Source organism: Triticum urartu, chromosome 3A (genome assembly GCF_056163025.1).
Source record: "Triticum urartu cultivar PI428250 chromosome 3A, HENAU_Tu73, whole genome shotgun sequence".
NCBI lineage: Eukaryota > Viridiplantae > Streptophyta > Magnoliopsida > Poales > Poaceae > Triticum > Triticum urartu.
In genome coordinates this window covers 665,489,602-665,561,690 of record NC_141875.1, presented here as the reverse complement: position 1 = coordinate 665,561,690, position 72,089 = coordinate 665,489,602, and the positions used below count along the sequence as shown (strand labels likewise).

The 72,089-nt window shown below is 42.8% G+C and overlaps 3 protein-coding genes, 1 long non-coding RNA gene and 2 pseudogenes across 5 annotated transcripts; all 6 read right to left on the bottom strand.

The window, feature by feature from the left end:
* Positions 1-11,116: 11,116 nt before the first annotated feature.
* LOC147981236 (uncharacterized) lies at positions 11,117-13,877 on the bottom strand. The gene is made up of 12 exons (XM_087515904.1): positions 13,721-13,877; positions 13,458-13,606; positions 13,183-13,368; positions 12,936-13,061; positions 12,726-12,859; positions 12,573-12,648; positions 12,228-12,496; positions 11,972-12,158; positions 11,777-11,896; positions 11,458-11,711; positions 11,307-11,382; positions 11,117-11,230 (listed from the first exon to the last, which is right to left on the bottom strand). Exons 1-12 carry the CDS (start codon positions 13,875-13,877, stop codon positions 11,117-11,119), a joined length of 1,848 nt encoding a protein of 615 aa, XP_087372030.1.
* A 13,245-nt stretch (positions 13,878-27,122) lies between these two features.
* Positions 27,123-30,345, bottom strand: LOC147981235 (uncharacterized). The gene is made up of 2 exons (XM_087515903.1): positions 28,002-30,345; positions 27,123-27,895 (listed from the first exon to the last, which is right to left on the bottom strand). Exons 1-2 carry the CDS (start codon positions 30,343-30,345, stop codon positions 27,123-27,125), a joined length of 3,117 nt encoding a protein of 1,038 aa, XP_087372029.1.
* A 179-nt stretch (positions 30,346-30,524) lies between these two features.
* LOC147981234 (uncharacterized) lies at positions 30,525-31,999 on the bottom strand (annotated as a pseudogene).
* Positions 32,000-32,168: 169 nt separating this feature from the next.
* LOC147981233 (uncharacterized) lies at positions 32,169-34,750 on the bottom strand. The gene is made up of 12 exons (XM_087515902.1): positions 34,681-34,750; positions 34,536-34,625; positions 34,363-34,452; positions 33,931-34,167; positions 33,619-33,813; positions 33,430-33,534; positions 33,185-33,334; positions 33,021-33,098; positions 32,817-32,951; positions 32,627-32,731; positions 32,388-32,537; positions 32,169-32,185 (listed from the first exon to the last, which is right to left on the bottom strand). The coding sequence occupies exons 1-12, from the start codon at positions 34,748-34,750 to the stop codon at positions 32,169-32,171; spliced, it is 1,422 nt and encodes a 473-aa protein (XP_087372028.1).
* An 8,806-nt stretch (positions 34,751-43,556) lies between these two features.
* Positions 43,557-67,197, bottom strand: LOC125547143 (uncharacterized; annotated as a pseudogene).
* A 2,124-nt stretch (positions 67,198-69,321) lies between these two features.
* Positions 69,322-71,300, bottom strand: LOC125549059 (uncharacterized). 2 transcript variants are annotated; one of them, XR_015599883.1, is made up of 4 exons: positions 71,034-71,300; positions 70,850-70,942; positions 70,250-70,321; positions 69,322-69,798 (listed from the first exon to the last, which is right to left on the bottom strand). It is a non-coding gene; the product is annotated as an uncharacterized LOC125549059 (long non-coding RNA). The 2 variants fall into 2 exon arrangements; XR_007301231.2 differs by lacking the exon at positions 69,322-69,798 and having other exon boundaries at positions 69,863-70,321.
* Positions 71,301-72,089: the final 789 nt, after the last annotated feature.

The following is a 72,089-nucleotide window of genomic DNA, read 5'->3' as shown; positions in this document are numbered from 1 at the left end:
GTAGCTTGGTCAGTTCTTCTTCTCGAACAAACCACGGCCCCGGTGCTCCAGCAGTTGTCTCGCAAGATGGTTCATGTTGTTGTCGAGCAGCACCCATAGCCGTCGTCACCATCAACTACACCGCCACCATCAACATCTTCTCATCTTCCACCCAAGCACATTGTAAATAAATTAATCCCAATCTCAAATCATCTTACTAATTATGTTCCCTAAAAATAAAAAATGATCTAGTCAGATAAATTATCTAGTGGTCTACTTGGGGACCAATTTTAAAATAAAATAAAAATGTTGAAGTTGCAACAAAGTAAAATTACGAAACAAGTGCTCAATTGTATTCCTACCTTATTTGTTAGGCTAATTTAACTGCTACTTAGAGATCATTGTAAAATTGCATCAGAGGAAAAAATGGGAATAAACGAAATAAATTTAAATTATATAAAATTAATAAAAAAAACTATATATCGCTTGTTGTATGCATAAAAGTGGCACGTACATACAAACAGATTTAATTTTGGGATCCCAAAACCCTTTCACCGTGATATACTCTACAATTTACTTCAACAAAATGGTACTTCAGTAGTGGCGTTAAGACATCCCCAATGGAAATATACTTGCATTGACTCTAATACGGTAAAATGAAGCGCTTCCCTAAGAAACCTAGATTCTAGCACAAATTATCAGTACATGTCACAACCAATGCACATAGAATTTGTGAGAGTATAAATTGTGAATTTGTATTCTGGAAATTTTGAAAATAAAAGAACTATATCCCCCCCATCCCCCAAATGGAAGGCTAAAAAAATCACATCAATTATCTTTTTGTGGGACAGAATACACAAAATTAGTGTTTGGAAATCCCTAACATAAGTTGGAATTTTTGCGCCCAATGCTAAGATTAAAACTATTATCACACTTGGATAAAAATTGAACATAAATATTTACCACTGAACCCGAATATCTTATGGCGTCCTTTTTCTACATATCCTCCTATGATCTAAGCGATTCCACTGGAGTATAGACCTGCCAAACAAAACAAATGTTGCATGTGGTACAAGATCAGAATCAACAATCACAACAACCGAATTGAATTGAATTCAAAAAAAAAATCAAACCAGCTTAAGTTCTGTTCCTGCGAGCCAAGAATGTACAGGAAACAATAATATTTATCAAAATATAACACTGATTAAGTATTGCATGTGTCCATACTACCATGCTTTACTAACAAATAGAGTTTAATAGATCATGTAGTAACATTTTATTACAACCATGTAGTAACTTTACATAAAAAGAACACTTGTTCGACCGGATAAATAAATAAAATCAATATAGATTGCCATCTTCAGATGTTTTCCTTCTGGTGCATCATTGCAAGTGAAACACTACATGTCATGCAGAGAGTTGAATCATCCTTCCTAGCACCAAATTCCTCATCAGGGCAAAGTGAAGTACGCCGACCATTTACCAAGGCTTCCTTCCAGAGTTCCAGTACACAATACACTTGAAGTCTAATATGAAGATGTAGCATCCGTTGAAAGCCTCTACAATTTATTCGAGCCTAGAAATCACAAGATCCTCCTCGTCACCTGGACCGCCTTCCCAGTATGTTGTCGGTCCTTCTAAGCGCACCTGATCATATATATGTATCAATATATAAACTAATATACTTAGCATGCAATTTTTTAAATTTCTGAATATGATTTACCCACAAATTTATCTTGAAAACAAGGCCAACTTTTCATGATTGCAGATGAAAACTTCAAAAAACAATTTAGGAAAAGCTAATGATAGCCTGCATCAGCCAAACTGGATTTGTTCACATCCAGTGTGGTACATCATCAGTGAAACCGTCTCATCAGCAAAGGAGCCTCCTGGTTCAATGGGTTCGAGAGTTTGGGGTACAAGAAACTGAGTCCAAAAGACCTCAAAGATCTTCACAAGGTTTTCAACGCCCTGTGCGTTGCAACAGGCCGCATATGCATAACTTAGTCGTTCAACACTAATCTTGTCTACCATGTGACCAAGATCCTCATGAGTATGTTCTCCCCCTCCCAATCCCTCTCCTCTTCCCTCTCCCTTTCTCTCTATCCCATGCATTTCCACCTCTAAAGTAAAGAGTAAAAAATTAGGGAGTAAAAACTGAGGCAAAAACATCCAACTGGACATGACAGTCACTCAAGATGTGCAATTTGTCAGTTGTTCATACATGCTTATAACTTGGCAAAAATAGAAGGATCTAAAATAATCTCCATGTCAGTTGTTCAGTAAAACAATAGTATCCTTCAATATTATGTGGCTAATATCACGAGTTTTCTGACCGTGTTTCAATAACTCCATGTGTCCCAGCTACCTCTGTAGAAGGAACTCTAGAAAGAAGTACTTCAATTCAAATAGATCCCAGCAAAAAAATCATGGACATCAAGAAAATGTGTATATAAAAGAACATGACAACAAAAGCGAATATGTTTTGACAGAAAAAATGTACAACACCTGTGCTCCACCACAGAGGAAACACGGTACAGGGTGCTAGCGGCAGAAAGCTTTGGCGAACACCCCGTCGCCCATGATCTTGTTGTGAGCGTGGTGACAATCTGATTGGATAGGCCTAGCCTGGAAATCGCGAAATCCTCCTCGTCCCCTGGAATGCCTCTGCGGTGTACCATGGGTCCTTATGAGAGCACCTGGTCATATATGTCTCCATGTGTTAACTGATGAACTTGACAATGCAATATTATTAATTTCTGAAATCCAACTACCTAAATATTTATCTTGTAGACCAGACCTGTTTTTTATGATTGTGGATATAAATTTTACAAAATAATTTAGGAAAAGCAAAAGACAGGCTGCATCAGCTACCATTCTTTTAAAGTAAGATAGCATATAGCAGGAAAAGAATAAAATTTTCAATTTCTGAAATCTGAAACCTAAGTACCCATATATCTACTGGGTTGGTCTGAGCTCCAAACTATATTAGCAATATCTTGGATATAGGAAAATAAAAGCATATTTCAAGTTATTACTATTGACAATATTACTCAAATATCCAAATAAAAGAATCAATTTCTGCCCGGAACAATACTTTTTGTGGGGAAACAATATCGGATATTTGAAACAATCATAAGAAAAAATTAAATCAACATTTTCTATCATGTAGGTCATATCGCAATAAGCTACCGTATTACTGGTAATTCAGGGTTTTGAGTAGAAACAGGATCCTACTGCTCAACCAGAGGTTTGCCACTACTTTTTGTTAGTAAACATTAAGCAAACAATATAATTCAGAACCTCAAGCAAATGTATGTCTCCCTATCGGTCCTAACTGTCTACATAGACTTCCGATGAACAAGATATAATAAACTTGGTCAGGCAAGTTGGATGTACTTCCTTAAATTGATGTAGTAGCTTCTACAAAGCAGATTGTATGGAAAACACCGGATAAACTGCAAGAACGCAATTCATGTAAGGTGCAAGTAAGATAGAAAGGTGATTCGGTTCAATTACAACTTCAAGTACAGTTTAGTTTTTGCATGTACCGTGGACTGTCACCTACAGGTCGATGTCCAAGCACCTCCGGTACTCTGTCCTGGTGTGTGTGTGTGTGTGTGTGTGTGTGTGTGTGTGCTCATGCAGGACCTCCACGTCACCACGTCGATAGTGATCCACCTCCCTTCCGGCGACACAAACATCGACTTCATGCTCTCCAGGTACCCTGCTTGGCCCTACATGTTCATAGTTCCACGTCTCTCGGCGGTCCATGGTAGCGAGGGCTGCCGATCTCGTCAAGGCAGCCGAAGCGCCGTAGGCGTTGAGCATGACTTTGAGTGTGAAGGTCTCCTGGGCGAGGCCAAATTTATGCAGCGGCGCCATCACCTCCTTCCACCACGCCACATAGCCGGACCTAGTATGTGTCGCAGCATGTGTGACTTCACGGTCGGCAACATTCCCAGCTGCTTCAGTGGCTCAAACGCGGCCTCGGCCTCTGCATCCATCCACAGTTCCATGGTGATCAGACTCAGCATCTCATCAGAGCACCTGGAATTCGAATAATTCATACATAATGTACCTCCGTGGGGACAGGCTCTCTGATAAGCATCCACCAAGATGCTGCATGAAGCTCGGTGCAACCCATGTGCTGCATTAGGGCAAAGGTCTCGATAGCGGCTTGTGGAAACCCTGTGTGGCTGCGAACATATGTTTGCAATCACTTCTGACGGAATTCAAACCGAAAGCAACATGGACAAATTCCATTTGAATTATACATAGATCGTTCATGGTTGATGGGTGGATCACCTACCTGTAAGCCTCCATGAGGGCATTGTAGGCGTAAACGTTTGGCTCCGGCCGTCCTGCTGCCTCTCCTCGATGATTGTGCAAAACTCGATGATTAGTCAAATAATTTTTGCTATCAAAATTCATGCTTTGCTATATAATTAGTCAAATAATGTGTACTCCCTTCATCCCATATCAATTGTCGCTCAAATAGATGTGCTAGACATATTTGAGTGCTAAATACATCAATTAATATGAGAGAGAGTAGTTCATATTACATAAAATAGACATAGTTAGATTTGTGTTCAAGCAAGCTTCCATATGATTATGATTTGTAACCATCGATGAATTTTTTCAAGAGATGTCTTTAGACAATCAAATTACACCTTATATTATGGATCTGGGTGGGTTGGGGATCTGGGTGGGTTGGGGGGGGGGGGGGGGGGGGCTACAGTATAGCCGAACAAATCAAACTAAGTGCCCCGTTCATGGTACATGGGTTGCACATTTCATAACCACCAAAAAAACTCAGCTGTATGGCACACAGTCATCATATTTTAGCAAATATTGATATACTGGCCAAAGCACGATCCATAGATATTAACTTAATACTAAATGAGTGAATTATACTGAAAAGTTTAAGTCAAAAATCTGATTAACAGTTAAAGCATATCCAAATAAATGCCAGCTCTATAAAAAATTCACATAAAATAACAAATCAATAGAAAATTCAACATTGTTATCTTATTAACAGTTTAGCTTTATTTGTTACCTTGTTAATCAAAATACAGAGTGGCACTGATAAAATAATTTTTGTAAGGGAAATTTGGATCGATCGAGTGATCTAGGGAATATAGCCATCTCCAAGAAATTCTTCGACCTTGATGCTCCTTTGAGTTTCTAAATCGCGTAGCTGTAGATCAATTTGTTAACTCCATAGGACTGAACAAAAGGCATACTTCATCTGGAAAATAAAAAATCAACTGTAATGAAGAACAACAATTGTAGTGGAAAAGCAATGGTAAAGAAAAAGGAAAGCTTGTAGCTCCCAGTTGATTGCAGCGTCTGTACCGAACAAATTAGAATACAATAACACAACACGTTAATTTGAAGAACTTGTAGGAGTTCATAGTATCTGCACATCACCCAACAGGTCTGGTATCCACAATTTTCTATATATATACTCCCTCTGTTCCTAACCAGTGAGAACAAAAATAGCCAAATTCTGGGATCCCATAAAGAAGCAAATAAAGAACACTTTTTCTCGTCTCTATATGATTGGATACACATGACTGAAATGGTACATTATATCATACCATGCTAAACAATATTTCTCCTTTATCCTTTTCATAGTTCAATCTTCAAAGAAATAGCCAATCAAAAGGTATTGAAAATGTCAAAAACGTTGGTTCAGCAAAATTTGTGAGAATATATGATAGTAACAATCAAAATAAAAAGATACCTTTAGAAATAGCAAAATTATCTGGTTGATCCCCCTTGAAATACAATTTATGTATGTTGTAAACTACAAAGCTTATAGGGAAATCCGGCATCCCTAATTGACTCGCATAGCATGTCTCTCACAATTGTGTACACATCATACTGTAGAAGATACCTTTAGAAGTATAGATACATGTCTCCCATTATATAGAAAAATGATGTCCAACCAATATATCTTGGTATGTGAAGTAGTGCACTAACCCAATCGATGAACAAAGAATAACATGAATATGAATAGAAATAGGAGGCTGTCTGACGTGAACATACCATCAATTCGCTCCTGGCTGCACAAGCCATCCCTCCACATGGCCTCCACGAGCATGCCTTGACAGTTGTTTACTTGCTTCTTGTGCCTTTTGTATATCTGAATTCAGATAGACAGATTAGGTTTGGGTCGTAGTGATATTAGCATACTGTCGATTTTGTCCTGGACGCACAAGGCATGGCTCCACGCACCACATGGCATGCTCGTTTCCTTGACGGCTGTTTGCTTGCTTTGTGTGCCTTACATATATTTCAGTTCAGATTAGACATGCCTTGACAGTTCATTGTAGGTATTATACATGCCTTCGGTCATAGTCCTCATCACCTCCTATCAATGTTTTGCTCGTGCTCTTTGCAGTATCCCCTGATCAGGCGAAAGTTACATATTAGTGCAAACAAAGATGACAGAAAAAGTGACCAATACAACATTTGTTGCTCCCTAGCCTCTCCATCATGCTACCCGCAGATAGAGCCGCTGCCAGTTTTCCATCTGCTTCCCCTCTCTACCATGCCACCACACTGCATGCAGAGAACTACCACATATACAAGAATGAGAGAACTATATTCATAGAAAAAACATGTGTTGCATCATCACGCAACAAGAACGCGCACACACAGAGCATGCACGCACGCAGCTCCCTGGCTTGCCCAACTGATGCACGCCCTGGCGTCTGCTACCCTAGGCTCCGCCCCCAAATATATTGTCTTAGGGAGAAGGGTGCAGGCAGATAGAGATAGAGAGAGAGTGGGGGGAGGAAAGGGCCTACCTTGGTCGTCGTCGTCACTACCATCAAACAGAAATGAAATGGGGGAGGCGGGCGGTTCATGGGGCACCGCGGCTCTGGCGAGTTCGGATGCGGACAGTGGAGCGCAGACCGCCAGCGGCGGTCAAATCGCAGAGACGAGACGGTGCATCTTGTGCGAACGGCAGTGGCGCTCCTCGCTTACCGCAGCACCGCCACATCCTTGAGGCGCTGTCGACCCACGAATCGGGGGCCACGCCCTTGAGGCGTTCCTCGCCGGTCGCTATGCCCTGCCCTGGGGTTACGCGATCTCCTCAGCGCCGTCATCCGAATTTTGGGGGCCTCAACCAGGGCATGCCCGCTAAGGTCGGCGGAGGCGGCAGATGGTGCGGAGGGGCCGTAGCGGAGGAGGTAGCGCGTTCGCGTTGCTCGTCGCTGCCGCCGCGACATACTCCGCCTCGTCCCCACCATGGTGGTAGCACGTCCCCGGTGCTCCAAGGTCTGGAGAGCAGGCGACTACTCCAAGCATGAGGATGGTCCGGGCCGGAGCGGAGGAGCGGTGGTAGGGGAGGAGGTGGGGAGGGCACGAAGGACGAAGGAAAGGGGTGGGATGCGGGCGGGCGGCGGCAGAGAAGGGGAGACGAGCTAGGGATCGAGTTGTGCGTGAGAGAGGTTCTCGCTCGAGGGCACCGTGCGTGCCTGCGGGTCGTGGCCGATTTTTTTTCGCTGCTTTTTTTCGTTGATTAATTTTCGTAGATTTTATTTACTTTGCTTGTCTTGGGTGCGATAGGAGGTTAGGTCCTAGAGTGCGTGGGGCGGGTGGGGGTCTTGGTACGAGGTTTTTTTGGTTCGTGGCGGTTCAGTGTGAGGTGGGAGGAGGTACCAAAAAAATCATAGGAGGTGGGACGAAAAAAAACCTGGAAGCGAGACTACCAACTGCTTTATTAGGAGTAGAGATAAATCGTTCGAGATCGATCCTCCTCCCTCAATCGATCGATCAACACCCGCAAAACCGATCGGTCCAAAGGAGTCGAGGAGCAATGGCCGACGTGGAGGGTTCCGGCGAGGAGGTTGGTGCTCCTCAGAAGCACGCAGTAGCGGTGGAGGCATCGTTGGACGGCGAGAAACCGCCGGCAGTGCCGATCGACACGACGATCCAGACAGACGTCCAGTGCGCCGCCGAGTCCGACCTGCCTGCCGGCACAACGGGCAAGAAGAATCGCATGCCCGCCGAGATCGTCAGTTACATCCTGTCCATGCAGATAGACAAGCCCGACATAGTCATGCCCTCCTGCCTCCAGCATGCAGGGCGACAAGAACATGGCGGAGATCCTGGGAGTGACGGAGGAGTGGCTCGAGGATATGAGGCAGACGTACAGGGACGTCGCCCTCCGTACCCAGAGGGTCCATGACGACTTCGTGAAGTACCAGGTACAGATCCGCGACGAGTTGTTCGAGAAGGGCTACGTGGAGGTGGACGACGACTACTTCACCAACCATGCCGAGTTCGGGGAAGAGATGGCGGCAATGTGGGAAGAGTGGGAGAAGAAGCGAAGCCCCACTCTCACATTCGCGGACTACAGCGACTACAATATTCCGTATGACTACGAGGAGCAGGCCAGGCGCTTGGTCGATCTGTGAAGGAAACTGCGTGCTTGAATCCAACTGTGATCAGATTGATTCGTCTTTGTCTGTCTTGGTCCAGATCTCTATCTGTTAGTTAGCTATATACTACCTCCGTCCGAAAATACTTGTAATCAAAATGGATAAAAAGGCTAGATACATCCCTTTTTATCCATTTTGATGATAAGTATTTTCGGATAGAGGGAGTATCTATTAAGTTATCCATGCTATTGAACAATCCATCATCCATGTATCTATCAAGGTCTCTATGTCGCTTTAATCATCATCTATCTATGTTACTGAACCATTATCTATGTTATTAGTACTCCAAAACCAAGTCGTGTTTGGTGCTCAATTGATTCTCTGTTGTCATGTCAAGTCTGCAATGGGTGTTTGGTCTCTCCTAATTTAGTCCCTTGGTCTTTTAAACAACAAAATTTTGGTCTTGTGGTGTTTGAAACATTATAGTTACCACAAAGTCCTTGTCAAGGATGACATTTTTGTGTGCGTGCATTTGCGTTGGCTGTGTGCGTTCTATCTAAGCAGAGGCCAGGTGTGTGCTCATTGTGTTTATATGTTTTGGATGTTCGATTTTGAGCCAACAAAATCCACCTTTTGTCAAAAAGAAACGTTGTTGCTGCTGACTTCTTGATTTCCTTCGACAAGGGAAGGAGAGACACATATCTTTCTTTGTTTCATCAGGTACCGAGATTGATACTTCTTTTTAACCTTTGGGGATAATATAACCAGCCAAAATTATTTCTCCCCATAAGGTTATTTGTCATGGGTTGGTACTTTGGCAGAGGCAAATTAGTTGCATCTGATGTAAGGGCAGTACTAATGTGACATGGCACATGTGATGTGATTAACGCAAGTCATATGTTTCTCCTTCTAGGAGTGATACAAGTTTAACTTGTCAACTTTATGTAGTTTAGTCTGCTTCAGGCCATCTTTCTCTACTTTCTGAGTTATAATTATTTGCAAAATATTTTGTCAGAGTTCCTGATTCTTTTCTAAATGTAAGAAGTTTTGGCAGTTCAAATTAAACTACAAAAATGTAGTGGGTGTATCTATTAAGGTATCGGAAAGTAGTGGCTGCACCCACCTTCGGTGCACCTATAAAGTGAATAGTAAATTCAAAAAATAGAAAAGAAAAAAAAATCTGAAACTTTGTGGATGTGATTATGAGCAAATGTTTTAGATAACCAAAAAATATAAAGTGATCTCAATGCAAAATGAAATAGAAATGATGCTCTGCACCCACATTACTGTTCACATATTTTCAACACAAACTTTGTTTTTTTTTTTTGGTACAGAGCTCATCTGATGTCATTTCGTCATCAAATTTTGCAAGTTCCTAAAACATTTAATCAAAATCATATCCACAAAATTTCAGACTTTTTTTATATGTTTTGCTAAGGTTTTGATCGTGGGTGCACCGGGGGTGCAATGTCGGTGGGTGCACAAAAACCACACTCTTATGGTATCTATGTCACTTAACCATCGTCCATGAATCTATCTATGCTATCTATGTTACTGAACCTCTTGAGTAAATAGGCAATTTCTCGATTAAATTAATCCACGAGTAAATCACTAGCACGGCATTGACACAAATAAACACATACTGATATTCAGTCAAGCTAGCACATACTACGCTAATTGCAGAAAGATCTACGTATAACGCTAGCATGGCTAAAACAGAAAACAGTAGGAGCTAGCGGGATAAACGAGTTGTACCCTCCAGTAGGCCATGCAGAGGCCGCGGCTTTGGTGGCGGCAGCGGCGTCCTTGGCGGCCTTCTTGTCGGCTTCAGCTTTCTCGGCGGCGGCATGTTCGGCGTCGGTGGACATGGTGATGATGAAGGCGACGCGGACGTAGAGAAAGTAGATGATCAGAAGCGAGCAGTCACATAATCGCTGCCAAAAACCTATTCGCCCCTCACCCCATACAGGAACCAGAAGGGCGTGGTTTCGGAGACCTGCTCTCCCGTCGACCGTGTACGCGGCAGCAACAGCAAGGGAACGACGGTGGGCGTGCGCGTGGAGCAGATGTGATCTGTTCATGACGGCTAGGGTTAGGAGACACCGCACACTTATATAGACGCAACCATCGTCCGTGACAGCCCACGATCCGACGTCTCAGATCGTGGCCCAGCTGTCAGAGAACTCTCCGTTAGTGACTGGCAAAAATAAGCGCGTAGGTGTGAGCTCGCGCTCGGCTCAATCCCACAACCCGCGCCGCGGCGTGGCGGCGGAGGAGGAGTGCGCAAGGGCCTCTTCTCTTCTCAAGCTCCAATAGCATGTAGAAGAGAAACCCTTATAAACCACTCCAACTCTCCTTCCACTAGCGGGGTGGGACTAAACTTCCCACTACACCTAGTGCCATATAACCCACATGGGCCTTTAGAGATTTTTCAGAAATTGCTATATGGGCCTAGAGCCCATCTCAAATTTCAGCAGAACCATCATATCCATGTACGTATAAGTCTCTATTGACTACTAGTAGAGTGCCCGTGCGTTGCCACGGGCTCTTGATATAGTTTAAAAGAGTTACAATAGGTCTTTCACACGTACAAAGAATATAACTCAAACACAATTATTTAATACCTGTAGTCCATTTTTTGCAAATTAAATTGATAACATAAAGAAAAATTAATGTCATGTCCATGTAACAAACTGAGCGATGTTCCAACTAAACATCTATTACAAAACTATTAATATCTAGATGATGCGCCTAAGAAATTCTTTCACAATGTCAGGAAAGTTTCTTTTAGCTTCATTCCCACGATGTTTTAGCAAATATAAAAAAAACTGCTTCCTCAATTCATACCCATCCTGCACAAACAATACATGTAGTTAGCATGAAAATTTCACGCCGAAGGTCTTAAAACATGTAACGGACAATACCCACTGCGCAAATCGGCTTAACCAATTCTTTACCGTTCCACCAGAGCATAAAATGAAAAACAAAATAGCCAGACACATTCCTGTAAAACTTTAAATTATTAATATAAAAAATATAGTTATAACAAAAGTAAATGTTTTTGTTATGAATTCATTACCCGTCTATACTCGTTGGAACACCGAACGGAAATAAACGTTGCCATTTAGATATATCATAATTCCAACCAGGCAGCTTTATTTCGGTCGCTTCTTTGAAATCCCTTGCAAAACTTTTTAGTTTCAGTGCATGCCTCATATTTTTTTCCTCTAACGATTGTGATGTTTGAATAGGATCCATAATATATAGACGACGTGCCTCTTTGTCGATGACGTACAAGATGTATCGACCGATAGATGCATAGGGAAGATAAATCTACAAGTGGGGCTATTAGAAAAAACAATAAACCATGATAACAATGGACAAACTATTTTGCTTACCTTGTTGCACAATGAGATGTCGTTGTCCATCCCAGGCCAGCTATCAAATAATGTTGCTAACGTCTGGATAGTTTGCTTCTCGCAAAACTTCTGACCTCGTGTTGACTCTAGCATCATGGACTAAGCAAAAAACGAAATATTGTTTCAACATGTTGATACTAATGACACATAGAATGAAGAGTTATGATAACTTACACAAAATCGTAGATCCATGTAGTGTACAGGAGGGTCTGTGAACAGTACTCCCTCGTCACATGCCAGCATACGCACTGCGGTGTTGAAGCAATCATTGTCCATGGACTGGTCCATGTTAAGTACACACTGAAGTTTCTTAAGACTTAAGCCCATTGCATCGGGTGTCGAGCTCCGGACCCATACCTCCCTAAAAATTGGACGGTAAGAAGAACAATAATATACATCCGCACATTAAATATTGATACATGATACTTACTCCAAACACCCGACATCATCGATCGACATGACGTAGTTGCAGAGGCCGGCAAGTAATTCACGTTGGTCCGTGGGTATGATAGTGATTGGGGCAGGACGTTTGTCTTTGACTACGTCTGATGGATTCTCCAGGATCTCGAGATCAGAATCAGCTAAAGTTTCTTCATCGGTAGGTTTAGGTTGATGGTATATGGGACCTCCTTTTAGCTTATTCAACTCTGAATCGAGCAAAATGACAACTAATTTTTTTCGAAAATGTTTCATATCCACCTACAAAATATATATAAAAACCATTTATATAATTTTTTGAGATAAAATAACGAGATAATGTATAAAGATGTAATACCTGGGTGAACTCGTCTAACAGTCCATGTGATGTCCAGTATTCCATATAATTTAGCATAAATAGTCCACATGATACGCTAAAAAGTTATAAAATAATGCTTTAGAATATCACGCAAATGAATCAAATGAACAAACCATTGTAACAAGTGCTTACCCATCGTTTTGTATTGCCTCATGAAACTGCTCTACAACCGTCCATTTTGTAACATTGAGATCAGGCCACTTATGATCTCTGATAAAATCCGGACTATGCTCTACAAGTTTCAGACGCTTCTCAAGTCCTAGTAACTATTTTATATATAAGAAATATTAGGGATCAACGCAAACAAAAACATATGTTAAGATGAGTAAAAAAAATAGTTACCGTAGTAGCAAGGTCATTGCGGTTGACCCGAGAACCAAGTGAGTCCAGTACTTGAATCTCACGTTTTTTGGCATTGGCGACTGCTAGATACCAATGGTAGCCCGGCATGTTAATCAGAATGAATAACTGGTGTAAATATCATACAAGTCACGGTCGCAATTAGATATAAATATTAATAAATCATTATACATATGAATTAAAAAAACAATCCATAATTATATGCATGGATAACGAGACAAAAACTAACCATGTCTTGCTGTACATAAGTATTAACATGATGCACAATGCGGTGATATTTTGATGGGTCTATGTCTCTTTCCCCGTCTTCTTTTATCTGGCCAGATACAAATGTGCTAACAATGTGTACCTTTTCACCCGCTCTGTTTTGTAGATGGTCGTGAGCAAGCATGCAATATATGTAAGCATTTATCACCTGTAAATAACATTTAGATTATATTTACATTTTATGATATTAAATATTGTTCATATTATTAATTTTAAAGTTTGTGCAATTGGTCTTACACCGTCATGTAAGAACATATCATCTTTCATAAGGCATTCCAAATCATCGATTGATAATAAGGCATCTCCAATGTCCACAAACTGGGTATTCTTGGGGGCAGCCTTGATTGATTCAATGACTGTAATATCCCTAGGCGTACAAACATAGTCTGTCGAATATGTAAATAAATGAGCCAATTTAGCAATCAAACTGAGCAAAAATAGTTGAATACAGAAGGCAATATCATCACAAAATTAAGATTAATAGTAATATTAAAAAATACCTTGTGGGATAACATGTAAATTAGCATCCTTTTTTGGTTTGTTATGAGATATAACCTCTTCAACATTTTTATGTTGTGAATTTTCGTCCCCTTTCAGCAACATCGCATATGAACCCTCAATGGATACTTTCCGTGCATCTCCAAAGTCCATATCCATGTCTCCTATATTCTGAAAAAAATAAAAATATAAAAATAATCCTTTCGTGTTTTCATGTATAATATACATACAGAACCCATCACTTTGTATCTACGATGAAATATATATGATGAAATATAAAGGATGTTTTCTACTGCATAATATAATCATATATAGTATCTGAAAAAATATTAGTGAAAATAACACACTATTTTCTCTATAGAAAACATAATTGACATTACATAATTTAAATAATTGTACTAACACAAAATTAGGGGAAAAAAGAAACTGTGATGTTCATATATAATGAGTAGTCATATGAAAATTATTTAAATTATTTATATAGGCCATGGAAATTTGTCTACCTCAAGAAAAAAAAACATGCACCCAAGGTAGATTACATAATTATAATTATTTATAATTAGTAGATTTATTTATACATCAACCAAGTTTTGTTGTGGTACCCTTAATATGTGAAAGGTAAATATAAAAAATATTTATTTTTATGAACAATATTTAACAAATATATATACTTTTATTGTTTCTGCGAGGTATGTATACTTTTAAAAACCTACACATGCGAGTATAGCATTTATTTCCTCGAGCAAAATTTGCACACAAGACCCAAATTAGCTACGCAGCATGGCCGAACCTGCACCCAAACTTAGCCCCATAATAAAATAACTATAAAATTAATTACCTTATCCACATTATATTTTTTCTGAGGGATTACATTATAACACGACAAGTGGGCCGGCACTTACCGGCCAGGAAGGCGTGGTGGCCTCCACGGCCTAGGTTGCCTAATGGGCCGGCTCAACGGCCCACCTGGCACGCTGGCGTCTGGGCCCAAACCCTAACCGACTCACTCACCACACTGGGCCCAAACCATAACCCCACTCACTGGCAACCCTAGGCTTATCCCCTCCCCCCGCCGCATCCAAAACTCCCCACTCACTCACCACACTCCCCTCCACTCGCTGATTTCCTCTCGCCGTCTCCCCTTCCCCGCCGTGTGCGTCGACGAGCATGGCGCTCGCGCGGCTCCACCCGCCGACCGCCGGATCCCATGCGGCGGCAAATCTCCGGGCGGCCTCACCGGCCCTCTCCACCCCCACCAGCAGCTCGGCCCTCTCCCCTCCCCCGCCGTATGGCCGCGCGCCTCCTCGCCGCCCGCCCGCCGCGCCCTCGCTCCCTCCCCGTACCCGCGCGCGCGGCGATCCCGCGATCGGGGGAGCCGGCTCCGTCCCGCCCGCCGGCGACCAGGTCAGTCGCCGCCCTCTCCTGCCCCGCCTGTCCACCCGCCGGACCGGGCCTCTCCGCCCCGGCGCCGCTCCCAGTTGCCGGCTTCGATCGGTTGGCGGGTCGCGTATGGTCTCGCCCGCCCGCTCGCGCTTGCGTGCACTGCTTTGCTTGCTCGTCTCCTCGATTGCCGATTGCTTCTTCTCCGCGCGCTCTCCCCACCCTCATGCTAAGAGCGGGGCGGGAGGGTTCGGGCGCCATTGCTCTGCTCCCGTGACCGCCACACACGGTAGATGGACTGCACTACTGCTAATTCCCATCGACAACTCTGGTGCGCGCGTCAGTTGCTCACTCCACCGACCACTTAAATTACCTGCTTACTGCGTGGTCGCGCCTGTAATACGTACTGAATTTTGTTTCTTTGTTCGCAGGCAGCGGAAGGGCTTTGAGATCGCCAAGTTGGAGGAGAGGAATTGTCCTCTGATGCTGCAGCCAAGGGAAATGACACCAGGTGATTTGTTCTTTGTCATGGATTTTGTATTTTTACTGGGAGTCGATCACTTGTGTGTTTGAAGAATTGAGTACACGCGGATTGGTAGGATTGGAAGAGATTGCACTGAGCAAATATAAATGATGTTTTCTACTGCATAATATAATCATATATAGTATATGAAAAAATAGTAGTGAAAATAACACACTATTTTCTCTATAGAAAACATAATTGACATTACATAATTTAAATAATTGTACTAACACAAAATTAGGGGAAAACAAGAAACTGTGATGTTCATATATAATGAGTAGCCCATTTTAGTACCATGATCCATTCTGTGTTCTCTGTTTGCAATGTACTATCAAATGTCATGTGTATTTTCCCTGCTTGCTACTGGCTTTGGAGGAAAACTTAGTTCCGTCGTTTTTAAATGTAAATTATCTGCCATGATTAAGCAAGCCAAGCTGAAGTTTTGCCTTTGTTGGGACTTCTGAAACAGAGAACAAACAATACTACAAATTTGAAATGGTGTTCTTTTCTTGCAAATGCACAGCAAACTTTCAGGGACCTGCCGATGGTTTGTTGAACAGCAAATTTTTAGGAGTTCTGCCTGATTTTCTTACCATGGTTAAGAAAATAACATGCTGGCAATGATTTGTGAGTAAAGCATGTTCCAATTCCTCTTGGATTGGCGCGTCATTTTAGTATTTTTTATAAACATCGTTTATCCATATCAAGTATGCTTAATCTTGGTATATTCCCATTTTTTCATTTTCACAAATCACTCTTTCTATATTGTTCACAGGATTCTGAAGATGCTAGGAGAATTGTTGACGAAGAACGAACTAATGCACGCATGGAGATTGAAAATGCTAGAGCTGCTGTACAAAGAGTTCAAAAAGTACTTAAAGAGGAAGAGAACAGTTCACAAAGAATTGGAAAACAGGCAAATTGTATATAATTTTATGAGCAGCATATTATCTTTTTTTCTGTACTTTAGTACCATGCTTACCTGGAACTTATGCCTGAATCTGTATTCCTTATATATTCTTTTATTTATGTCATATACAATTACTCCCCTTGACTTCTGTACAGTTTTTTTGTTCAAAACCAGTGGTAGTTTATTTTAATTTGACTATACAACCTTCTACGTACTGCATCAATAAGCAACAGATCTTCCTGCCAAACTTTGCTCGTATTGCTTGCTTGTCCAGATGATGTGCTTTGACACTGTCCTCAATTTGTTATATTCATTGTATTACTTGCTCTATCTTGATATAGTAGGGATATAGTTGGTATTAGAGTATTACATATCCATTGTGAATAATTTTAGACTATTCCATCGAAGCATTTTGTCCTCAAGCAATTTCTATTACATGTAATGACTTAATATTATGACTCTGATGATATATATCTTCAAGCAGTCCTATTATATTTGTTTGTTTTCTGGCATGTTGAAACACCTAATAAGTTATTTGTTTGTTTTTCTGGCTGAAATATATATATGAGATTTCATTAAAAAGTTAGGCAGTCAACTATGGTCATGACTTCAAAAGTTAGGTGTATGACACACGTGCGATGTCCAGAATAGACTGTTAGCCTATAATATCTGAAAGAACTGTTTGTATTCAGTTGCAGCCCACCTAACAGGACTGCTTGATTAGATCTACAGTCAATTGTATTGGCTATGATCTTTTTATAAGATGGCACTATCTCCACTAGTGTTTTTTTCGGAATTTGATGGTATGACTGACCAAACATGATCCTAATATAATAACTGTTACCCTTTTACAGAAGAGAAAGATCCAGAAATTTGCATACCTAGAGGAACTCGTCTTCTTGATGCCCCTTGCTTACAGAAGGTACTCCTCGGGAATTTGTCCTCCAAGTCTGGGTATTTTGATCCTTTGATATCTGTGATGGGGGAAGGGAGAGTAAGGAGGGGGATGAGGGATGGCACATGAGGTTAACATATATAGGTAGGCCATGCAGGGGAAGGCTGGGTAGCAGATATCTTTCCTTTTTTCAGATATATTCTTATGTATGGTGCAGATATCTTTCCTTTTTCAGATATGTACTTATGTATGGTGCAGATAGCTTTCCTTTTTTCATGAAACGCACACCTCTTAATAAATTTGAAAATATGTCAGAAATCAGAACTTACTAAAGAATTAAATTGTTGTATTGATTAAATAAACAACTTATCATTGATTGCATGCCACTAAGTTACTTATTAGTTCTTATAAAAAATTTCGATATAAAAACGAAATATCTTATTAGTCTATTTAAATTTTTTTCTTTTTTAATATTGTTCAATTTGAAGAGGTAAACATGAACTTTCTATATAATTTATGTGTATCTAATCAGTTCAACATGTACTGTAAATCAAGTAAAATTAACAAACAAACAATCTTAAATGTTTTGTTTCTGAAAGATGGCAATTAACAGCCTTCGGATTTTGTTGTTTGCACAATAGTTGGTGACAAGGGGGCGTGGAACTGCTGCAACCCATCTGTGACAGAGCAGACTCCTGCGAATTTGCCCAGCTAGGTACATCCTCCACTTGGTAGCAACTTGAAGAAAATTCTTCCTTTTTGCTTCCATGACCTGATATCCTCCTCACTGATGTATCGAGGAGCCGTGACCCGGCCTCACAGGAAGGGCCAGGGCAAAGACGTATCCCCGACGGCCAAGACATGGCCACGGTGGTGATTTTTGATGGTGAGACAGAGCAGACTCGAGCGACTTTGCCCAGCCAGGTACATCCTCTACACAACTACATGGTAGCAAATTGAACAAAATGTGACTTGATTAGTATAGTAGCTTAGTAGTAGTAGGTTCCTGTACTCGCAATTTTATGTCAAACAATCACTGCATCGTATATGCAAGCCTGGGATTATATATGTGTGGGGGTCTGTGATATTGTGAGTACAACAGCAACCAGCCCACCAGGTTCCTTTTGAAACCACTTAGCCCGGCCTGAGTCAAATACAAGGCCACTGTCATCTTTGAAACCACTTAACCTCAGATAAGACCACAAGGTTGATGGTTTTAGAATGTTGATGGACAAGTCTGAGGGGGCCAAACCTAAACAAAACATTTTTTATCTAATTTTCATATCCACTACTTTCTATTGATCCTGCAGAAGTGTACGGGCAAAATGTGTTGAGATCAAATGGTTACTTAATTTGTTTTCTGTACAAAATACCGTAGTTTTCAAATGCCAGCTTGCTTATGGTGTACAGTTGACACAGGTATCAGATAAAATGCACACACTCATAATCTTGTTGCACAACACTGGGATCAGATTTTTGACAACATTATACAGTAGACTGAGTAAGATATAAGTAGGGAACATTCTGTAATGTGCTTATGGATATTGATAGCATAACATATAACAAAATTGACTTGAAGCACAAGCCCAAACCAGTGAAGCTTCTGTTGGCTGATGCAGTCTAACTTCTCGCCCATCTCGCGGCTCATGTGGTTCACCCAGTCCCCTACTCCTGATTTCCTATAAACCAGGAATTACCAAAGTAAACTTTGTTCCGTGGCTAACGGCCCCAACCTGGTTAACTTATAGGCTGGTAAGTGTATCAAAACTGGAGAGTCTCACCACCTCTTTAGCAACACCAGAGCTCTATCCTCCTCTTCAGTCAGTGGTTAGCTCAGGAATTTAGCTAACTTGCTCACAACTTGCAACGGGTTTGAGGACGTATTATACACGGAGGCATTAAATTATGAGCCTACCCACATGTTTGTTTACTTCGTCTACCCACAAGTTTCATGTACTGGACAACTATATTACACAAATCTTGTGTTATGAAAGATAATAGTTGGTGATTGATATGGCAAGTGTCTACGAGCTGCCTAATATAGCATGCATTTAACAGTTCTTTCGCATTCATAACTCTGCCTTTTCATAATTCCATGGATTTTTACTATATTGCGTATCCCAGTGACTTTGCCAACTTGCCGACATGGGGCCCCGTTCAGAGCACAAGCTTCACCTGAATAACCTTCTTTCAGTTCGTAAAACTATCTTGCTTGGTTTGCACTGCTTTCTGTGTCTTAGATTCAACCTCTCCAAAAATGGGTGAAGTGTCAACCGTATTCTGTTGATAATTTTATGAGAACACGTTTGTCTAAAATGATTTCTATTACCCATAAGAACGCACGGGCAGCTCTTAAAGTTGAAAAACTACAGCTTTCATGTAGCATCTTATGTGTCTCACTTCTCTCGAATATGCTGAATAGGTTGGTGCATCTCACCACCCACAAGCACACACAAAGGACGCATCTGCACTGAAGTGAATAAAGAATATCAACTTATTTCATTGCTTTTGTCCGCAAAAAATGCTATTTATTCTACTACTAATATACATGTGGTCTTCTAGATGTGTTTGCTTTCTACAACGTGGTGTATGTAACTCATTATATTATGAAGTTATCATTGATTTGTATGCAACTCATTAAAATTCACAGCCTGCACACTAACATATCTACTGTTACCGTGGTTTTACTTTTTTACTGTACGTACTGATCAATAAGAAAAACTATTCCTCTCTCATTTTTGTTACTCTATTCAGGAGCACATAAAAGATAATCAGCGTTTATTCGCTAGCTGGAATTAAAGGCAACGGCGAGAGAGCAAGATCAAGGACAACTTCAAAATTTAAGAATATATGCAAGGTACGTGCCGTATGAACGTCATATGTTTATTGACTATTCTCTAGCTGGAATGTGATTATTTCGGACGAAGAAAACCTCGTATAGTATAACAGTGCATGTATGGATGGAGTTATACTATACGAGGTAGTGTATGGTGCCTGCATGACCGTCATATGTTTGTTGACTATTCTCTAGCTGGTTATTTTCGATGAAGAAAACCTCATATAGGATGGAGTTATACTATACGAGGTAGTATATGATGCGAGGCACGGAATGTCTGAAAACATCACCTGCCGGACTTTGAGTACGTTGTGAACCTGCCATGGTCCAACACAAAAGTACTTAGGTTCACCTGTAGCAAACCTGGTCCAAACTATCTGGTCTACAACCATAAAATTTAGATAGAAAGAAAGATAGATATACAACCAACATAGCTAGTGGATGCCACCATTAATCACTATTTAAACTTTAAAAATATTTCAGAAAATGTCATTTGATCATCTGATCAGCATGGGCATTCAAAAAGATTATTACCTTCAAAATGCCTCCGGTTCACCGGGAGCAACAAACCTGCTCCTGACCGCACGGGTATGATAGTACAAAATATACATAGAAGAAAAATTATATAGATAGAACCAAAACAAGCAGACAACGTTGAAGCGAATACGAAGCTAGAGGGTGCCATCGAAGCATTTATTCCCTACATATATATAATCCGGTACATTATTCATATTGCCAAAAGGATAAATCTGATCATTAATCCCTAACAAAGCTCTATTGGCTTATTATATATGCGACATTTCAATATGAATTAGTCCATAATCATTCGTCCAAAAACCTCAAGGCCGCTGTAATTTCAGCTGGGATGTTTCCAGCTGCTTCATTGCCTTTGATCGTCAGCATCTGGACCAGCAAGTTCTTTCTGAGCTGTATTGAATCCTAGAAAATATAAAAAATGAATTGTTATATATATATGTAGGGAATAAATTGTTCAAGAATGAATTGCACAACAAACCTATGTGAGTGGAAGAACATAAATTTATATTCAACAATGATATGGAAGAGAAAAACCTGTTATATATACACCTACCGAAGTCCTGGAAATGTTATGCCCGAGAGTATCATCTTGGTGAGCCATCTCCTGTAGGAGTTTGAATCCAGAGTCCAGGCTGTGACAAAAAAAAACTCCATATGTTAGAACCTATACAAGTGAGACTATATTGTGCATGACCAATTAAAACTATTACCGCAGGACTGTAATATAGGTATTATCTTGTGGCCAATCCACGAGTTGGGGATTCAAACCAGGCCTCTCCTGTTGCAATACACTGCCAAATTCTTTCAGAACTATCAGGGCTTCCTTCTTAAGTTCCTTGTCATGAAAGTCCTCTGGGCCTAGGAATGACTCATTAGCATGATCAATCAGGAGAGTCCTCCTATTTTCAATATTAACTGCAAGGAGGCCGTAGGAGGAATCCACCAAATACAACGGCAATAGGTACTGCAATAAGTATACAAAGTTAGTGGTGGACAGATAGTATAAACACCAACATTTAAGAAGGAAAATCCTTACCATGGACAGGGTCATGAGCACATTGTATTTCGGCAAAGGCCGTACAATGACATTGTTAATCAAAAAGTTGGTGCGTTCAGCTTGGCATAAGTCAGTCTGACTCAGCACCCGTGCTAGGCCATGGAATTGCAAATCAAACATATGCGTGGAGCCAACAAAGTCTGTTCCTGCGTTCCTCTGTATAGTGTCGCTACTAAGCTTACGCACTGCAAGGTCGAAGCAGCTCGGATTGAGCCGTGTATCAGCTCGCATGGTGTCTTGGATAGTCCGTAGACTTAACTCCATCACGAACGGACGATGGCTCCATATCCATATTGTGCTGCAAACAAACCGGGATGATAAAATCAGGGTATCATAAAAATATTGTACTTAAATGTGTGGGCAAACAATAGTATATTTTTTCAAAACTTTAGAACGGTCTGAAATGTATGTACCTAAAAATTGAAGTTGTAGTATCATTTGAGGATATAAGTACTATTTCGTAAGATAACCAAATCTACTATGATATGTTCGGTTGCAACTTGTTCCTATTACAGTGATGATAAAATCTATAGATGGTACATGTATTATGTACCAGGACCCGTTGCAATATACTACAGTTCATAGAAAATTTGTAGTTTAAAATAACATGTTGTGGATGGTACTAACATGGCGTAATGTAAAAGGATAATATTAGCGCATGACCAGAATTTTTCAACCACTACCCCGTTTGATAGCAAGGTACTAAAAAAACTACAGTATCAAAAACTACAGTAATTTAGTCAGTTGGTATGAAATACCGTGGTATTGACATAGCAGAGTATTTTAAAGTATTAACAATACAGAGAAGCTGTTTGACACAGCGTTGTAAAATTAGTTGTACTGCTTTAAACACACCCGTTTTTCTAGAGGAGCTAGCCATTGCATGTAGCGATCGGCCAAAGAATGGCCATGCACACAGCCATAGAGGCATTTTTCTATCTAGTTACCCAGCTGGTCACTCCTTACCATCCGCATGCATAACAACCCAAGCTTGCACAAACTGAACTCCACTACACAGCCATGCTCAAGGCTTGCAGGTTATAAAAAATGACGCTTGGGCAGGGCCGCGGCAGGGAGCAAAGGCGAGTTGTTGAGAATAGCGGGGGAGAGGATAACGGAGTGCCATGTCGTTCTTTGCCGCTGCTCTGTTTTTTAAAAAGAGGTGTGGGGCTCTTTTTTCAATACAGAGAAAAAACCATGGTTTAGTAAATATTGTAGTATTGAAAACACAGTTTTAAAGGACAGCCAAACACCTTATTGTAAATAAAACTATGATAATATAAAAAACTATAGTATTGTTAGAATACTTAGAAAATACTTTGCTATCAAACAGGGCCTACGTTATATCTTAAGAACCTTATGGACTTAGAAACGATCGCATGATCCTAACCAGTGCATGCATGCAACAACTTATGAACGTGACCAACTCATCGACGTGGATTAGGTGAAAGAACAGATTTTTACTCGGGTTTAAAATAAGAAGCCGATAATGCATAATACAATGGTACTGATCTGCAGCTAACAGTTGCAAATAAATTATAGATAGAGTTTAGGGCTGGCAGAACTAACTCTAACTGCTCCTGGTCTGAGGAAAGCATGACGTAGTTGTATATGTAGTTGACTGCGTCGTTCACTCCATCAAAAATCGGCATTGCAGCCATTGGCACGGGCAGAAAGTCGTCTTAGCACCAGGACGAGCAAGCGAGGGGGCAGTGGACAACGGTGGACTCACAGCCGGACCATATATATGAGTGCCGGAGGGGAATCGTCCGGCACCAGTTCGGTGACGCATTAGCATGTTGTATGGATTGGAAGGTGCCCCTTATCATTCCATCCGTGCATGTTTCCATTACAAATCCTTGCTAATAAAAGGACAAGCATATATTTTTCTTCCATATTCCACTAGGCAAATAACTATACGCCGGATTATATATCTATTATATATGTCTCCCTTTCCCTTTCGGAAGATCCATAATTTAACTTTCCTTATAAACAAATCCGATTAAGGGAATATTAATGGCCACACTGGGAAACACATTGAACGTATGAAAGGCCGGACCGGGAGATTGGACACTATAACGTTTTGGAAGGAAATGACTTTAAGGATATTTATAGTTCTAATTGACATATCTTGGCCGGGAGGAATCGTGGGCATGTACTCGGAAGGTGGCCCATATCCTTCCGTAATTACAATATCCCATAACAAAAACTATACGAAAACATGGAATAAAATTATTTTGGTTGCATGCTCCACCCGGCAGATGTATCAACGCCAGATTATATATTTCCTAATTTTTGTCTCCTTTCCAAACTTTGCCTCCAGATATATAGTAAGAAACAATTAATTTATTTCCCAAATATACGTCAAACACGGGCGTTCGAGAAATATAAAGAAACACAACGTTTTTTTCTTCTTCCGTTTTTGTCCTCCTCACCACGATCAAAAAGCCCGCGCCACTTGAAGTATTGTTGTTTCCGTGTGTAGAAAGAAACAGAACGCACGGGCATACGGCAGTCCTTGATTCCATGTACAAAATAAATTATATTATATTTGGAATGTCATAATGCATGATAGCATGCGATAGCATCTGTCAAGGTAAACATATTTTCCTTTTTGCGCTGCACTGTATATTAAAAAAATTTGAACCTACACTGAAAGAGATTCATACGTGTAGCTCAAATGAGAGTAGACAGGTTACCATTTGAAGTCCACTATTGACAGTTTGGTCATCAAATATATATTAGTCAAATATATAGTTTAGAACTTCACGGTATATGGCTCCGAAATATGACGACACTGTTAAATAGTTTTTTTTATTGAATATCACATATTATTAAACCTCCAAGACATTAGCGAACACTTCATAATGTGACAATTGGCAACAAAATGATGCATGCAAAGCGTTCATATATTTTTATATCTAAGACAAATTGTGCACTTGTGTACACAGATACTTCTAGTCTCCATTGTTCCTAGCTTGAACAACACCATTGACGTACGCACGTGTTTCGTCAAGTGTCATGAGGCTGGCTTCATGGATATCTACGCTAAAAATCAGTGTTATATAGTAGTGACATAGTACTACATAAAAAATACATTGACAACAAATGTAAAATAGAACGCAACCCCTACCTTGTAAAAAAATTCAAACATATGGAAATTAGTAATACCAATGCAGTAAACAAAAGTTCAGCTACCATCTTCTAATTAGTACAGACATGGTTCTATCAGATGACTGCTCCGTATAGGATGTTAGAAATCACTGCCGGAGCACATGAATAATTTTGCAGGATGAAGTCTCCTGTTACAGACACACTTTTGGGCACTATGGCCACTACCACATGGCAACCCTGTCATCACAAACGGCTAGGTAACAAAGTGGAAGTTGGATAAATCTCCGTGGCTGGGAGCTCTGCAAAAGTCCTCCAAGCTTATCTTTTAGGAGTTATCTATCTCTAATAATTTATTTCTTAGATTCATGTTGCCCGGGTTTGATTCATGTTGCACCAGCATATCCATAAGTAATACAGAAGCTTGCTCTAGATAATTAGCTAAGATCCTTACTCGCCATGCTAGTTGCTAGGGACGTACCCAAAAGAATAATCTGGTGCATGCTCATGTCAGAAGGTAAAAAGAGAAACCTAGTATTACATGGCATCTAGAGAAGGATACACATTTTGATGAACATTTAAAACAGTTGATACCTGCACAGACAATCGTCTTGGCTGGGTGCAACCTATAAGTCGACCACCCTCAGCCCAACAAGCGTCCTTAAGATACTGCAGAACGATGCTTGCTCTCTGAACCAATCGTTTAATGCAGCCTTGTACAATTTTTTAGGTTACAACTCTTTCAGATCCGCAGTAAACTAATGAAGGTACATGAACCAATGCAAAAAATAAAAATGAAATTTGAACTGAACTGATAAATAATTAGTTTAGACGCATGAAAGTACAAGTAATCAATCTTTTTTCCAAAGTCGCACGGGCATTTGAACATATTTGCAAGAACGCAGGCTACCATTTTATTATTTATTAGATGTACATATGGAAAATATATCTTGAAAAGCTGCACAAACTTCCGTTCTGCGTGTGTTGATCTTATAATTAAGACCAGTCGTAATCCTATACTTCTGACCTATCAGATACATACAGGGATAATAAGGACGCCAACAAATTTACATTCAACCATATTATCAAAATATCAAAATAATAACAATGGACATGATCACTTGCCGTAAAACAAAAGTTTCATTGCATGTTCCAGGTATTTTTCAGGCCAATCATTATATCTGAATCACATATTACACATGAAATACTACGGTGGGTGACATGTACACTGCCATAAACATTGCGATAGTAGAAAAGATATAACAACGATGATGGTGCCAGCTGTAACATTTACTTATACACGGGATTTTATTAGAACCACGTTGAATACTGTTTGTGCCAGCTGTAACATTTCCAAGTCTACGTTGAATGCATCAACATTTCATTCAAGTTTGTGCCAGCTGTAACATTTACTTACATCTCCTTGTTCAAAGAGGGATGAGAACATCAAAAAATAAACAAGAATTAGGGAACTAAATAAAAAGAGACCTTCATAGCTATAGCTGTACATGAAAAATGTACACCATTTAAAACTGGGTTGAACAAAGGATATATTACAGTCATACACACTCATAAAGCTCAAGGCAGTAGGCCAACATGTAAGATTTTAGCCATTTAATGAGTATGTAAATAAATTTATCACACACTGAAATTCAATGTATCAAATATAATCTGCATGCTAAATGATGACATCACATGCATGCTACAGGTTTTAATCAAACTGTACAAAGTAAATGTAAGAGGTAGCGGCTCTATATGAAGCCAAACATTATTTCGGAATATCAAATTACAAATAACATGGTACGCTGTGTGACATATACATTGCCAGAAAAATTGCGATAGTGGAAAGCAAATAACAGTGATAAAGGTTAAATATTAATTAAACATGATGCAGATCTTCATGAAGCCAATCATTATTTCTGATTCTAGTCTTACACATAACACAGTACGCTGTGTGTCATGTACAAAATCAGATTACACATAACACAGTATAAATTTATTGAAATGGATTTATTACTTTAACTTATTGGTGTATACCTCTAACAACTGAGATACCAAATGAAAAAATATGTCATACAACCGCATTACAGCAATTCTTGACCATCGGAAGAGTAAATTGCATATATAATTCCACCAGGTCTTATACGACCTAACTTCATCCTGTAAGTACTTCCTTGTAGACGATGTTCTTCATTGTAGTCAGCAAGGAAACGGTCGGTCTTTTACGCTTCTTCGGATTGTTATGTTGCTTGTTGGCCTTATCCTTTGGCTTCTCCTTCTGAATAAGTATTTTAATGTTTCTCTTCGCGGTGGCTCGAGACAAAGCAACATAGAGTTGACCATGAGAGAACACTGGATTAGGTAGATACACACCAACAATGGGGATGGTCTGCCCTTGAGCCTTGTTAATCGTCATAGCAAAGCTAAGCCTTATAGGAAATTGCTTCCTCTTAAACTTGAAAGGAAACATGTCGTTGTCAGATGGGCATAGAGGTATTCGAGGAAGGAAGACCCTCCTACCAGCGTGTTGTCCAATCACGATTTCTGCATCAATGGTGTTCATCTCAAAACCTCTAACAACAAGCCTAGTCCCGTTACACAGACCATTAGCTGGATCAATGTTCCTTAGAAGTATCACAGGGCAGTTCAGCTTTAGTTTGAGTGCATGCGGAGGAAGACCATTGGGAGTCAATCCATTTAGAAACTCAGGAGCGTAGTAGCCATATGGGTCGTCCTCCGCACTGTCAAAGCTATGGTAGATTACTTCATCTCCTTGGAAACACTCTATCAAGCGGATGTTTATCTTGTCGACGTTGTCATTTGTCGTGGAAAGGATTGCGCGAGATGTCATGTAACTCGAATCTACCATGTTGTCATCTAGACTTGGAAACACGTGGTCAATCAGCTTCTCCAGGTCGTCAACCTCACCTGTTGATGGCAGACAAATATCATCAGGCAGTGTTGCCTTGTTCGTCGGCTTCCTCAGTGCCATTACCGACCCTGAGCAAGTAATCTGCAAACCAAGTGTCATTACCAGCCCTCATGTTGGTGATGAGCCGAAGCTGCCGCATACTCTTCCATAGATGAGAACTTTGGAGGCTTGCATCAATTATCTGGCCCCGTGACCCCCTTCTGACGACCGGAAGCACCTGCCTAAAGTCCCCGCCAAAAACAACTGTCTTTCCTCCAAAGGGTCGGTCACGTATTCCCATGATGTCGCGCATGCTATTGTCTAATGCCTCAACCGCTTGTCGCTTAGTCATGCTGGCCTCGTCCCATAGTATCAATGAGGCCACCCTTAGTAGCTTGGCGGTCCCACTCTGCTTGGTGAAGTTGCACGACGCTCCATCATCGCAACTCAGTGGGATTTTGAACCTTGAGTGGGCAGTCCTGCCGCCAGGCATGATAGAAGCAGCGACACCCGACGTCGCGGTAGCGATAGCAATATTGCCCTCGCGCCTCACCTTGGCGAGCATCGCCCTGTAGAGGAAGGTCTTCCCCGTACCTCCAGGACCATCAACAAAGAATATACCCCCATCACCACGTTCAACAGACGCTAGTATTTCGTCGTATGCAGCCCTTTGCTCAAAATTCAAGGAAGATGACAATTTAGTGTCACTTTCGTCAAACTCAACAGTTGATTCCTCGATGATCTCTCTGGCCTCGCCCTCGGTTGGGTCAAATGCATCATCGATCGTTGGAAGAGCGAAATCAATAATGTCTTTACCCATAGACTGCAACATACCCCTAATGTCAAGCAACACCATCTGCTCCACCTCGTTCGGGGACGTGCGTGTCCGACAGAAGTCATCGGACATAGGCTCGAGGTGTCTATCCCATAAACCGCGCACGTCGCCTGGCTCGCAGTGCACCAATATTGTTGCAAAGAGCCTCCTAAGAGAACATGGCATAGCCCACTGCTCCGCCTCAGTAAGACAGTCATCGAGCGTGTTATCTGCCTCGATGAGTCCCAACCTTTCACCGGCCTCTCTAAAGCTCCCACATACAACGCCGTTGACGGTGAGCAAGTCCTCAAATGATGTTTTCCCCGTAACATGGTTCAACAACACAAGAAGGTAGTATCGCTCCCCCTCGGCAGGATTGGCAGACACGATACGACCTATCTGAAAACGCTCCACCCGCTTCTTCCAGAACTTCTTCTTCTTCTCCCACGTGAAGCTTCCGGGGAAATCCTTGTACAATATATGCCTTGCCCAAGGGTGTTTTTCGTTTGCCTTGAAATATTCCGTTAACATGGATTTTGAAGCATTCTCGGAGGATACAACATTCTTCAAGTCAGCCTGTGCATTGAATGCAACCCTGTGCATATTCGGGAGATGAAGAGGCAACTGCAAGACAGGCGGGTAATTGGCACACAGTGGGAAACCAAATATCCTCCACATAGCCTCCGGAGGGGTGACCCATCTTGCGTCAACGTATCTCTTGATCTCATCAATGTTACCATCAGCGTCTGGCTGGTCAATGCTGAAAGAAGCCTTATCATGGCCCTTATAAATGTACTTATAAATGTATTTTACAGCCTTTATGCTAGAGCAGACCTCGACGTTGATGTGGCAATTAAACATCCGTAGAAGGTAAGGGTTATATGGCACAACCCATCGGTTGTCCAACATTTTCCCTCGAACCTTAGCGCGTCTACCATCATCTCTACGACGATAAACTGGGTATGAGTCCTTGCCTTGTATCGTGTTTTCATTGAATGGCCGCGGGTATCTGCACTTGCATTCATTATCTTGCATGCAAACATTCTTCGGGTTGAGAGCACCGCATGGTCCGTGCATCATATGTTTTACCACCATTGCATACAATTCCGGATACTTCTGCTTGTCTGGGAGCTCTGCGGAAATGAGTCGGTCATACTGCTCTGGGACAAGAAGCTTATAATTTGAATCCATGATCAACAAAAAATGTGCGTGGGGGAGGCCTCTCTTCTGGAACTCGACTACGTAAACATAAGCAACAACAACACCCAGGACCATCTTCTTGAGCAACAAATCTTTCATAGCCTCTAGTTTGCCATAGAACACGCGAGCCACAATATCAGGTCGGTCTTGCACCGTCTGTCCGGGAAGCAACTCATTTGTTATCTCTTCCCATTTAGGGTTGCAAGTCATGGTCAAGAAGATGTCAGGCTTCCCGTATGTATGGACAATTGCCATGGCATCCATATGTCTCTTCTTCATGTCGCGGTCGCCACCAGGGTAAGTTCCAGGGAGAACTATTCTCTTCCCAACAGCGCTTGCTCGGGTCTCCCCGGATGTTATTGCATCAACAACTCCTTTATACAGATCGGCACGGATCTGCGTCTGGTTCTTCCTGTACCACCTCAACCGACAGCTCTCAATCTTAATGTACATGTCAACCGCCCATTGCTGCAGTAGGCGTGCTCCACACAGAATTGGATTGAAGATTGCAGGCCTTGTTTGCAGCATGTAACAGTAGTAGTCTCTAACGGAGACGCATAACCTGCTATTCCCCTCTACACACGTTTGATTTAGATCGTGTGAGCATTATCTTTAAACACAACAAGATATTTTTAACAAAGTGGGACACAAAAGGACATACCTGCATCATCCTCATCATCATGAGACAAACGAGGATTTTGGACAACATCCCAATCAACATTACGTTTGGGTAGCTTCGGATGCCAACCTAGCTCCCCCATTGGATAGAATAATGGATAAGACAACGGGTCGTATGCCCCTGAGGTCACACGAATACTATGCCTTTCGTCGTTGTTACCATAGAGTGTTATCTTGTGGTCAAACCTCTTTGCTAGGTCAGTGCCCTCAACCCAAATTGCAGCGACCTCAGAGGACACCGGTCTATTATACCTTCTTTGGTCCAGCCTCTTATCGGTGTTTAGGTCTATCCTATAATCATCGAGGTTGTCTTTGTGTGCACCCAAACTCCTAAATTGCTGGGAGTATGGGTTTTGTTTGAGTATGTCTACTAACCTCTTCACGACATCTTGGTCTAATTGCTTGGTGGCCGCCTTACGATGATCTAGGTTAGGGTCGTCGTCATAGAAGTACAACTGCAGATGTTCTGGACGCGAGCTAGGCCCGAACGAATGGACATTGTGGTAGATGGTGCCGTGAGCTCGGAATGTGTACACCCCAGACCTCATGTTTGTGTAGTTTTCATCAAGGCTGACGCCAAGGGTGGTGAAGGCGAAATGCCCGTTGAAGAACCGTATGTTCTCCCGAAAATGTCTCGAATCTGCATCCATGCTGGACCATAGCCTCTTTAGCTCTGGGATTGGTTCCTGTTGCTTAAGCTGGATCTAGGCATTGCGACAGCAGAAGCCGTCAGTCTCAGATTCAAACTTCCTGGCCATACAGTGTTTGCAATTTTCATCGAGTTTCAGGACGTGAGTGCTGTCTGGAATGTTTGAGTAGACAGTGTCAAATGGATCAATCTCGCTAAGTTTATCGGTAGACTTGCTCGCTTCCTCATCATCATCCAATATGTCATTATCGGACCCTACGGGGATTTGTTGCAAAATCACGTACAATTCACTAACAACAAATAAATGAGACAACAATAGAGCTCCAAAGTGTCAATAGTGCAGGGTTTGCAATACCTTCGTTGCAAAACATGTAGTACTCCTCATCAATCAATTCATGTGCTTCCTGCTCATGACGCATGGTGCCGCTTTGGAAAACATCGATGTCCTCTGCATTGTCGTCATACAGATAGTGACAACGGACACAATCATGTTAGAACGACATGCTGAGAATGAGCTTAAGAAACTGACATTCGCAAATTCTTACCAGTGGCACCGGCAGAGTATGTCGGCATATTCGTCACCGGATCGTCATCAGATGAATCATCTTCTACGGCCTGGGAGACGGGTGATGCGCGGCTTGGGCATGTGAGACATTCGGAGTCTGAGTTTGCTAGGTCTGTAAGGGGGATTGCGATGCATTCTTTGCACGGTGTTTTTTTCCTTCGGTCATAATTGGCCTTCCTCTGTGCACTTGACTCCCCCTTCTCATTCGCCGACATGCTTTTGCGGCGTTGCACGCTCCTCTCGCGTCTTTTTTCGTTCATTATTTCTTTGACCTCGAACATTAATTCGTCACTTCTCTTCTGATGGCATGCTCTGCTCCTTGCGTTTTTCGCCTCCCTTTGATCGTTTGTTAAATTACGTATCCGCTCATTGTCAGTCTGCCTCCTAGCTAGAACAGTGTCCTGAATGACAGACGCGTGTAAAGTTGAAGGGGGACATGTTGCTCCCTCTTTCGTTAATTCTGTAACGCTAGGGCTATTTTGGTCGTCTGGATCAAAAATAAGTTCAATTCTTATTTAGTTAATTCTGATTTATCGGATTTGGAGGAGTCACATATAATAGCAGGGACTGCCATAGAAACGGATATTAAACGTACGCGCATACCTGAAGTAGCAGATGCATGTTTGTTTTGATCCTGGATACGCTTATCCTTGTTCCTCCAATAAGCAGCTCGCCTTAGGGCGTTTCTATGGTCTCTCTTGCGTTCTTCTTCAGTTCTTTCATTTGTTTCTTGTATGTCATTCAAGATCCCGTCTGGAGCCATTACAAACATTACCGAAAATAAAAAATCATGGAACTAAGATGGAAGCAATTTCTGTTATAGTAGAACAAAATTACAATACCTTGTAGCTCTATGTCATTAACGATCCCAGTGGAGACCTCCGTTGAATCAGGAAATGTCGACGCATCATTCGAGAATGATGTATAGTTAGAGCTAGTGTGGTTGCCTTGCATACAAAAGTTGTCCAGGCATATTATTTCTTATTGATAAAATCCGGTCTTAACATAATGACTAAATCATTAATAGCATACCTGATAAATGCAGGTTGTGTGCATGTTCAACTTGTACGGTAGATTGTTTCTTCCGCCGATAGGAAGCCCTCCTCAGGGCGTTTCTATGGTCTATCTTGCGTTCTTCTTCCGTTTTATGCTCTGCTTCTTGGGTGTCTTACAATATTAGAGAATAAAACAGATACGCCCACGAAATTGGTGGATGATTAGGAACATTATGATCACCTTGATGCTCGGTGTCACATATGATTCCAGATGACACCGTATTTGAACTTGGAAATGACTCCGAGCTGGTTGGGTTGTCTGGTGAACCAGATTTGACCAAACAAAATTATGCTAATTGGTTAAGACGATACCAAATATAATGTTAAAAACATTTTGAACCATACTTGTTAACACAAGGGTCTTTGCAATTTCATCTAGGACATTAGGTAGCTTTTTCCGCCGATAGGAGGCCATTCTCAGTGCGTTTCTATGGTCTCTCTTGCGTTCTGCCTCCATTCTATCCTCTGTTTCTTGGGTGTAATACTGGTTTTCTACTGCATCTGATGTCATTAGGGGGAAACACAAATATTAGAGAATATAACAGAAAAATGTGAGCAATTTATTCAATGAGTACTCAAAATATGATCACCTTGACTTTCATTCTCATTAACGAGACCAGAAAGGCCCGTAGTTGTAATAGAAAACGTTGACGCATCATGCGAGAATGCTGTATAGTTAGAGTTAGCTGGGTTGTCTGGTGAACAAAAGTTGTCCAAACACATGTCAGCTAAATGGTTTTGACATACCGAATATCATGGATAATACTCTTTAAGCTTACCTGATGATTGAAGGGCAAGTGCATTTTCATCTTGGACATTAGGTTTAGTTCTCTCCCTATCTTCGAGAACATTTGTGATATCACATAGAGACTGGCGACGGGCAGACTTCCCAATGACTTGTTGGTTACCCAAAACATCTGACAACTTGTTGCGATAAGCAGCCCGCCTACGAGCGTTGATAAGATCCCTATGATCTAATAAGTGGAAAATTATTGTGCATCATATATTCTGTTACCTGGGATATAAGCACAATATTACCTACTACGCAACATACGTATGCACATCAAACTAAGAGTGTCCATCAAGCTTACCAGATTTTGCAACTACGGGCTGATTCTCATTTTGTAAGCTGACAATATCCTCATTTCGTTTAATCCGATAAGCTGCACGTTTCCTTGCATTGTACTCCGCCCTTGCATTATCCGCGTATTTTTTGCATTCATTATTTAATGATAGAGTTTCATGATGTTCGGAAGCAGTGTCGTCTGCATGTATAAATACAAATAAGAAAACAAATAAAACGACGGTTGGGAAGGTGGATATCATGCCTATGGATACCTTGAGAATTATCTCGTAGCTGCATGTCATGAATGGCATGATGGAGTGTTAGGCTAGCCGTAGGTGTTAATGTTTGACCATCATCATGGTACCCAGGCCTTACCCTTTCCGGTCCTTCTATAGAGTATAGTAAGCATGAATACAACTTCAATATTTGTCTGGTATGCACGCAATCAATCATGTACCTGTCTCCGTCGTGTAAAAAGGATCAACATCTGCAGCTATGGATATGATGTTTGGATTACCATCTTTCATTTTTGTCGCGCTCGTAGGTGCTGCAAGACATTAAGCATGGTACAAGTCATTGTTAGAATTGCACGTCAGGCATCACATAACAATATTTTCACAGTTTATATACCTGGTTCAATCGCGCGAATAGCATCTACTTGTTCATCAACGGGTATCAAGTTTGCGTTGTATTCTTCAGCATGTTTTACGCTCGTCTGATCTGCAACACATTATGCAAGAAGAGTAATTAGCAGAAAAGCAAGTATTCATAGTACAGTGAACACCACCTGTAGCTATGCCGTCTTCTTGTTCATGTTCACCGGCTTTGCTTCTTGCATTACCCATTCGCAAATGAAATGACCGCTGGCTCTGGTGTTTTTGAGGCCTGGGAGATGATCAGATGGATATAATGGATGCAACATGAACGCAAGAGATATGGCGAACTTGAAGGCATGAATAAGAAGGTACTTTAATTCAAAGCATCAACAGTCAATCATTGAGTTCCTCGACTTTATTCTATCTTGAACTTTAAGCAGATCTTGAACTTTAATCTAAACATAGAACACATTCAGCAAAAGGCACATGTAGAGTGCCCGTTAGTGGTTACTACAGTTGGGTATTTATTGGTCTAAATTGTACAGTGCGTTTTATACATGTCAAGCTGAAACCTGCACAATGATCCTCTTATTCTACCCCGCTGAACTACCGATAAATATTGTTTATACTGAACTCTGTTCTTTCTTTGTTGAATAAGAACTCATCTTTTCTCCTTTTTCCTTGGTGTTAGACCAACTGCCGTAGCAGTGGCTAATGTTTCTACTCCAAGAGTGGAATCCTGAGTTCTGATGTTACGGAATATTCCTTTGGCAGGCTTAGGCTGGAGTTTGCCATGTGATATTTGGAGTGTTGGTTGCATCCTCATTGAGCTATGCTCGGTTAGATTGCTTGTGATGCCTGTCTTTCCTCTTTTACCTTGATATATGGTCCTAACCCTAAAGTTTATAGGGGGAGACATTGTTTCACACACATGAGAACCTGAAACACATAGCAATGATGGAGAGGGTTTTGGGACCCATACCAGAGCACATGATACGGAACGCTAGGTTCATATTTATACCGTTAATTTGATTATCATTTTTTAATTTCTCGTTGAGCTATCATTAACAAACAAATTATCTCCATCTGTGTCCTGGAGGTCCAGGATTACTTTTAGAACCAAACCCTTATTATTGGGCTTGTTTCTCAAGAGAATGGCAGTATCTCCACTTGTATCCTGGAAGACCAGGGTTTGAGTCAGTATCCTTAAAAAATCAAACAAGGGAAATGTTGGGTAAGAACCTAATAATTCCCTTTCCCAGGACCCCACAACAAGTGGGAGCTTTTGATTCTGGGATAACCTTTCGTTATATTTTTGAGAGTGAAATATATATCATTCTCCTTTGCACTAAATTTTTGAAGAACTCTGGCACGTCCTACCTGCAAAGAAATATTTCTTTTATTTTCACACGCAGTCACATATTTTTTTGGCTGTGGTTCCCTAAGTTCTACAGTTTATAGTTGTTCACTGGTTTTGGCTGTCGTTCTGTTATTGATTTGTATATTGTGAGTTTCATACCATTGTCTTTGTGTATCTACGGCTTGCATCTATTCTGTGTGCATGTGCTCGCAGTGTGTATGTGATGGCTGTGTATATGAAATCATGTAAATTTCACATCTGCTATGTAGGTTCATACCATTGTATTTGTATGTGCTGGCAGTGTGTATGTGATGACTGTGTATATGAAATCATGTAAGTTCCAGATCTTTGTGTATGTAGGTTCATACCATTGTCTTTGTGTATGGATGTAAGTTCCAGATCTGGATGTAAATTTCAGATATGTGATACCTAGAGGGCGGATCTTGTACGCCGTTGAAGCTGGCGCCACGTCCTGGACCTGTCCAGCGTCAGGTCCAGAAGGGGATCCGCCCCGGCGCAATGGATACCGGCGGTTTTGATCCGCGCCGGATCCTCGAAGCGATCAGCGGGGAGTTGTGCCGCGGACCAGCGCCGGAGCAATGGAGGGATGGCGGGGAAGGACCGATGGGCGGCGGCGGGCGAAGGAGGGCACTCGCAAGATCCACACGAGACCTCGCTCGAGGGCACGAGTACTCGTTCGAGACCAATGCCGTTTTTTTTTCGCTGGTTAATCTTCGACGGTCTGTGGCCAGCGGTTTTTCAGTTTTTTTTGCGTTCATCTCAGATGATAAGAATGGGAGGTTGTGCGGGTGCGGGACTCCATCGCGGGGTTTTTTTTGGTTTTCCGCTCTTGGGAGGGAGGTGGGAAGTAGTACCAAAGAAGTACCAAAATAGACCGGGTTAGGTGGGACGAAAATAAAACCCGGAACGCGACCTACCAACTGAGACATTAGGAGTAGAGATATATTGGCATGTGACCAAGTCTGGTGTTTGGTCTCTCCTAATTTTGTCCAAATTTTGGTCTCAATTTTGCATGAATATAGTAGTAGTACATTTTTGGGGCGGCACAACCTGATCTCTTGGTTTCTAGACGTGATTGGCAGTTTAGTCTGGATCTATGATAATTGGTTAAGTTTACTTGTGGGGGCAGTCGAGTTTGGCAGTGAAACTGAACGCTGGATCAGCAGCAACAAAGAAGTTCGAAGCTCATGAAAGCGACCTATCATCATGGGGTACGATGAACATTCAGCCGTCTACTTTAGATATCAAAACCAGTTTTTCTATCTAATTAATTTGTGTTGGCCAAGTTTACTTGTGGAAAGTGGGATTAGTTTTGCTTGATTTCCCATGGAAAAGACGCAATTGCACTAGCATGGCACTTACACATGTCCACAATGTGCTTGTCCAAACACATCCTAGGATCTAAGTAAGGGTCATGGGCTAACCACGCGTCGCCTGCTACTTAAGATTGATGCAGTGGATTATAATTGCACTCCTGTTAAAAAAGAAAAGGTGCCTTCCAACTCAAAAAGAAGAAGCAAACGTGCCTTAACCGGCCACACGCAAGAGGGGAGTTGGTGTGGTGGTCTTTTTTAGACTAGTTATTAATATAGTAGTACTCACTCATGTACTCCATCTGTTTCAAAATAATTGAACTTCTAGTTTTGTCCTAAGCCGAATTTCATCAAATTCAACCAAGCCTATATAACAATATATAAACATCTACAACACCAAATTTGCTTCATTAGAGTCATTATGAGATATATTTATATGTATATACATTTGATGTTGTTGTTCTTCACAAAATTTTCAATATAATTTGTCAAACTTGAAAAGGTTTGACTTAGGGCAATTCTATGACTTCAATTATATTGAAACAAAGAGAATAAACGACAAACGCTAAGATATGCACCAACAAAACATGGTTCCTGCACATCCAAGGCCTTCAAAAGGAGAAGCACACAAATTACACATGGCTACATGCTGAGGCATACAAAAGTAAGAATACATCAAACCATTTAACTAATTTAAGCAACACCGTGTATATTCGTATACAGGACAACAAAGGATAACAATCCTTACATTGAGCATATAAAGACCAAAAACAAATGGGGTCAATAGCCTCATCTGCTACGTGTTCGTGCCACCGGGATGCCGAACCTAAACGTGTCGACAGAGACTAATGCTCTGGTAGATAATAGCGATCCCCACAGTGGCTTGGCTTAAAGGAGGTACTCTTTTTGTAACGACCAACCTAATAAGGTTATAGTCTACGCGTTTACCATCGGTTCACCAATATATACGTTATCGATGTAATATCAAACACAATGCACAATTAAAATGATCCACAAATAAAATAATTCATTACAACCTAGCCCAAGGCTAGTACAAATAGAGTATCAAATACTCCCTCCATTTCTAAATATAAGTACTTTTAGAGATTTCAATGCGGACTAGAGACGGATGTATATAGACATATTTTAGAGTGACATTCATCCATTTTGCTTTGTATGTAGTCCATATTCAAATATCTAAATGGAGTTATATTTAGGAACGGAGGGGGTAGTTAAATACAGTAGTAAGCATAATCAAATCTTGATAGAGCTCCAACTACGTCACAGGCGAGCCATGTTGAATAGAGGTGCATAACTCTATGAAAAGTCACTTTTCATCATAATCACTTGTAAGATGATCAATGTATTGACAAGTGTCACAAGAAGAAAAATATAACAACCCACACTAGTCTAGGAACCCCTTATAGGATTTCATCGTTAGTGACATGCCCCCAAAGCGGCACCCAGTTGGTAATTTGACAAAATACTAGCGGTGGACACCTTAGAGGCTGCAGGCCGCTGAAGACATAGTACTACTGGCATGCGCCAAGATCGGTGGCATGCCAGTAGTATGGTATAACCATAAGTTTGCCAGTCTGAAATTACTAGTGGTGATTGCTTTACGGACATGCCACTAATAGATGAACTACTAGTGACATGCGCCATGTATTTACATGCCACTAGTAACCCATTCCTAACACGCCTGTGAGTCCTATTTTCCTGCGGTGTTTACTCAGTTTGGCACGTCACTAGTATAATATGTAGTGGTGGTGTGCCGCATGTTATCGCACACCACTAGTATATGGGATGTGGGGCCCTGGTTACTAGTGGTGTGTGTCTACTTTGCACGCTGCTAGTGATTTGATTATTTATGGCATGCAATTTCGCCTACACACCACTAATATATACGACATCACCAGCTCACTGTACGTATAGAGTGATCAGACACTTTCTTCTTCCCCCATCTCTCCCTAACTTCTTCTTCCTCTCTTTTTTTTGCGGGCGATCCCTTGCTCCTAGCTTTCTCCAAATAAATATTATAATAAAAAAATATAGTGTATGCTACAAAAAGTTTAGTGTCTATTGCAAAAGCTCACCATAAGTTAAAAAAAGGTCCACTATATATGAAAAAATATGTATCATATATTAAGAAAAGTTCAGTGTGTATTTAAAAAATCCATCATATATAAAATATGTTTTTGTACAGAAACCTAATAAAAGGAAAAGGTGAAGAAGAAAAAACAACCCCGATCAAGGAAATAAATGATAAAAAGAACCAAAATAGAAAAGGGAAAAAATGAAAGACAAAAACCACACAAAAGACTGCAACAAACTGTTTTTTGGAGGACTAGACAGTTGCCCGTGCGTTGCAACGGGAGTATAAACATTCTAGTAGATTAGCCCCTGACTGCACATCTATTATTGTATTATTGTTTTTGAGAATCCACGTATATTAATATATTGATATGCTAATATCTTACCAAATCTTTGTATGCAATCGCCATGATTTATCAGCCATTTTATTGCTAAGCACTTATTTGGTAAGAATTTAATGACTTGCCAACAAAACATGTATTTATTTTGGTAAGTTAATAAACATCAGACAATTGAATGGATGGGAGAAAAATCAAATATGGGAGGAAAATATCAAAAAGAATAAGGAAAGAGTGGGACGTATATATAGAAGGTTGGACGAAAAAGAGGTGAAATGGGAACCTTACGTTCTTTTTAAGTATAGGGATATTGATACGCTAAAATCTTACCAAATCTTTGTATGCAATCGTCATGATTTCTTTGCCATTTTATTGTTAAGCACTTATTGGGTAAGAATTTAATGACTTGCCAACAAAATATGTGTTTATTTTGGTAAGATAATAAACATGAGACAATAGAATGGATGGGAGAAAAATCAAATATGGGAGGAAAAAATCAAAGAGTATAAGGAAAGAGTGGGACGTATATATGAAAGGTTAGACGAAAGAGAGGTGAAATGGGAACCTTACGTTCTTTTTAAGTAGTAGAGATTTAATGACTTGCCAACAAAATATGTATTTATTTTGGTAAGTTAATAAACATGAGACAATTGAATGGATGAGAGAAAAATCAAATATGGGTGGAAAAAATAAAAAAGGATAAGGAAAGAGTGGGACGTATATATGAAAGGTTGGACGAAAGAGAGGTGAAATGGGAACCTTACGTTCTTTTTAAGTAGTAGAGATATAGGGATATTGATACACTAAAATCTTACCAAATCTTTGTATGCAATCGTCATGATTTCTTTGCCATTTTATTGTTAAGCACTTATTTGGTAAGAATTTAATGACTTGCCAACAAAATATGTGTTTATTTTGGTAAGATAATAAACATGAGACAATAGAATGGATGGGAGAAAAATCAAATATGGGAGGAAAAAATCAAAGAGTATAAGGAAAGAGTGGGACGTATATATGAAAGGTTAGACGAAAGAGAGGTGAAATGGGAACCTTACGTTCTTTTTAAGTAGTAGAGATTTAATGACTTGCCAACAAAATATGTATTTATTTTGATAAGTTAATAAACATGAGACAATTGAATGGATGAGAGAAAAATCAAATATGGGTGGAAAAAATAAAAAAGGATAAGGAAAGAGTGGGACGTATATATGAAAGGTTGGACGAAAGAGAGGTGAAATGGGAACCTTACGTTCTTTTTAAGTAGTAGAGATAAGTAGTAGAGATTTAATGACTTGCCAACAAAATATGTATTTATTTTGGTAAGTTAATAAACATGAGACAATTGAATGGATGAGAGAAAAATCAAATATGGTGGAAAAAATAAAAAAGGATAAGGAAAGAGTGGGACGTATATATGAAAGGTTGGACGAAAGAGAGGTGAAATGGGAACCTTACGTTCTTTTTAAGTAGTAGAGATAAGTAGTAGAGATTTAATGACTTGCCAACAAAATATGTATTTATTTTGGTAAGTTAATAAACATGAGACAATTGAATGGATGAGAGAAAAATCAAATATGGGTGGAAAAAATAAAAAAGGATAAGGAAAGAGTAGGACGTATATATGAAAGGTTGAACGAAAGAAAGGTGAAATGGGAACCTTGCATTCTTTTTAAGTAGTAGAGATAAAGAAATAGCAGCAGAGCAACCAACGAAACAGGGAACCGCAAAAAAAAACCAACGAAACAGGGAGCAGCGAGTCCCCGAACTTTTTTTTTAGATAAAGCGAGTCCCCGAACTGGTCTGGTCCAACTCGCCTCGCTGCGGGCGTGGCCTGGACACGCCAACGGGCGTCAGAGAGGTGGGCCGGCCCAGTTGCAGTCGTCTCCGATCCGGTCGGTGACTGGAGTTGGGGTCCGAGTATGTCTAGGGGTTTCGTTCCGTTCCTCTATATAATTGCGCGAGATCGATCCTCCTCGCCACCCCAAATCGATCAACACCGGCAAACCGATCCACAGGACTCGAGGAGCAACGTGAAGGGTTCAGGCGAGGAGAAGACGATCATCGACACGGCGATGCAGACGGACGTCCAGGTCCAGTGCGCCGCCGAGTCCGACCAGCCTGCCGGCGCAACCACCGGCAAGAAGAAGCGGATGCCCGCCCAGCACGTCAGTTACATCCTGGCCATGCCGACAGAGAAGCCCGAAGAATTTGTCCTGCCTAACTTCCTCCGGGGCGACAGCAACATGGCGGAGAAGATGGGCGTGACGGAGGAGTGGCTCGAGGACAGAAGGCGGATGTACAGGGAATCCGCCGTCCATACCCAGAGGGTCCACGACGACTTCGTGAAGTACCAGGCCCAGATCCGCGACGAGCTGTTCGAGAAGGGCTACGTGGAGGTGGACGACGACTACTTCACCGACAGGGCTGAGATCCAGGAAGAGACCAGGGCGAGGTGTGAAGAGTTGGAGAAGAAGCTAGACCCCAATATCAAATTCGTGAACTACGGCAGCGACTCCCATGTTCCGTATGACTACGAGGAGCAGGCGAGGTGCCTGGTCGATCTCTGAAGGGAACTGCACGCTTGAATCAATCCAAGTTAGAAGATTGAGTCGTCTGTCTTGCTCCGTGTTTCTATCTAGCTATCTTTAACAATCATCCATGTATCTATCTATATTAGTGAACCATGTATCTATCTATATTTTTAGTACTCCAAAACTAATTAAGTCGTGTTTGATGATCAATTAGTTATCTAGCTGCTGGCCATGTAAAGTATGCAATGGGTGTTTGGCCCCTAATTTAGACCTAGGAGTGATATTAGTTGTCAAGTTTATGTAGTTTGAGTCTACTTCACGCCATGTTTTCTGTTTACTCAGTTATAATTGTTTGCAGAATACTATTTCGTTAGAGTTCCTGATTCTTTTCTTTTCTTAATAAATAAGCAAATAAATGTTGTTTTCATGACAAGATTGAGTGGCTGGACTTTGTATTCGCTGCCTAACAGGCTAGTCATATATACTAATTTTTGGACCAGCTTAATAGTTTTTGTAGCATCTACTTGATGTACTAAAGTATCATGGTTTTATGAACTTAACATGTATATATAGCTTACTAAAGTTTGCATCAATTCTCTGTTGGTCGCCACTTAAATATAATAAACAATTAGGCATGTCCGGCTTCCTTTATCGAAAAAGGCTTTCGCACTACCAGAAACGCGACTAAGCGTGTGGGCCAACAGCCGTCAGGAAAATAAAACTGGCCGTCAGGAATATAATTCCTGTTGGCCAACCGACAGCCATAGCCTGCCAGGAATGAAACAATATGCCTGCCGGTCGGCCCACAGGAATATTATTGCTGTCGGTTATTCCTGACGGTTGGCTCACACGAAAGAAATGCTCTGTCAGATTTATGCCTCCCGGAAAATATATATTCCTGTCAACCACCTGTCAGGAAAGGCCGCCAGGAAATTTGTACTAGGAGGCATTCCTACCAACTTATACCTGTAGGTTCAGCCGACAGGAATTTGTGCTAGGAAAGCTGCAACGTTCGTGCATTCCTGTCAGCCGTTGGCCGTCACTGTTGCATCATGATGTTTTTTTCATATTCCTGCCGGAAAAGCAATGTGCTTAACCCAGATGCTACAGATGTTACATTATTTCACAGAGACCATGTGAGAATAGATTTATATGACAACATCAGACTTCATATATCATCATTAGTTCCATACATATAGATCAACAAAGTACACTACAAGGCTACAATGGTACCATCCACAAAAGGACCTTCCAACTACAACAATACTAGCAAAATACGCCGGCTTGCAACTACCACCAGATGTTAGTTCTCATTCCTAAACCATACTGGATACACAAGTCCACAAAAGAGCGTATGAAGACCACCTACAGTCTGATGTTATCATATTGTTTGAGCAATCAGTTTCCGCCATGGTTGGCTGCTGCGTCAACGATCTGATCACCGACATTCCCAGTGGTGTCGTTCTCCTTTCTCGACTCCATGACATCATTGTTGCCATCAACCGCTTGTGAGCCGGCTTGAGACGAGTTATTTGTCCCCTGAATCAAGCCCAAGTAACCAAATTGTTATTTAATCTGATTTAGAACAATAAAAACACAATACTTTGTTGGATAATAAGTGGAGACAACAGAACAAAATAATTTCCATTTATTGATTAATGCTTGGCACCAAGAATGGATTTTCTTTTCATTTACATGTCCAGGCTACTTTGAAGTTCCAAATATCTTGATATAAAACATGAAAAAAAAATTGGGCATAACAGCTAAAGAATCTTATGAGAGTAGACAAGCTCATAGATGCAAACAGCCAAATATCTTGATATAAAACATGAAAAAAAATCTCATATGCAACATAATGTTGATATTGCAGCTACATCAGCGTAGACAGGTCAGAAGGAATGCACAAATTCAAGTTGAGTAGTGGACATCACACATTCATCCATATGATATAGATAACTTCAAGTTTCTCATACACTTACTTCTGGTTGCGAAACAGCTCCATGGCTTAGTATATGTAGTATATGCGCTGGCAACTCTTTTCCTATCTCCTTGAAAAGTGCCTGCAAAAGGAAGAAATGTTACTCGAGTTGATAATTGAGAAGTTGAGATCCATTGGTTTAGAATTTGGGCGTTAATTTGTACATACAGTTATGAGCTGCCCATGCATATCTACTTTCTGCTGTAGCATCTCCTTAGCACGCCTGAGTTCTGCATTTTCTTCATTAGCACGCCTTTGCAATCTATCTTTTAGAGGGAGGTACCGCAAAACTTTACGTGGGATTTTCTTTTGGCCTTCCTCGTAACGAGATGTGCCACAAAAGTCACACTTCTCTTTATGTTTGTTATCTTTGTAATACAACATGCAATTATTTTTGCACACATCTATTTTGACATATGGCATCCCAAGACCTTCTAAGAGTTTCTTGGATTGGTAGAAGTCTTCGGACAAATTAGATTCAGGAGGCAAAAGTTCATGGATTATTTTTAAGGTATCATCAAAATGTGCAATGGACATGTTGTATTGTGATTTCATAGCCAGCAAACGAGCTACAGCAGAAAGACGTGAGTGTTTTGTGTTCTCATGTACCAATTCATCGGCACTACTGACCATCCTATAAAAAGCCTTGGCAGAGGAGGTTGGCTCCTCAGTAACCGGTGGAAGATGGCTACCACCTAAGTCAACCAACATATTGTCCATTCGATCAGTTTCATTACAGCCCTCTTGATGTACTAAAGGGACAGATCCATCAGCAGCAGCTACAAAACTCTCACCATGTTCTGTCCAGGTTTTGTAATTTGGCTTATACCCATGTTTATACAAGTGTTTCTCTACAATGTGCCTTTCTTGCGGAAAATAATTCCGACATTTGGCGCATGGACACTTAATTTTACCACCTTCAGCTACGGAAGAGAAGGCCCGGTCTATAAATCGTGCAGTTTCTTCAAGCCATATATTAGAAGGGACTTGACCAAACACCCATCCACTATACATCCAATCACGGTTCTCCATTATTTAACCAAGAACTCATACTGAAATAAAATTCACAGAAATAGGGCTATTTCAGAAAAATAATAGCATACTAAAGGGCAACAGCACAAATAACAATTCACAAAAAGACAATTGTTTCAGACATAAATTTAAGAGCTCAAAGCTATAACTTACCAATATACTTGTTCAAGCTGGGAAATTACGGCGTCGAAAAGGGTGGCCAGCCAACTCCCCTAGCTGTTCACTGATGTTTCTAGAATATGAAAAGATAAGATTATTCTAGGATTTATAGATCTTAAATTCACTTTAAATAAATAAATAAATAGCAGGTAGGTGTCACGGAAGCTACAACCTAGAAAAAATGAACAGTTAGATGGTCATGTACATAAGCTACATGCTAGCTGTTCACTGATGTTGCTACAGAAGCTCCAACTTACGTCTAAGAACAACCAAAACTAATCTGTCCAAATCAACTTGCACACCAAAGAACTGTACATGGTCATGTACAACTAGTTTTGCGTTGGAACCCATAAAAATTGGTGTTTGAACTTATCCAAATCAACCGTATACTAATCAGATGTGCCTAAATTAGTTCCAACGAAGCTTGTACGCTACACAAGAAATAGAGCAAACAAATCGTAGATCTAGGAAAAGAAGGTAATATATTACCAGAGATATGGAGAATGGGGACTTGTGAGGCAGCGAGTAGAGGAGTACAGGTAGCCGGAGGTGAAGACGTGTAAATCTGAATGGGGGGACAAGTACGGGAGCTTGGTGGGGGGCAGATGCTGGTGCTCCGGCGGGTGGCGAGGCAGAGACCGGCACTACGCAAGTGGTGAGGAAGATGCAGGCGGAAGGACGGCCTTCCGCAGGGAGGGGAGGCAGCCGCGACGGTAGATGGGAGGATGGTGTAGCTGCTGCCACGGCGGTGGACCTGCGGATGGTGTGGCGGCGGCGGCAGTGGACCGGAGGATGGTGTGGCGGCGGTGGTGGTGGACCGGAGGGTGGTGTGGCGGCGGCAGCGGTGGACCAGAGGATGGTGTGGCGGCGGCTCCGGCTGTGGACCGGACGATGGTGGCGGCGGCGGTGAAGCGCAGGACTGGATTGGGGATCGAGAGGATTCTGGAGACTACGACTGAATTGGGGATGGAGGTTGTACGTGTTTGCCCTCTCCTTTTGTATTGGGCCTAACTCTGTGAGCCCAAACACACAGGAAAATAGACAAAAGGGTGGGCCTCTCCGAAAAAATGCGCGCGCAATAAAAATCCAATGGCGCGAAGCGGCAGCCCGCGGGCGCGAAGGGCCGAATGCGATTCCTGTGGGCAGCGACGCACAGGGATATACTTTTCCTGTGCGCCTGCTCAGAACCTACAGGAATATGGTAAAAAAACCTGTCGGTCAGTGTCTGGCCCACAGTAAAATGACATTTTTCTGGGAGTCTACGCGGGGCCGACGGGAATATATGTTGGCTCACAGGCTTAATCACGATTCTGGTAGTGTCGCCCCATTTTATATATAAAGCGACCAACCAAGAAAATCCGAAACAAACACCACCACACCACAACGCACACACCCAAGGGTACCACAGATCAGCAACATCAACCACAAGCAAGCAAAGGATGAGCAATAAGAACCACTACAGGAATGATAGAGCCCTCCACAATAAACTAGCCACCGCGAGGACCCAAGCTGGCCGTCGGCGCACATGAGCTCCAAGACGATGCGTTCGGGAAGAGTACGACTCCGGAGCGCTACAGGGAATTCTCCCTGGCACTTGATTCACCTCCGTACAGGGGGCGACGAGTCACGAGAAACCTGCCATACCACCACCACGTAATGCTGAACCCCGGCCACCCACACGACCAGGGTTGCCAGTCCGCACCTGAGCCACAAGAAACGCCCACGAATATCGCAGCTTCCACCACAGAGCCGTCGCCCTGCATCCTGACACCCCATCGGCCATCGAAAGGGATGGGCCTCCACCAATCGGCAAACCCCTACTGAGCCGAAGCCGACAACGGCCGGCATGCCTCCGCAGCACCAAACCTTGGACTGGAGGCAATAGGTCGGGGAAAGGGAGAGCCCCCCTGCCTACCTCCCCCTATGTTGCCCCCTACAACACCCATCCACGGCCGCTAGAGCAGGAGCGCGAGGAGCCCGCCCAGACCGTCCGTCCGACGAGGAGGGCGCCGGAACGGCCGAGATCCACCCAGGAGACGACCAGAGTGGGTGCCGCGCCGGTTCACACCAAAACGAGCATGGAGGCACCATCTTCCGCGCGACACGCCCGCAGTAGAGGCATCCAAGCCCGCCGGCAAGGCACCACGCACCGCCGGCCCGCCAGATCTGGCCGAGCCAAAACCGAGCCGCCACCGCAGCCACGGACGCGAGACCACACTATAAATTTTAAATCTTTCATGATGCTAGGCTGCTAGCCGGAAAAAGACACAATATGGGTCTATGTTGTAGAAAAATTTTAAATCAAAACTTGAAACATTGCGTGAGGTACAAAAATAACAAATTCAACACTGTAGCGAGATATAGCTCCCGTGTCCGAAGGATTTCTTCTCTCGCTACAGTATTAGGCCAGGTCGGCACTGTAGTGTCATTTTCTATGTTTTTACTGTTTTGTAATGGTTTCTTTCTATATTTAAATTTTCTTCGTTTTTCAGTTCGATGCGCCAGGATTTGTGATGTCAAGATTTTCAAGTTCGATGCGCCAGGATTTGTGATGTCAAGATTTTCAAGTTCGATGCATAGTATAGCTGCTACGTTTTTTTTACGGGTAAATAACTTTATTCCTCATATAGTGGTAAGATCATGTACAACGAGATGAGAAATAAAGTCCAGTACGGGGCCATCCCAGTACCCAGACGAGCTATTACAGAGGGAGTTTTTCGCAAGCATATCAGCAACACCATTTGCTTCACGGAAGCAATGAACCACATCGAGTTTTGTTAGTTCTGCCTCAAGCGCCTTAAATTCTGTGATAGTTGCTGCATCCGGGCCCAAGTACTCTCCTTGGTTGATAGCTTCAATGGCATTCAGACCAATAATCCTAGACGTACAGGCATTCAGACTATCGGACTCAATAATCACTGAGCTACATCCATGTTTGGCAGCCAGGTACAACCCATTCCTGATCGCAGCAATTTCTGCTGATTCCACACTCTGTACATGCGGTATAAGCCATGATGCTGCACCTATGAACTCGCCATGATCGTCTCTAGCTGCTAAGTTTATTCTTGTCTCAATCACCATCCTATTAAACGAACCATCAACTAAAGCGATTGCCGGCACATAGAGGAAATACATGAGTGTCAGTTAATAGCTACGGGGCACATTGCTGATATAGTTGTATCAGTTATGTTTCTCACTCGCATTAATGCGGCATGTCAGAAGTGTAGAAGTGCATGCTCTAGCCAATGCAACCAAAAGACCAATCTGATGGAAGAGACTAGGCATCACATTATACGTCAACACTCCCCCTCACGTGTGGCTCCCTCAGGCCTAAACATGGACCGAAAGTGGACTGCAATTTAATTGCGCCAGTCGGGTCTTGAACTCAAGACCTCTTGGCTCTGATACCATGTAGAAGTGCATGCTCTAGCCAATGCAATCAAAAGACCGATCTGATGGAAGAGACTAGGCATCACATTATACGTCAACAAGAAGAACAAACCAAAAATCTGGTTAAAGAAAGATTTAAAGCACATCATGATGGCACATGGCAGTAATACCTAGCATGAATCTGGAAGTCTTTTTTACACAACGATCTTCCGGCTAGCATGTCTCTCTCCCTCTGTTGTTCTTGTTCCTTGTCTTTAACCCCTGAGCCTGATGCAGCCACTCCATGGTCCTCCTGGGCATCCACTAGTCTGAAAAATATACATGGTGAATTATGGACAGAGCACCCAGATAAACAAATTGAGAAAAATTGAGAAGTAAGAGCAGCTGCTAATTCACCTCCCGATTTGGATGACTCGCTGGTCAAGAAAAACTGCGACAGCATATCCCTCACCTGACAGCATCCTCTTTTGCTAACTGGCGCACTTGACTATGCTAATTCCAATTCTCAGCATCAGAGCTTGGCATGGTTGTGTCATCCTCAATATCTATGACTATGTTGTGCAACATGAGCAGGCAGAGTTTGTTACAGAGTGTCCGGGTTGACCTGCCACCATGCCTTCTTGTTGCCAGCGCATTCAGCAGGCAGGTTCTAGCTGCGGAGTGTCCCCTACCGACCTCTGCCTTCGAATTTGTAACATCTTCTTCCTGCTAAGATGTGGGTAGTCTGGGGAGAAGAGGGAATCATGCATCACCAATTATGTATTCCCCGACTCCTGATCCATCTAATGCTACCTTCTCACACTCCTTGAAGATTTCAGAATCTTGCAAAAGTTATGCATATTGTGGATCTTGTCAAACATGGATTTGATTTATCATTTTCGCTGGAGTTTGGCAAGCTAGTGGCGCCTTACCTGCTCGGACACAGCATCAATGAACCTCTCAGTTACCAACAAGACTGTTGACTCATTCACACTAACAGAGGATCTTAAGGTCTTCGATGGCCCATTAGAGTACAACCTTCTCAGAGCAACGACAACTTGATATTCTGAAGACAGCACCCTCCCACCAAAAAGGTGCAGCTGTTCATATATATCTTCCAGTGACGGCACCTTCACCGAACTGTAGATCTAGCTCAAGGTTACTTTTTTGTCATTTTGAAGACAGACTCAAATCTTTATCTGTCCTCACAAGAAGATAAGCCTCCTGCATAAGAAAATCGAAAAGTGGTTATACAATCCATAGGTTGGAACACAAAGTTAAAATAGTGAGATCCAACAATAACATATGAAGGGGAAGTAGGTAGCAAGTGAGAACAACAGAAACTTCACAAATGACATTACTAGCAAGTCATATTCAAATCGGAAAACAAGCTATTTATTTTCTCCAGACAAATTGGAAAAAAAACTATTACAAATCGATGAAAACAAGCTATTTATTTTCTTCAGAGAAAAAGCTAGTAGTACATCTATGTTAGACATTACTAGCAATTCATATTCAAAAAGAATGATCATGCAGGGAATATATTAAACTCCAACATGCCGATGAAAGGTAGAAAACAAAGAGAACAGTTCAAATAACCAGAAAATAAAACAAAAAAATACGCGAGCAATGTTAAATTACCTCTGGACATGAACTTCCTGAAAGAGTGGCTGATATTTGTTTCCAAGTTGTAGGGGTCAGATGAGTACAAGACATACCCTTTTCTTGGATTATCTCCTTCATGTGCGAACTAGCGGAACGTCTTGCCTTGCTCAGGCCGACGGGTACGTGTTAAATAGATGGGGCGCACCTCCCATAACAGTGCATACATACGGTTTGGATTACAATATTGGAGATCAAGAAAGGAGATAGAGATAAGAGGTTACATGAGATAAACATAAGACTCTAACAACCTAACTATCTCAACTATCTCCTATGAGATGCGCCGGTCACATAACGTAACATGTTGCATGTTTAACACCATCCCTTAATCACAACTGCATTAGGTTGAGATTATACTTGAAGTTTTCAAAGCTCTTGACAGGCAATGCCTTTGTGAAACCATCTGCAATTTGGTCACGGGAATGAACAAAACGAATGTCAAGTTGCTTCTGAGCAAATCTTTCTCTGACAAAATGAAAATCTATCTCAATGTGTTTAGTCCTAGCATGAAACACTATATTGGCTGAGAGATAAGTAACATCAAGGTTATCACACCACAGACAAGGAGCTTGTTTACTCTTTATACCAAGTTCCTTTAACATGGACTGAACCCATATGATTTCAACTATGGCATTTGCGAGAGCCTTGTATTCTGCCTCAGTACTGGATTTGGAGATTGTGGCTTGTTTGCGAGCACACCATGATATCAAGTTGGGTCCAAAGAAAATAGCAAAGCCACCAGTGGATCGTTTATCATCAAGACAGCCTGCCCAATCAGAATCAGAGAAGGCACTGACAAGTGTAGAAGATGATTTGCTGAAATTAAGACCCATGCTTAATGTGTTTTTGACATATCGAACTATCCTTTTTGCAGTAGTTAAATGGACAGTCGTAGGTGCATGAAGGAACTGACATACTTTGTTGACAGCAAAAGAAATATCAGGCCTGGTAAGAGTGAGGTATTGAAGAGCTCCTACTAGGCTCTTGTATTTTATGTTGTCCTCTTGAGTCAAGAGAGTTCCTTGCGTGAGAGATAATTTTTCCGAGCTTGATAGTGGAGTAGGTGTAGGTTTACAACCTTGCAAACCAGCTTTTCTTATCAAGTCAACTGCATACTTTTCTTGATAGAGATGAAGTCCATCCTAGTGCTTCTTTACTTCAATCCCAAGAAAATAATGCAAGTCTCCAAGATCCTTCAAGTCAAAATCTGCACTCAAATCTTTCAACAGTCCAGTGATGGCTTCATCAAATGAGCTTGTTACAATAATATCATCAATGTATATGAGGACAAATATGCATGTATTGGACTTGTTGTAGATGAACAGAGAGGTGTCAGACATTGAAGGAACAAAACCAAGTGTTTTCATTTTGTGACAGAGACGGGAATACCATGCTCTTGGTACCTGTTTCAAGCCATAGAGTGCTTTGTCCAATTTGCAGACATAAGAGGGTGCACTTTTACTTATAAACCCAGGAGGTTGTTTCATATATACCTCCTCTTCTAGAACATCATGAAGAAATGCGTTCTCTACATCAAGTTGCCTGATACTCCATCCCCTGGAAACAGCAACAGACAAAACAGACAAAACAATGCATTCTCTACATCAAGCAGCTTTAACAACCGGACTAAACGTGTCCTCATAGTCTATGACATACCGTTGTTTAAAACCCTTTGCAACGAGCCTAGCTTTATAGCGATCAATGGTTCCATCAGATTTCCTTTTGATTCTGAATACCCACTTGCAATTAACTAAAATTTTACCTTGCTATGGGGGAACTAAATGTCAGGTTTTATTTTTCTTGAGTGCCATGTATTCTTCATTCATTGCATTCTTCCACTTTTCATCACCAAGTGCTTCCTCGAGTGAATGTGGTTCACCGGGTTCACCTGTCGAACAAACCATACCATATTTGGTTATGTGCTTATAGTTAATAGGATGTATTACCCCATGTTGTAGTCGTGTACGTCGTGATGGTGCAGCAGCAGGATCACCAACCACAGAGAATCCTGGGGCAGGAACTCCTGTAGCAGAATCTGCTCCTACCGGATCTTCTGTGACAATTTGGTCGTGTCCAGCTTCTCCAGTCGGCGCAGAGGATCCCGGGGCCTCATCATTGGCTGAGGATGGCGCATCCACCTTGAAGTGGACGCCGGTCGGGCGCATGGACGCGCGTGTGTGCGTGCTGGAGTCCGCGCCGGATCCCGGATCAGACCTGGCCCCGTGCCAGGTGGGCGAACGGAGTCGCGTCGCTTGTACACGAGCGGCTGGTCGCGGAACCACGCGCCGTCCTGACGAGCCGCGTGCTGCCACGTGCCGGACGCGGATTGGCGCGGAGGAGGACTTGGGCCGCCTCCACTGGAAGGACGACGCGTGTCGCGCTCTGGGCTGGAGACAGCGACACGGTCGGCGGGCGCTGTTGCTGGCGTGTCTGCCGCGCCTGCCGATGCTGATCCCGAGGAGGATCGACTGGGCTGCTGCTGCGGGGCTGATCCTGAGGAGGATTTGTCTCCCAGAACCGGACACATGGAATATAGGTCTGCCGGCGCATTTTTTTTCACTGATTTCTGCATCGTTTTCGTTGTTTTCTCCTGTAGCATCGTCAGAAAACACATGCACACCATTGGTAGCGGAATTAGTCAACAATTGATCATCATAATTCGGACCCCCTTGATCAATACGGGTGAGATGAGTGGGTAGAAGAAGAATTTCTTCTCGAAGGCGAGCGCTGGCATTTGGATGTAGAGTGGCAAATGGAAACTTTGTTTCATCAAAAACAACGTCACGAGATATATAAACGCGACCAGTGGATATATCTAAGCACTTGACACCTTTGTGTTGAGGGCTATACCCTAGAAAGACACACTGTTTTGAGCGTAGCATGAGTTTGTGTTTGTTGTATGGGTGAAGATTGGGCCAACAAGCACATCCAAACACACAAAGAGATTTGTAGTCTGGTTTTGTGTGAAGAAGTCTTTCTACCGGAGTTTCATTGTTGATGACTTAACTAGGGAGCATATTGATGATATGAAAAGCGGTGAGAAAAGTCTCATCCCAAAACTTGAGAGGCATGGAGGCCCCTTCTAAGAGGGCTAGCCCAACCTCAACTATGTGCCTGTGCTTTGGTTCAGCAGAGTCATTATGTTGATGAGCATGAGAGCATGAAACATGGTGTGATATGCCAAGTGTTTGGAAGGAGTTTAGTTTTTCATACCCCCCCCAGTCTGATTGAACTGCAATAATTTTGCTAGCAAATTTTCGTTAAACCAAGGCTTGGAAGTTTTGGAAAACTTGGAAGACATCGGATCTCTTTTTGAGGAGGTAAATCCATACAAATTTGCTATAGTCATTTATGAAGCTTACATAATACTTGTGTCTATCAATAGAAGTAGGGCCAGGACCCCACACATCAGAAAAAAATTAATTGAAGTGGTTTGGTAGAAACACTAGTAGATATTGGGTATGGTAATTGATGACTTTTGGCACATTGACAGGAATCACAAATAGTTTCGACATTTCGCTCACCAACAAATGGGAGTTTATTTTTCCTAAGTAATCTTTCAACTAAAGAAAAAGCAGCATGCCCTAATCGATCGTGCCACCATGTTGACGAGACTTTGACAACACCATTGGCTTTTTTATTGAGTCTCCTAAGCTCCGGAATCAACGGGTAAAGCCCTCGAACACATCTACCTAGATAGAGAACCTTCTTCGTTGCCTGGTCCTTAATCAAAAAGAAGTATGGATGAAATTCGAGGACAACATGATTATCAAGGGCAATTCTATGAACAGAGAGAAGACTTTTAGCGGCACTAGGGGCATGCAAGATTTTCTTAAGATGAATTGGATGATGAGGGGTACGAAAAATAGAATGACCAATGTGACAAATCTGCATACCTTATCCACTTGCCGTGTGGATGTGATCTTTGCCACGGTACTTCTCCTTCATCGTGACCATCTCAAGATCATTGGTTATGTGATTAGTGGCACCACTATCAACATACCAATTTGTGTCGACGCTGTATGATCCATCAGTCGCGGCGACCACCTTTTCTTCATCTTGGGAGTCATCGTGATCTTCATCGTAATGATACCAGCAGTCCTTCGCGGTGTGCCCTAGCTTACCACAAATTTGGCAGTGGGGCGTCTCTGAGCGGGCCCGATTTGGGCCACCACCACAGCGACCGCGGGATGCACCGAAGCGGCCGTTGGAGTTGCCGCTGCCACCGTTGCCACCACCACCGCCACCAGACCTCCCCTTGTCGCAGGAAGAGCCACGGCCACGTGAGCCACCACCACGGCCGCGGACCGCGACGTTGGCAGAGGAGCGGAAACCGCCGCCCGAGTGGTTGAACTGAGCCATGCGCTGATCGAAGTTGCTGAGCATGGCGTAGAGATCGTCGAGGGAGACCGGCGTGACGCGGGCGTCGAGGGCGGTGTTGGGAATATGCCCTAGAGGCAATAATAGAAGTGTTATTATTATATTTCCTTGTTCATGATAATTGTCTTTATTCATGCTATAATTGTGTTATCCGGAAATCGTAATACATGTGTGAATAACAGACACCAACATGTCCCTAGTAAGCCTCTAGTTGACTAGCTTGTTGATCAACAGATAGTCATGGTTTCCTGACTATGGACATTGGATGTCATTGATAACGAGATCACATCATTAGGAGAATGATGTGATGGACAAGACCCAATCCTAAACATAGCACAAGATCGTATAGTTCGTTTGCTAGAGTTTTCCAATGTCAAGTATCCTTTCCTTAGACCATGAGATCGTGTAACTCCCAGATACCGTAGGAGTGCTTTGGGTGTGCCAAACGTCACAACGTAACTGGGTGACTATAAAGGTATACTATGGGTATCTCTGAAAGTGTCTGTTGGGTTGACACGGATCAAGACTGGGATTTGTCACTCCGTATGACGGAGAGGTATCACTGGGCCCACTCGGTAATGCATCATCATAATGAGCTCAAAGTGACCAAGTGTCTGGTCACGGGATCATGCATTACGGTACGAGTAAAGTGACTTGCCGGTAACGAGATTGAACGAGGTATTGGGATACCGACGATCGAATCTCGGGCAAGTAACATATCGATTGACAAAGGGAATTGCATACGGGGTTGCTTGAATCTTCGACATCGTGGTTCATCCGATGAGATCATCGTGGAGCATGTGGGAGCCAACATGGGTATCCAGATCCCGCTGTTGGTTACTGACCGGAGAGCCGTCTCGGTCATGTCTGCCTGTCTCCCGAACCCGTAGGGTCTACACACTTAAGGTTCCGTGACGCTAGGGTTGTAGGGATATGTATATGCAGTAACCCGAATGTTGTTCGGAGTCCCGGATGAGATCCCGGACGTCACGAGGAGTTCCAGAATGGTCCGGAGGTAAAGATTTATATATGGGAAGTCCTGTTTCGGCCGTCGGGACAAGTTTCGGGGTCATCGGTATTGTACCGGGACCACCGAAAGGGCCCCGGGGGTCCACCGGGTGGGGCCACCTGTCCCGGGGGGCCACATGGGCTGTAGGGGGTGCGCCTTGGCCTACATGGGACAAGGGCACCAGCCCCAAGAGGCCCATGCGCCTAGGGTTTCAAAGGGGAAGAGTCCTAGGAGGGGAAGGCACCTCCTAGGTGCCTTAGGGGGGAGGGAAACCTCCCTTGGCCGCCGCCCCCTAGGAGATTGGATCTCCTAGGCCGGCGCCCCCCCCCCTTGGCCCTCCTATATATAAGGGGGGAAGGAGGGCTTTTTGATCCACGCCTTTGGTTGCCTCCTTCTCCCTCTCCAACACCTCCTCCTCCTCCATAGTTTTTAGCGAAGCCCTGCCGGAGTACTGCAGCTCCATCACCACCACGCCGTCGTGCTGCTGCTGGAGCCATCTTCCTCAACCTCTCCTCTCCCCTTGCTAGATCAAGAATAAGGAGATGTTACGCTGACCGTACGTGTGTTGAACGCGGAGGTGTCGTCCGTTCGGTGCTAGGATCTCCGGTGATTTGGATCACGTCGTGTTCGACTACATCATCCCCGTTCTTTGAACGCTTCCGCTCGCGATCTACAAAGGTATGTAGATGCATCCGATCACTCGTTGCTAGATGAACTCATAGATGGATCTTGGTGAAACCGTAAGAAAAATTTTGTTTTCTGCAACGTTCCCCAACAGTGGCATCATGAGCTAGGTCTATGCGTAGTTCTTCTTGCGCGAGTAGAACACAATTTGTTGTGGGCGTAGATTTGTCAACTTTCTTGCCGCTACTAGTCTTATCTTGCTTCGGCGGTATTGTGGGATGAAGCGGCCCGGACCAACCTTACACGTACGCTTACGTGAGACCGGTTCCACCGACTAACATGCACTAGTTGCATAAGGTGGCTGGCGGGTGTCTGTCTCTCCCACTTTAGTTGGAGCGGATTCGATGAAAAGGGTCCTTATGAAGGGTAAATAGAAGTTGACAAATCACATTGTGGCTTTCACGTAGGTAAGAAAACATTCTTGCTAGAACCCTGATTCAGCCACGTAAAACTTGCAACAACAATTAGAGGACGTCTAACTTGTTTTTGCAGCAAGTGCTTTGTGATATGATATGGCCAAAGTTGTGATGAATGATGAATGATCTATATGTGATGTATGAGATGTTCATGCTATTGTAATAGGAATCACGACTTGCATGTCGATGAGTATGACAACCGGCAGGAGCCATAGGAGTTGTCTTTATTTTTTATATGACCTGCGTGTCATTGAGAAACGCCATGTAAATTACTTTACTTTATTGCTAAACGCGTTAGCCATAGTAGTAGAAGTAATAGTTGGCGAGCAACTTCATGGAGACACGATGATGGAGATCATGATGATGGAGATCATGGTGTCAAGCCGGTGACAAGATGATCATGTAGCCCCAAGATGGAGATCAAAGGAGCTATGTGATATTGGCCATATCATGTCACGTTTATTATTTGATTGCATGTGATGTTTATCATGTTTTTGCATCTTGTTTACTTTGAACGACGGTAGTAAATAAGATGATCCCTCATAATAATTTCAAGAAGTGTTCCCCCTAACTGTGCACCGTTGCGACAGTTCGTTGTTTCGAAGCACCACGTGATGATCGGGTGTGATAGATTCTAACGTTCATATACAACGGGTGTAAGACAGATTTACACATGCAAACACTTAGGTTGACTTGACGAGCCTAGCATGTACAGACATGGCCTCGGAACAAAGAAGACCGAAAGGTCGAGCATGAGTCGTATAGAAGATACGATCAACATGAAGATGTTCACCGACGTTGACTAGTCCGTCTCACGTGATGATCGGACACGGCCTAGTTGACTCGGATCATGTTATACTTAGATGACTAGAAGAGGGATGTCTATCTAAGTGGGAGTTCATTGAATAATTTGATTAGATGAACTTAATTATCATGAACTTAGTCTAAAATATTTACAATATGTCTTGTAGATCAAATGGCCAACGTAGTCCTCAACTTCAATGCGTTCCTAGAGAAAACCAAGCTGAAAGATGATGGCAGAAACTATACAGACTGGGTCCGGAACCTGAGGATCATCCTCATAGCTGCCAAGAAAGATTATGTCCTACAAGCATCGCTGGGTGACGCACCTGTTCTCCCTGCAGAACAAGACGTTATGAACGCTTGGCAGGCACATACCGATGACTACTCCCTCGTTCAGTGCGGCATGCTTTACAGTTTAGAGCCGGGGCTCCAAAAGCGTTTTGAGAGACACGGAGCATATGAGATGTTCGAAGAGCTGAAAATGGTTTTCCAAGCTCATGCCCGGGTCGAGAGATATGAAGTCTCCGACAAATTCTTCAGCTGTAAGATGGAGGAAAATAGTTCTGTCAGTGAGCACATACTCACTATGTCTGGGTTACATAACCGCTTGACTCAGCTGGGAGTTAATCTCCCGGATGATGCGGTCATTGACAGAATCCTCCAGTCGCTTCCACCAAGCTACAAGAGCTTTGTGATGAACTTCAATATGCAGGGGATGGAAAAGACCACTCCTGAAGTATTTGCTATGCTGAAATCAGCAGAGGTAGAAGTCAAGAAGGAACATCAAGTGTTGATGGTCAATAAAACCACTAAGTTCAAGAAGGGCAAGGGTAAAAAGAACTTCAAGAAGGACGGAAAGGTAGTTGCCGCGCCCAGCAAGCAAGCTGCCGGGAAGAAGCCAAAGAATGGACCCAAGCCCGAGACTGAGTGCTTTTATTGCAAGGGAAGTGGTCACTGGAAGCGGAATTGCCCCAAATACTTAGCGGACAAGAAGGCCGGCAAAACAAAAGGTATATGTGATATACATGTAATTGATGTGTACCTTACCAGTACTCGTAGTAGCTCTTGGGTATTTGATACCGGTGCAGTTGCTCACATTTGTAACTCAAAGCAGGAGCTGCGGAATAAGCGGAGACTGGCGAAGGACGAGGTGACGATGCGCGTCGGGAATGGTTCCAAGGTCGATGTGATCGCCGTCGGCACGCTGCCTCTTCATTTACCTACGGGATTAGTTTTAAACCTCAATAATTGTTATTTAGTGCCAGCTTTGAGCATGAACATTGTATCGGGATCTCGTTTAATTCGAGATGGCTACTCATTTAAATCCGAGAATAATGGTTGTTCTATTTATATGAGAGATATGTTTTATGGTCATGCTCCTATGGTGAATGGTTTATTCTTAATGAATCTCGAGCGTAATGCTACACATGTTCATAGTGTGAATACCAAAAGATGTAAGGTTGATAATGATAGTACCACATACTTGTGGCACTGCCGCCTTGGTCACATAGGTGTCAAACGCATGAAGAAGCTCCATGCAGATGGACTTTTAGAGTCTCTTGATTATGAATCATTTGACACGTGCGAACCATGCCTCATGGGTAAAATGACCAAGACTCCGTTCTCAGGAACAATGGAGCGAGCAACCAACTTATTGGAAATCATACATACTGATGTGTGCGGTCCAATGAGTGTTGAGGATCGCGGTGGCTATCGTTATGTTCTCACCCTCACTGATGACTTGAGTAGATATGGGTATGTCTACTTAATGAAACACAAGTCTGAGACCTTTGAAAAGTTCAAGGAATTTCAGAGTGAGGTTGAGAATCAACGTGACAGGAAAATCAAGTTTCTACGATCAGATCGTGGAGGAGAATACTTGAGTCACGAATATGGCACACACTTAAGAAAATGTGGAATAGTTTCACAACTCACGCCGCCTGGAACACCTCAGTGTAATGGTGTGTCCGAACGTCGTAATCGCACTCTATTAGATATGGTACGATCTATGATGTCTCTTACCGATTTACCGCTATCTTTTTGGGGCTATGCTTTAGAGACTGCCACATTCACTTTAAATAGGGCTCCGTCGAAATCCGTTGAGACGACACCGTATGAATTATGGTTTGGGAAGAAACCTAAGCTGTCGTTTCTAAAAGTTTGGGGATGCGATGCTTATGTCAAGAAACTTCAACCTGAAAAGCTCGAACCCAAGTCGGAAAAATGTGTCTTCATAGGATACCCTAAAGAAACAATTGGGTATACCTTCTACCTCAGATCCGAAGGCAAGATCTTTGTTGCCAAGAATGGATCCTTTCTAGAGAAAGAGTTTCTCTCGAAAGAAGTAAGTGGGAGGAAAGTAGAACTTGATGAGGTATTACCTCTTGAACCGGAAAATGGCGCAACTCAAGAAAATGTTCCTGAGGTGCCTGCACCGACTAGAGAGGAAGTTAATGATAATGATCAAGATACTTCTGATCAAGCTTCTACTGAAATTCGAAGGTCCACAAGGACACGTTCCGCACCAGAGTGGTACGGCAATCCTGTCTTGGAAATCATGTTGTTAGAAAACGGTGAACCTTCGAACTATGAAGAAGCGATGGCGGGCCCGGATTCCTACAAATGGATAGAAGCCATGAAATCCGAGATAGGATCCATGTATGAAAACGAAGTATGGACTTTGACTGACTTGCCCGTTGAACGGCGAGCCATAGAAAATAAATGGATCTTTAAGAAGAAGACAGACGCGGATGGTAATGTGACCATCTATAAAGCTCGGCTTGTCGCTAAGGGTTATCGACAAGTTCAAGGGGTTGACTACGATGAGACTTTCTCACCGGTAGCAAAGCTAAAGTCCGTCCGAATCATGTTAGCAATTGCCGCATTCTACGATTATGAGATATGGCAAATGGACGTCAAAACGGCATTCCTTAATGGTTTCCTTAAGGAAGAATTGTATATGATGCAGCCGGAAGGTTTTGTCGATCCTAAGAATGCTGACAAGGTGTGCAAGCTCCAACGCTCGATTTATGAGCTGGTGCAAGCATCTCGGAGTTGGAACATTCGCTTTGATGAGATGATCAAAGCGTTTGGGTTTACGCAGACTTATGGAGAAGCCTGCGTTTACAAGAAAGTGAGTGGGAGCTCTGTAGCATTTCTCATACTATATGTAGATGACATACTTTTGATGGGAAATGATATAGAACTCTTGGACAGCATTAAGGCCTACTTGAATAAGAGTTTTTCAATGAAGGACCTTGGAGAAGCTGCTTATATATTAGGCATCAAAATCTATAGAGATAGATCGAGATGCCTCATAGGTCTTTCACAAAGCACATACCTTGATAAGATATTGAAGAAGTTCAATATGGATCAGTCTAAGAAGGGGTTCTTGCCTGTGTTACAAGGTGTGAAATTGAGCTCTGCTCAATGTCCGACCACGGCAGAAGATATAGAAGAGATGAGTGTCATCCCCTATGCCTCAGCCATAGGTTCTATTATGTATGCCATGCTGTGTACCAGACCTGATGTAAACCTTGCCGTAAGTTTGGTAGGAAGGTACCAAAGTAATCCCGGCAAGGAACACTGGACAGCGGTCAAGAATATCCTGAAGTACCTGAAAAGGACTAAGGAAATGTTTCTCGTTTATGGAGGTGACGAAGAGCTCGTCGTAAAGGGTTACGTCGACGCTAGCTTCGACACAGATCTGGATGACTCTAAGTCACAAACCGGATACGTGTATATTTTGAATGGTGGGGCAGTAAGCTGGTGCAGTTGCAAGCAGAGCGTCGTGGCGGGATCTACATGTGAAGCGGAGTACATGGCAGCCTCGGAGGCAGCACATGAAGCAATTTGGGTGAAGGAGTTCATCACCGACCTAGGAGTCATACCCAATGCATCGGGGCCAATCAAACTCTTCTGTGACAACACTGGAGCTATTGCACTTGCCAAGGAGCCCAGGTTTCATAAGAAGACAAGGCACATCAAGCGTCGCTTCAACTCCATTCGTGAAAATGTTCAAGATGGAGACATAGATATTTGTAAAGTACATACGGACCTGAATGTTCCAGATCCGTTGACTAAACCTCTCCCTAGAGCAAAACATGATCAACACCAGAATTCCATGGGTGTTCGATTCATCACAATGTAACTAGATTATTGACTCTAGTGCAAGTGGGAGACTGTTGGAAATATGCCCTAGAGGCAATAATAAAAGCGTTATTATTATATTTCCTTGTTCATGATAATTGTCTTTATTCATGCTATAATTGTGTTATCCGGAAATCGTAATACATGTGTGAATAACAGACACCAACATGTCCCTAGTAAGCCTCTAGTTGACTAGCTTGTTGATCAACAGATAGTCATGGTTTCCTGACTATGGACATTGGATGTCATTGATAACGAGATCACATCATTAGGAGAATGATGTGATGGACAAGACCCAATCCTAAACATAGCACAAGATCGTATAGTTCGTTTGCTAGAGTTTTCCAATGTCAAGTATCCTTTCCTTAGACCATGAGATCGTGTAACTCCCAGATACCGTAGGAGTGCTTTGGGTGTGCCAAACGTCACAACGTAACTGGGTGACTATAAAGGTATACTACGGGTATCTCCGAAAGTGTCTGTTGGGTTGACACGGATCAAGACTGGGATTTGTCACTCCGTATGACGGAGAGGTATCACTGGGCCCACTCGGTAATGCATCATCATAATGAGCTCAAAGTGACCAAGTGTCTGGTCACGGGATCATGCATTACGGTACGAGTAAAGTGACTTGCCGGTAACGAGATTGAACGAGGTATTGGGATACCGACGATCGAATCTCGGGCAAGTAACATATCGATTGACAAAGGGAATTGCATACGGGGTTGCTTGAATCTTCGACATCGTGGTTCATCCGATGAGATCATCGTGGAGCATGTGGGAGCCAACATGGGTATCCAGATCCCGCTGTTGGTTATTGACCGGAGAGCCGTCTCGGTCATGTCTGCCTGTCTCCCGAACCCGTAGGGTCTACACACTTAAGGTTCCGTGACGCTAGGGTTGTAGGGATATGTATATGCAGTAACCCGAATGTTGTTCGGAGTCCCGGATGAGATCCCGGACGTCACGAGGAGTTCCGGAATGGTCCGGAGGTAAAGATTTATATATGGGAAGTCCTGTTTCGGCCGTCGGGACAAGTTTCGGGGTCATCGATATTGTACCGGGACCACCGAAAGGGTCCCGGGGGTCCACCGGGTGGGGCCACCTGTCCCGGGGGGCCACATGGGCTGTAGGGGGTGCGCCTTGGCCTACATGGGCCAAGGGCACCAGCCCCAAGAGGCCCATGCGCCTAGGGTTTCAAAGGGGAAGAGTCCTAGGAGGGGAAGGCACCTCCTAGGTGCCTTAGGGGGGAGGGAAACCTCCCTTGGCCGCCGCCCCCTAGGAGATTGGATCTCCTAGGCCGGCGCCCCCCCCCCCCCCCTTGGCCCTCCTATATATAAGGGGGGAAGGAGGGCTTTTTGATCCACGCCTTTGGTTGCCTCCTTCTCCCTCTCCAACACCTCCTCCTCCTCCATAGTGCTTAGCGAAGCCCTGCCGGAGTACTGCAGCTCCATCACCACCACGCCGTCGTGCTGCTGCTGGAGCCATCTTCCTCAACCTCTCCTCTCCCCTTGCTGGATCAAGAATAAGGAGACGTTACGCTGACCGTACGTGTGTTGAACGCGGAGGTGCCGTCCGTTCGGTGCTAGGATCTCCGGTGATTTGGATCACGTCGTGTTCGACTACATCATCCCCGTTCTTTGAACGCTTCCGCTCGCGATCTACAAAGGTATGTAGATGCATCCGATCACTCGTTGCTAGATGAACTCATAGATGGATCTTGGTGAAACCGTAGGAAAATTTTTGTTTTCTGCAACGTTCCCCAACAGGCGGAGACGAGGGGCTGGTAGTCGACGTCGAGCCCGTGGATGATGTAGGAGATGAGCTCGTCGTCTTGGATGGCCTTCCCCGTTAATGGGGGGCGCTCCTAGGGACAAGTAGGGTGTAGGGGTAGGCAGAGTAGGCAAAAGATACTAGGCCCTCTTGCATGTTGGTCTGACTGGCTGATTACTATTGAAAAGACAAGACGTGGGCGAAGCATGTGGCGCATCCACGCATACAATAGGTGCTGGGTCTCGGAGCTAATCCTGACATGAGTGACAGGCAGGTCACAGTAACTAGTCATACGTGAAGAGAGAAAGATGAGAAAGGAAAGAAGAGAGAGAGAGCCCGTATCACTACTGGTCTGTGTCTTCCACGCGAATGTGAGAGAAATGAAAAAATGAGGAGAGAAGGAGCAGTGCCCATGTGAGTTCATTTTCTTTATGTACGCGGTGGTGTCAGGAATCTCAAATAAACAATGCCCTATGCAGCCGCTGGGATTACTGTTCGTGTTCTTTGCAAAACGCAAGGACTAGACAGGGTGTGGTCAGATCCTGAAAGAAGCGAAAATGACGCGAACGGCGTGGATAGTGGGGTGTTCCTGCACCCGGGAGTCAAAAATCCTGTCTCATATGCCTTGACATGTTCAACATGGCTGAACTTGTCCCATTCAGGGCCAGATTGTCCCGCGGCTATGGAACCCAACAGCGTTAGGCTGAAGTATAGCTCCAAATGCATAGAGTTTATACCTCCCATGTATTCTGGGAGTGTCTCTATGTGTTCATCCTTGAGACAGCCTCTGGAGTGCAGGAACATCGTCCAGCACCTCCAACTTTGGGCAATCCAATATGGTAAGCTTCTGCGGTCTGGGGAGATTAGTGATCCTCTCCAGTTCAAGGTTTTTAGACACTCGAAGCTCAACCACTGCTGAAAATTTCTCTAGAGAGACGCGACCCTGGACACATTCTATGTATAATATTTCAAAGCCCTTGCCTGGGAGGCAAGGCCAGGAGGAAGACGCTTCAATTTGTAGTGCTTTAGCACAAGTTCCTGCAAGACAGGAAAGGCTTGCACTTGCTCCTCCCACTCCCACTCTTCCCATTTCACCATTTCTCCTAACTTCATCTTCTGCAATCTCGGAAATGCAGCCGCCATCTGGGAAGGATGATAACTGTGATGGTAGGACTGCGCGAATTCAGGCCCAACATGCTTGATGGCCGGAGCACGGAGGATCTGAATGAACTGCAAATAGGGGAGCTGGCACAAGCCATCAGGAAGCTGTGTGCAACAAGCCACGTCATTAATGAATAGAATCCTCAAGCTATTGAGGGGCACAACTGATGATGACATCATCCACCTTGGGAGCCCTCGACCAAAATATCCGTTGATGATAAGATATTCTAAATTGGGCGGAGGGCTTAGCTCACCAAAAAACATTCTTGATTTGATGTTGCTCTTCCTCAGAGATGGTATCTTCCTCTTCAATCGCCCTATTTCCCAGCAATATACTACCGCATGATAAGTCGAGGGTGGTAAGATGCAACTTCTCGCAAAGCTTTGCCTTTGCTGCAGAGGAGGAAGCAGTTACATTCTCCAATCCATGCAGTCCAATAATCTCGAGCCGAGAAAGAGGACCCATCTCTTCCAAAGTGCACCAATCACCCTTCATCTGGGCTGGGAACCCTCTTAATACCCTCAAATTTCTTAGAACACAAATCCTCTAGGTATGCCATTTATACTTGTTTCACTGAAGTTAAGATACCTTAGTTGTCCTAACTTTAAAATGCTCCGGGGAAGTTTCACAAATTGTTTGCATCCGCTAAGGCTAATGTACTGCAATAACTTCATATTTCCAATGCCATCTGGGGGACTAGATATATCAGTTTTTTCTAAAGACAAGTATCGCGGGTGCTTGAGTTCATGCAAAGATCCAACCAATGCTACAACATGTGCAGACTTTATATCTAAAGTTCGTAGACATGGAAAATTAACCATAGAAACACCAGGTTTCATATTTATGTGGCCAACTGATATTAGTGTTCTCAATGTCCTTTGTGGCCGTAAAGAACTCCAATCTAGCCCATCTGATCCTGATGCTTTGCTTTCTATAGATATCCGAAGAAACTTCTGTGCTTTAAGCTTACCAACAGAACTAGTTTCTCCACTGTGAGCTGCTAGTGCCTCATCTCTTGCCATAAACTGAGCAAACGAGCGAATAATATCATGCATGTTGCACACAACTTGACCAATGTAGCGTGAATTCGGCTCTATAAGGTTTCTTAGTATCAGTTCCTCATAGTACTTCCTTCCTAATTCTTCTAAGTCTTCTGAGGTTGCGTGAAGAAATCCTTCACTAATCCACATGCCAATGATGTCGCATTTGATAAATTAATGCAGTTTTAGGGAGAAGGGAGCAATACAGAGAACATTGTTTAATGCAAGAAGGCAAATCCTCATAGCTTAAATATACTGCATGGTTTAGCTCTTCGGGCATTTCAGATATTGACCATATAGAGTCATCCAGGACCATCTGCCACACACGGTGTGTTTTGTCTTTTTGACACAAGAGTCCTCCCATTACTTTAACAACAAGAGGCAAACCGTGACATTTTGCTACAATTTGCAACCCAATGTTCTTGAGCATATCGATTTTACGTCCATCTATCTCACTTGAGATTGTTTGTAAAAATGTTAAACCAATAATGTCCGTCAGAAGCGGTTTGCCTTACTAGAACAATAGTGGTTTATTAGTGGCTACTCTCTCCGTTCCGAATTACTTGTCTTGGATTCGTCTAGATACGGTTGTATCTAGACTTATTTTAGTGCTAGATACCTCCGTATCTAAATAAATCTAAGACAAGTAATTCGGAACGGAGGGAGTAGTATTTAGTTTAGTCAACCATAAGGTTTGAACAAAAGAAAATTAATCAAGAACCAGTCAATGTACTACCTAAACTGAATTGTCAAGTAAATGAACAGATAACTAGGGACGTTGCTGTCAACTGGGATAGCACGCGAGCGATCTAACATCAAACATACTCACTCAAACATGATGCTAAGTTTTTATTTTCATTTTAGCCATAATTCACCCTTAGTTATACTGAAGGACACAATACATATGTCCATACTCAGAAAAGAGAGTGACATTTGTTAAGCCACTACCCGACGGCGAAATGTTTCATCTATGTTTGAATTATCTTTATATATGTATTTTTGTAATTTGGACTGCTGAATAAGCATAAGTTTTGAAGGAAAACTAAAAGGGGTTGTTCATCCTAGCATCCATGATAGGAAAATCGATGAAACTTCAACATCTTCTCTCTAATTTTCAAAAAAAATGCGAAGTACACCAGATTGCTCGGTCATGATGATGAACCCAGGGTTCAGACTGTACATTGCAGACCCACGAGGTGGCTAATTAAGGTTAAAAAAAACGTGAATCCAATATCTCTATCACATGAAACAAACAATTCATAAATAACTCATTGATTCCAGACCTCGGAAGTAAAGGTCCCTTAGATGAACTTACCTCGTATTAAGCTGACCAAAACAAAAATTGGGAACTCGGAATTGGATGTGGTTGCCGCTGCATCTGCGACCGATGGCAAAAATCCACCCTGACACCTTGTGGTACATGCCGCCGATACCTAGAAAATACTGCCGTTATGCCATTGAAATGCTCAAAGTTCTAAAAAGTGAAAAAAAATCAAACAATGCCGAAAAATTGAAGACATTCCAGCAAATCAAGCATAACTCAGTGAACAATACAGTATTATTTCAGTTAAAACTGAGATTTGCTATTTTTTCCAAGTTCAATTTATGGGTTCAAAATGTACATTTCAAAACGGTATTATTTCAGTTAAAACTGAGATTTGTTATTTTTTTTTCCAAGTTCAATTTATGGGTTCAAAATGTACAGAAAAGTTTGAAAAAACTACAGGAAGTTGGTGGCCACGGGATACATAATCCAACCTCTTTCGTACATATTATATTGATCTTAAATAGCTTTTGAAGGCAGTAAACGAATAGAAATGCCACATTGACAATCTTTATCTACACTGTATTAATCTAATTTTACAACTGTTACGGTGATTGGCGATTTTAGGAGCCGTTCATCCACCCTTATCTGACAGTGGGAAAATAGGAGTTACGAGGAATTACGAAATTGAAATTACGTGAAATTACATATAATGGTGGGACCGTTACAAAATTTAGGTGGGACCATTTATGAAAGGGTAAATCCGTCACTAGGGCAGTTTTTTTTCTTTTGAGTGAATCATTAGGGAAGCTGTGCCGTGGGATAGAAAGTAAGATGGACGTCGGATCTGATGTTTAAGGCCGGCACGGGATTAGCTCCTTCCGTTCGCTAATTGACTCCGTACGATGGAATAATAGAACGTGGGCCTGCTAGGCAGTTTACATGCAGTTTGCTTCCTGACAACTACCCCCACAAATCACGCCAGGTTTAGCCCTTGTTGATCAGTTTTTGTGCTTCCTCCATATTCTTTGGTTTCTCTATTCCAAAACTAAAGAAAGCATGCACCGGAAGCATGATGGTACTGAATCATTTCCTCTCATCTAATTCAATGTGTGTCCGAAGCATTTTATATGGACCAACGAAGCACTTGTATTGTGAGGGTTGGAGCATCTACAGCCGGGCGCCCCAAACCCGCTTCATATGCCCGGCGGACGCCGGTGGGTTCCGGAAGCAAGGTAGGGACGCGCGGGTGTGAGACACAAGACATACCTAGGTTTGTGGCCCTCCGGGGGAGGTACCCCTAGTCCTGCTGAAATGGTATGATATGCACAAGGAGCTAGCTGTTTGGTGGAGGAGGAAGGAGCTAGCTGTTCATTCTTGCCTCTCGATCGTGTCGTCGTCTAAGAGAGAGGCGGGAACGAGCGTCCACGAGCAAGTCGATGCGAGGAGCCCCCGGGGTCTTTTATCGACAGACGCCCTGGCGCAGCCAGCCCGGGCAGGCAGGCACCCTGTCCGGCTCGCAGTCTTGGGGCTACCCGGGGGTCATCCTCCCGGCAGTATGTGTGGGCCCTACGACCCAGAGTGATTCTTAGTTGTATTTGTTAGCCCGGGCGATCCAGAGTGACTAGTAGTGGCATTGGTGGTCCGGACGACATAAAGGGGCACGAGGTGGTATTGGTGGCCCGACCCATAGTGTTACTTGTGGGCACACAACTGGCACTATGGGTAGTTTGATCCCACTACTAGATATGGGTCGTTTAAACCCAGAACTATAAGTATGGGTCATCCGGTTATACAATCACCACTATGGGTCGTCCGAACTTAGAACTTCAAGTATGGGTCGTCTAGGTCCACCAGCACCACTATGGGTCATCCGGTCCCACAACTAGAACTATTGGTCATCTGATTCCACTTCTAGCATTATGGGTCATCGAACCCAGAACTACTATTATGGGTTGTCTGGACTGACAACTAGCATTACCGGTCATCCGGACCTGCAACTACCTTAACAACTAAGATCAGTACGTGTGGGCCTAAATGATTAACATTGATACTAGTGAGCCCAAACGAGTAAGACCGGTACTTGTGGGTCCAGCCGACTAATATCGATACTTGTGGCTCTGAATGACTAAGAGCGGTACCGCCGCCCGAACGACTAAAAGATCGGTGCGCGTGGACCCGGACAACTGAAATTAGTTATCCCGAACGAGTAAGATCAGTACTTGTGGGACTAGACGACTAAGAAAGATACTTGTGGGCGTGCAATCTAGCAGCCCCAACTTTATCAATCTTCAGGAGCCCCGACAATACAACTCCCAACAAGGTCATGCACCCGTCTAAATTTCTGTAAACCACAAGGCGAGCAATACAGCCCCCAATACACACACAGACCCACAAATAAAAAAATGCAACTCGATCGTTACTTTGCCACCTTTGAAGAATGCAATCAAGCTACAGGGATGGAAAACCACAAGGCCTAGTTCATCAAAACAATGCTGCTCATATAACTGTAGGATTAGGCATTCACTATAGTCAGAAGAAATGATCCAAGAATGCATCTGCAAGAACAAGAAACTGCGGTCTCGCTCAACCCTCTGCAGAGATAGCAGCAGGGGAACCCGATATGATCCCAAACACATCCCATTCCGATCAACTCCACCTCATCAACAGTATTTCCTATCTTCATATGCATGACCTCAAAATGCCGCTGTTGAAACAAGTCCCTGCACCGCAGCGTCCATCGTGGACGCCCACAATCACTGTTCATAGGAGACCATGTGAGCAAACATTAGTCCTACTTCTTTTGGTCAAAAGTATTAGTAACACTTTCCTCAATAAAAGAGGCAGCAACTTTGCTAGAATAAAAAGACACTTGCAACCTTATAAATCCCTGAAGTCCAACTCTATTAAGTTCCACTCATTAAAAATCAATAGGAGTAGATATTTTGAGCGAAAGATAGATATTTTGTAAAATTAAGGAGCTCAAGTGAGCCACTGTCATTCAGCATGAAACGGATAATACAAGCTTAGGTTTGTCCAGTTCAGAGAAAAAAACATAAACCATCAGCAAGACGTAACAACATGCAAAGCAGAGCAACAACGATGGCTCTCTGCCAAAACAAAGCAAGCTATCCTTGTAATGGATCAATTCACTCCAACACCCTTACAAAACAAGCGACTGGTTTAAAAGAAGCTCATCGATCACGCAACTTCCAGCGAAGCTCGAAAGTTTTTCCATCCTTCAATTCCTTGCCCACCCAACATTTTTGTGCAGCCTGCTACCTGCACATCACACAAGTCTTTTCTCTGTAACTTTATCAACTAAACGCTAGAATCCATAGGGAAGATATTTCTGAAGCAAAGCATCGGTCCTCTTTTTCCAAAAATAACAAATAACTGTCGCTGCCCCATTAGAACCAGATTCTTATCTTTACACCTACAATTTATCACCCAATCACAAAGTCCCTCCAAGCTAACAGAACTGTATTCATCGGAACAAAAAGCACACTGCACAGTCTTCCCAATATTACGTTTGTCCGTAGTTGCCACGGTGAAATTCATCACCCAATCACAAACACCATCCATGCTAACTGAATTGTATCAAAACAAAAGGCACACTCTCCAGTGTTCAAACCGTAACCGGCAACTGAACACTTAAACAAGATATGATATCTACTGACTGTTTTCTACTGCAAAAAAGATTATTTCCTGTACGACACTACCTCTATCATTCGGATTATTCTGGTTAAGATACTATTTCTAAATTTTAACCACAAGAACATGTTGATCATAAGTGAAACTTTTACATACCAAAATGTTCTACAAGGTCACTTGACCTGTTGAGCTTTCAGAATCGACGGTTATAGACACCGGACCTTCTCCGTCCTCGGCGGCGGCGGACGACTGGGCAGGAGAACGGGGTCAGAGGATGTACATGAAAAAACAGGGCCGTCCTCGGCGGCAGCGGCGGCGGAAGATTAAGCCCCGGGGTTACCTTCCTATGGATTCGGTCGCCGGCGTTGATGGCCTTCAGTGGCTGATCCAGGGAGGAGGCGCTGCCGTGGGGAGGCCCTATTCGACGGGGCGATGCTCGGGGCGCTGGGGCAGCAGAGGAGAGCAGGCGGCTGCGGCTGCGGCTGTGCGAGGGTCGCCGGCGGCGGTGGCACGAGCGATAGGACGCCGACGGCGCCACGGTCGAGGGCAGGGTTGGCGGTGGCTCCTTGTGCGAGGGGATTGAGGAGCCTAACAACGACGAGGGCTGTGCCAGGGATTGACTAGCGATTAGATTGACCTGCTAATTTACAACTCTATCCTTTACACACAAAAAAAACCCTTTAAGTCATTTCTCAGATCCGACGGTTAGAAAAAAACAGAGACGGAGTTACACGAAATTACGAGTTGTAACTCGCCAATCACCGTAAAAGAGCTCATCTAATTTATTGAACACTCAGCAATTAATTACTGATTGCTCGACAGCAAAGTTGAAGCCATTTTAGTACAACTAGAACAAAAGACACAAAGTCTAAAAATGAACTGGTCATCTTCAAGTCAATCCTAGCAAAATATAATAGCGTTTGATAAGATGGCGTGTATTAACTAAACTTATATGTGCATATGTAGTTATAGCAAGAACTGGTCGGGATCTATAGGAGAGACATCAGCTCCAAAGAGCAGATGAAATGAGTTATTCCATCCGAAATTGAGTACCTGTGCGATAAATCCTTTTCATTGCTTCCTATTAACCAACTAAACAAAAGAGGTACAAATTTTATCCATATGTAAGAAAAGAAAGAGGCATTTAAAAAAACAAGATGATCGATACAAAAGCATAGATGCTGCAAATGAACTAGGCAAGTTTGCAGATCAGAACCTAATAGTACACGAACCATAGTTAGACAATTATCAATCAAGAAACCCAAATCTTGAACCACATCAAATAAGCAACACTAAATACAATCCTGATTGAGGAGGTACTGTAATTTTATTGTGTACAGTTGACTTGGTTTACAGATTTGTCAAGCTTATTTTTTTATGTAAGATTGGTTAATCT

Bases quoted from the DNA above. Each gene is read 5' to 3' on its own strand.
- LOC147981235 (XM_087515903.1), bottom strand. From the start codon at position 30,345: ATGTACATTAAGATTGAGAGCTGTCGGTTGAGGTGGTACAGGAAGAAC. The intron at 27,896-28,001 runs GTAATGACACTT...TGCCATCAACAG, and splicing joins CATCACCAACATGAGGGCTG to GTGAGGTTGACGACCTGGAG.
- LOC147981236 (XM_087515904.1), bottom strand. From the start codon at position 13,877: ATGGATATGGACTTTGGAGATGCACGGAAAGTATCCATTGAGGGTTCA. The intron at 11,712-11,776 runs GTAAGCAAAATA...CCCCACTTGTAG, and splicing joins ACATCTCATTGTGCAACAAG to ATTTATCTTCCCTATGCATC. The intron at 11,231-11,306 runs GTGGGTATTGTC...TTGTTTGTGCAG, and splicing joins TGGTTAAGCCGATTTGCGCA to GATGGGTATGAATTGAGGAA.
- LOC147981233 (XM_087515902.1), bottom strand. From the start codon at position 34,750: ATGGGTAATGCAAGAAGCAAAGCCGGTGAACATGAACAAGAAGACGGC. The intron at 33,335-33,429 runs GTGATCATATTT...CATCAGATGCAG, and splicing joins TAATGAGAATGAAAGTCAAG to TAGAAAACCAGTATTACACC. The intron at 32,732-32,816 runs GTATGCTATTAA...TTTGTATGCAAG, and splicing joins ACACAACCTGCATTTATCAG to GCAACCACACTAGCTCTAAC.